Source organism: Monodelphis domestica, chromosome 1 (assembly GCF_027887165.1).
Source record: "Monodelphis domestica isolate mMonDom1 chromosome 1, mMonDom1.pri, whole genome shotgun sequence".
Taxonomy (NCBI): Eukaryota; Metazoa; Chordata; class Mammalia; order Didelphimorphia; family Didelphidae; genus Monodelphis; species Monodelphis domestica.
The window spans coordinates 89,542,268-89,614,356 of record NC_077227.1 but is presented as its reverse complement, the minus strand read 5'-3'; the positions used below and the strand labels follow the sequence as shown (position 1 = coordinate 89,614,356).

General features: G+C 36.6%; 2 protein-coding genes and 1 long non-coding RNA gene across 3 annotated transcripts; 2 read left to right on the top strand and 1 right to left on the bottom strand.

The window, feature by feature from the left end:
* The first annotated feature begins 13,653 nt into the window (after positions 1-13,653).
* Positions 13,654-19,211, top strand: LOC130455091 (uncharacterized). Its single transcript, XR_008912971.1, has 3 exons — positions 13,654-13,681; positions 15,666-15,813; positions 18,741-19,211. It is a non-coding gene; the product is annotated as an uncharacterized LOC130455091 (long non-coding RNA).
* Positions 19,212-21,171: 1,960 nt separating this feature from the next.
* LOC103097651 (deleted in malignant brain tumors 1 protein-like) lies at positions 21,172-30,181 on the top strand. Its single transcript, XM_007478860.3, has 4 exons — positions 21,172-21,343; positions 24,238-24,626; positions 26,767-27,035; positions 29,878-30,181. Exons 1-4 carry the CDS (start codon positions 21,191-21,193, stop codon positions 29,889-29,891), a joined length of 825 nt encoding a protein of 274 aa, XP_007478922.2. The 5' UTR covers positions 21,172-21,190; the 3' UTR covers positions 29,892-30,181.
* Positions 30,182-32,738: 2,557 nt separating this feature from the next.
* On the bottom strand, positions 32,739-34,600 carry C1H10orf120 (chromosome 1 C10orf120 homolog). Its single transcript, XM_007478861.3, has 3 exons — positions 34,337-34,600; positions 34,020-34,095; positions 32,739-33,464 (listed from the first exon to the last, which is right to left on the bottom strand). The coding sequence occupies exons 1-3, from the start codon at positions 34,432-34,434 to the stop codon at positions 32,763-32,765; spliced, it is 876 nt and encodes a 291-aa protein (XP_007478923.1). The 5' UTR covers positions 34,435-34,600; the 3' UTR covers positions 32,739-32,762.
* Between the last annotated feature and the right edge of the window lie 37,489 nt (positions 34,601-72,089).

Here is a 72,089-nt window from a genome sequence, read left to right as displayed (position 1 = left end):
TCTTTATAAGATTTTTTTCTCTTGCCTAGTCTTTTGTTTCTGACCTGGGCTAGTTCTCTCTTCTATAAGTAACTTGTTTGATCCCTTCCCCACCCAACCATGACTGTTTGCCATATTAGTGCTACACAATGCAGACAACTCAGCTTTGGCTCTGCCACTGCTCAGAACTCCTGAGTTCGAGTGATTCACCAGCCTCAGTCTTATTCTTCCTTCATTCTTTCATTGCTTTGTTCCTTCCTTTCTTCCTCCCTCTGGCTTTGAAAGAAACTTGAAGGAAAGCTATGCTTCACTTTTGAGGGCTCAGAGGCAGAGAGACACTTGTTTTCTCAGCTTGGAAACCTGGAGTTTCAAAATACTTCAGTCATGATGATAATGATATAATGGACTCTGGGAAAGGCATTCTTTATTCCTCTGTTTTATATTCCCATCAGTGCTTTCACTGCCAGAATTTTATTTTCGTGTGTTTGGTTTTCTCTACTTTGATGAACCTTATTCCTGTTCATCTCTCTTGTTGTGAGTGTGTGTCTCCTCTCTCTTCCTGGAATGTGTGCCATTTACCATTAGAAAATATTTAAGTTTCTAATCCAACATAGTTGTCAGATATAGTTAATGCCATTTGGATGATTAAGAATTTGCATTTTGTACATCAACTAATAGTTGATTAATGTATTTTTATCCTATATGTTTCATACATATTGTTCCCAGAGAAAGATATGTGAGAGTCTGAGTTGCTTGATATGAAATGCCAAGACACATTATCGCCAAACTTTAAAAATCTAAGTTCACCGCCCTCAGGAAATATAAGAGAACTTTTGCTAACACTACCTCACATGTGACTCATGTGAAAACACTTTAACAAGTTAATAGCTTTGCAAACAGGTATTAACAGCCTGGCTTCTCATTTTTCAGAAGTTTACCTCTCCTTTCCCCTGACCACAAAAAGAGGAAAAGAGAAGGAAATGGTCCATTATTTCATAATCAAGTTGAAAAGATTCACTGATGGTATATTGAGGAGACTAAGAGATATTGCTAGAACTCCCTTCAGGAATACTTTTGCAACTCAATCAACTCAAAGGCATTTTATAAAGGATTATGCTTCCTTTTCCCCAGTGACAGAGAAAAGATCATATTTCAGGACATGTCACTATATAGTGTTTAGCATGCAAACCTCAGTGCTCACTCCTAAGGCTGGGCTGATAGGATCTCCATTTAGAATGGAGAGGTCACTGGCCTTCATCTGGACCCTCCTCTTGATTGCAGGTATGTTTCTGATCCTTTCATCCCATCCCCTCCTTATTTCTTTTCTTTTCTTCTCCCTGTAGAAGTTGAGAAGACTGCAAAGTCTTTTACTTTAATATGGTAGGGACTCAATGAATATTTGTTGATTTGAAAAGCCTTGACTTGGTTCTGTTCTTCTCTAACATGCCCTTGCTTATGTTCTCTCTGTCTCTCTCTACCTCTTTTCCTCTCTCTGTCTTCTGGGCATACTAATTTTCTCTCTCTTTCTGACCAATCTTCCTGGTGATACAAATAGGACATAGATAATATAACTGTGGACCTCTATTGATAAAGAAAACAGTTATTCTCCAGGATTCCTCAACAAGGTAGATTTAGATGACAACTTCTCATCATTTTGAGCTATTCAAAAAGGGAATGGGTTGGCAGTGTAGGCAGTGGGATCCCCTTCAGGGAAGGTCTTTAAGGAAAGGCAACACCGTCACTTGTTGACCATGTAAGAAATTATTCTTGCTTAGGTATAGGTCAGACCATTTGGTCTTGGGTCTCTTCCAGCTCTGAGAATCTGTGCTTCTATGAACCATTCCAACAAATAGCATGCATTTTTGTATATAGTGTCAAAGATAAGTTGCACATATTAGGTCATCTATATAACTTAGAACAAATATTTTGGGGAATCTTCATGTACTCTGACTCTTGTATGCTTTATGGTAGTGGTCAGATCTCTGAAGGCCACATGTTTACTTAGAAAATCTTAAATGAACATAATTTAGGTTGTATCATACATTGTTTAAATTTTGTTAATATTGCTTATTTGCATTTTAATCTGATTGGTCTGCTGGGCCATGAGGCCCGTGGGCCATGAGTTTGACACCTCTGCTCTACAGGCATTTGGAAAGGGGTGAAAGAAGAGTGACAGGCCCTGGTCTTCAATCTGATGAAAGATGGGAAACTTTATCTCGTGCGAAACGAACATTTGGTATCACTGGGTGGGTCAGGGGGTTGTTGGTTGTTCATTCAACCAGTAAAGGCATGTTTATAATAATAAATGACGTGTCTAAAATAGTTTAAGACTCATAAAATATTTATCACATAGCAGATGCCTGAGAGGCAGGTAGTGCAAGTATTATTGTCATCATTTTATATAAGAAGACATCAAGGTTCAGAAAAATTATATAACACTCAAGGTCAACACAGATCCCCTGATGCAAAATCCAGAGCTTTTATACTATACTTTACTGTCTTTCTAGTTTCTGGAATAACTTTGGAAGATCCTGAATGTTCCTACCTGTGTACAAACCTCTGGCTGGATGTCCAGAAATCATTTAGACTTGCCAAAGGATTATTGGTTCTTGGAGAAAATTAATAAGGAACTTATGTCCTGTTTGTATCACCAGGAAGATTGGTCAGAAAGAGAGAGAAAACCAGTGTGCCCAGAAGACAGAGACAGAAAAAAAGGTAGAGAGAGACAGAGAGAACATAAGAAAGGGCATGTAGAGAAGAACAGAACCAAGCCAAAGCTTTTCAAATCAACAAATATTCGTTGAATCCCTACCATATTAAAAGTGAAAGGTAAATGATTTCTGATGCTGATTTCATTGGTTGCTCATCATTTTGAATTGAACTTGAGTATACCATAAGTATTACTGCTTGTGTCTAGAAATCCCATGTATTTCTACAAGCTTCCACTTGAGAACTTACACAGTATCATCTTATTTAAGACCCTCAACTTCCTGTGAAGTTGGCAGAATAGGCAACCTTATTCCTATTTGATATATAAAATGAGAATGAGAAGATATATAGACTAACAACTGTTCCAGTCTGGCTGCTGAGTAATATCATCTGAGCATGCCATACTCTTTGTTCTAGTTATTCTCTAAAACTGTAAAAACTATAAAACTCTAAAACTTGCCTTAAAGGTTACCAATTCATTCCCAGAAGCCCAGCACTGATTAAAACCATGAAATCTCAATCATTGTAATAATTGGGATCTTAAAGTTATAGATTAAGGGAAATCTGAGAGTATTGCTGGAGGCATAAATACATTTGACATTTCTTTGGTTTTGATGTGTAGAACCTTTTTTCCCCATTGCCAAAACGATAACCCATATAGATTGAGTAAAAGGGAAACTAAAGCATGACCTATCTGTTTATCTTGTAGCCACAAGAGTAAAAAGGAAATTGGCTCCTGAGTCCTAAAACAAAGAATTTAATATCAAGTTGCCCTCAGTTATCACTGAGATTAATTCAACAGCTTTGTATTTTATCACTCAATAGAATTGCCTTTGTTTTCCCTTTTGTGAAGATTCAGACCCAAAGTTGTTGACCAAATGAGATAACATATATGAAAGCAGGTTGATCAGCCTAAACTATTATTAACTGCATTGAACCATGTCAAGATAAGTGCTGAAATCAAAAGTCAGTGTATTGTGAGTAAAAGGCCAAAGTAATGTTTCTTAAAGTGAAAACTGATCAATTTCCTTTGGGACTGCCCAGTTACTTTTTATTTTATTTATTTGACTTTATTTTATTTTTATAATTAAAAAAAATTTTACTTTATTTACATTATTTTACTTGATACTCATAACAGATGTTAAATGTTTAATTTGTATTTTGCTCTGTTTTCTCTGCCAAGGTAAATGATAAAGGACAGGAAAGCACAAGACTAGTTTAAAATAAAAGTAAAGAGAGAGTAAGTGAGAATGCTCTGGATGGGCTCAAGTCATTAGGGCCCCTCAATCCTGCTGTGGTTGGACTACAGCAAGAGGAATGAATTTTGCTCTGTGAACCACATTTTCAGAAAGACAATGAGCTGGGTAGGATGGAAGGTGCCTGTAATCCCTGCAACTAGGGGATCTGAGAGTGGCATATCACATCAACTTTGTTCTTTTGTACAGTGGGATAAAACTGATCAGGTGCCATTGTGGCTGGCATCCATACAGTGAACCCTTAGGAGCTGGGGGCTACCAAGGATACCTAAACAAAGGGCAAACTGGCATGAATTATACTGATCAGTAATGGTATTGGTTTGTGAGTGGTCCCTTCATTTCTGAACTAAAAGATATATAGATAATTTAATCTGAGAATAATTTAAAAGAGATGGAAAACAATTTTGGAGGGAGAGGGGTGATAATTGACTTCAAATATTTAAAGGCTATCACACTGAAGAGAGATTTGATTTGTTCTCCTTGGCCATAGGGGGTAAAACTTGAAGTAAAGGAAAGAAATTGCAAAAAAGCCAGTTTCAATTCAATGCAAAGAAAAATGTCCTATTAGAGAGCTGTCCAAAAGGGAAATGATCTGCCTCAGGAGAATTGGTTTGTTCATCATAAATAAAGCCTGGACAACTACTGTTTGAGGACATCATTGAGAGGATTATTTAAGAATTATTTAGACATGGGTTGCATTTGATTGTCTCTAAAGTTTTTTTCTAACTCAGGAAGCTCTGAAATCAATATGATAGAAAAGAAACTTTCTGATCAAATAATCATGCAGAACAATCCAAAGATTGTGAGTTAGGATAAATGCTAAAATTAATGAGTAACTCTGACTCTCCAAAACTTTAGTGAGCAAAATACTAGCCTATTTAAATGTTTTGATGTTTCCCCCTGAAATGGAGACTGAGAAAACAAGTTTCCTTTACATTCTGAACCTGTAATTATGAAGGTTTCCTTCCATATAAATACAAAGTTTTGACTATACCTGGATTTCTAAAACATTTAAACCATAGAGTGGTAACTAATCTCCATTTGTTTTGATCAACAGGCACTATATGGACTGTCTCCTCAGATACACCAGGCCTTGGTGAGTATCTTCTCAGCCCTCTTGGGGACCATGTTTTTATTATGCATTTTTTGTTTTCATATCACAGGCAAAATCCCTAACAAAAAATCCTATTTAATTGAAATTATTTTCCCAGAGGAAATGGATCTTTCTTGATAGGTTGCTAGATGTGGAAAGCTATCATGGGATATTCCACACTGGGTTATTGTGACCTCACTTTGATTTCTGTCTGGTGTTGAATGCATACCTTAATATAGTTTATTAACCTTCTTGGAACTCTATTAGATAAACTAGGAATGAATTCTGCCCATTTCAGGAAACAATTTCTCTCTTATATCATACTCTACTTTCTTGGATGATAACATCTCTGGTCTTAGGTATATACTATCACTAGTATGGTTATTAGCTCAAACTCTAGTGAAAAGGTGCAAGGGAAAACATACCTATTTTTGCTGTTTAGAGGATGGACTGTAACTGTATCTAGAAGATCATGCTGCTTAAAGACCTGTGGAGAAAAACCTCAGAACGAGAGAAGTGACATAATAATCTTTAAGAATATTGAAAAGAACATATAAATGAGAATAACAAGAAATAGGTTGAATATACAGCCTGACAGATAGATATAAGAAAACCCTAACTGAAGACTATTGTTTGATATAGATAAATAAAAGTCATAGAACCTTTTTGGGGGTGGTGAAAATTAGAGAAGGTTATCATTTGCTCAGCAGGTTAGTTCTTCTTGAGGACCTAACATTTGCCATTTATCTTGAAGTAACCATTCATATCTCAGCCCTAGGTAGTTTTGCTGGCTATCATCTAAGCTGGGAAATTTCCATCCAAATCTCTAAGCCTTAAATCCTAACTAAAATCAAATCTGTACAATAAGCCTTTTTCTGTCCTCAAGTCTAATGTCTTCCCTCTCTTAATAATTTCCTCTTAATCTAAACAATTTTTGTACATACTTGTTTGTTGTCTTCTCCATGAGATTGTGAGCTCTTTCAGGACAAGGACTGTTTTGCCTCTTTTTTGTATCCCCAGCACTTAACATAGTCCCTAGTATATAGTAGGTGCTTAATAAATCTTTATTTACTGATCGATTTTGTTATTTTTGCCAATCTGATATATATATATATATACATATATATATATATATGAGAATCCTTAGGTTTGTTTTAATTTTAATTTTTTTATTATTAGTCATCTGAGGATTCTCTTATGTGACTGATACATTTGCTTTCTCCTGATGTGAACCACTTTTTAATCCCTTATTTGGAAAGACACTTGAATCCCTGAAGGCTCAAAAATACTGGGAAGTAGAAAGTAGTTTCAGTGTACCATGGATGGAAAAACAACTTTCCATCACCTCATCATCCTTCTGTTTTGTTTTTAGCATCACCCTATTGTGGTGGTAATATCACAAAGTCTTCAGGAAGTTTTATCAGCCCCCGGGAACCTACACTCTCAATGCCCATCAAGTGTATCTGGTTCATCCAAATGGCACCCTCTTACCACGTCATAGTGACTTTTCCTCACCTCAAGTAAGTATTAGAGATTTCACTTTCCATTGAGTCTGCTCATATGCTCCCAGAGTGTAGATAAGCATAATTGGTGATCCAAAGGTTAAGAGCATCAGTCCTGTACTCAAGAAGACCTAAATTCAAATCCAGCCTCAGATAGTTCCTAACTGTGTGACCTTGGGCAAGTCATTTTACCTTTGTTTGCCTAGGAGAAAGCTAAGCAGTTCAGTGGATAGAGTGCTAGTCCTGGAGTCAGGAAGACCTGAGTTCAAATATACCCTCAGACATTTCCTATCTGTGTGACCAGGGACAAGTCACTTAATCTGATTGCCTGGCAAAAGAATTCATTGGGACCACTGAAAAAAGAAATGCCAAACCACTGCAGTATCTTTGCCAAGAAACCCTATGGATAGCTATAGCTCATGGGATCAAGAAGAATCAGAAACAACTGGAGAACTGAACAACAACAAATATGGTGCCTTAAAGTTGCAATTTCCTCATAAAAGTCATATATGGTAGTTTATGAAAGTATTATTAACTCCATTTTTATAAAAGTAGAAACAAACTCAAACACTTTAAATGACTTGTCTTTGTTCATAGTGTTAATAAGTGGCCGAGTCAAGATCTGAATCAGTCTCCTGACTACAAGAATAGTGTTCTTTTCATTATACCATACTGCTCTCACTTGGTTGAGGTAACAAAGAAGCAATAATAAAGAAGGAAATGAACTTGGGGGTGGGGGGGAAGGAGACAGAACAAGGAAACTTTAAAAAGAGAAGTAGTTGGAGATAATTCAAGGCACAAGGAGGATGTTTGAGTTGGCAAAGGAGAGCCAAGAGAGCACTGATGAGGGAAGTACAAGGTGAAACCAAGGTGGCAGCTTGTTAAAGATGAAAGATCTTCTGCACAATGTTGTCCTGTCTGGGTCCTGAGGTCAAATCACAAGATTTTCTGAATCACCTTTGGTCTCATCTTCCTTTCTAAATATTTATGAGACACTTAGATTTTTATAGCACCAGACTACCTGTCAGAATTCATCTGAAACCTGGCCTTTTTATGTCATACCTTTATTTTTTCTATAGAGATTTTGACTTGATACAGAGAAAATGTTAATATTTAGAGTGGTTTATCTTGGTAAGAAATAAATTCTCAATTTCTAGACATGTTTAAGCTGAAGTTAAATGAATCGATAGGTTGAAGATACAACAGGTTCCTTCTTTAGGCATGGGATTGATCTAAATAGCCCAAAGTTCATTCTCCAAGTATGTGTTATTCTTGCTTACTATGTCCAATAAGGAACTCCTACTACTCTTCCTCATTTTCTACATAACGAAATGATCATGGCATTTTACATTTGTCATAGGAGGAGTTTCAATAAGTCAACAAGCATTTATTTTCTATTGTATACCAAGCAATGTACAAGTACTGAAGGCACAGAGAAAAGCAAAAGATAGTTTCTACTTTCAAGGAATTCACAGTCTAGTGGGAAATACAGCATGCAAAGAGTTAAGTACAAACAAGATATATACAATATAAACTGGAGTTAGCTTCAGAGTTGGCAAAAGCTTCTTATAGAAGGTGGGACCTTTGCAGAAACTTGAAGGAAGCCAGGGAACCCAGAGAGAGGCATGAAAGATAGCTAGTGAAGAAGTTTAGAGCCAGGATAGGGAGTGCCATCATTGAAGAAAAGTAGTGTCCAATGTCACTGAACCATAGAGTATGTGGAGAAGAATAAGATATGAGAAGACTGGAAAGATAGGAAAAGGACAATTTATGAAGGGCTTTGAAATGAGAAGACCCAGCCATGAACACACATGAAGATGTCCCTCTCTTCAAACCTTTAATGGAAAAGCAATCAATAGAACAACAATGATCTCTGTGCAAGAATTTACATATTCATATGTTTATATTTCTTAGTTAGATCAGTCTACATTGTAGCCATTACCTAAGTCTCATTTTTAGTCATTATGTTCATGCCCTGGATATATGATAAGAACATTTCTTCTCTAAAATCTCCTTTGGATGCCTTCACATGGCATAGAAATCTCTCTCAGGAGGTCAGTAAATTAGTCAAGAAGCATTTTCTATGTGTAGTCACTTACTTAGTGCTGGCATTGAGGAAAGAAAAAGGTGTAATCCTTGTCCTCAAAGAAATGAGCAAATCCCTCCTTTGTGTATGTCTTCAAGCCAAGACTGGAAGACCACATGTTTATGTTATAGAGATGATTCTTTTTCTAGTATGTTTAGGTCACTGTGATGAATTAATAAATCATTATTAATAAAGCATCCATTAAGCAGATCTTTTGTGCCAGGTGCTGTTTTATTTCAAATGAAATTTGAGGTTTCTGTTAAGGCTATTCCAGCCAAGCACAAACTTTGTCAGGGTACAGAAACTAGAAGAGATTAGAGGTCAGGTCAGTGATATATTGGGGTGTTGGTGGTCCAAGGGACACCATACTTAAATTTAGAGAGGCTCACTGTCATGGCCATCAGGTGATTAATTTTTCCTATGCATGATGATTCAGTCCATGAAGCACAGGAGGCATGTGTGATCTGCACTGATGGAGGGAATACTTACACTGAGGAAGTCAGGTATCTTTGAAGTACTGGAGCAAATTTTGTTTTGCTTTAGGCCAGATTTATGATATGCAATGATCCATTTGTTCCTGATGAGCTCATGTATATTTGGCATCTCTTTTGCTACTTTATCATCTTGGACGAGCTAAGAGATTACCTTAAGTTTACCTTAGTTTTCTCAGTCACACAGCTAGGATGTATCATGAGCAAAAATTAAATCCAGGTCTCCGTGACTTCAAAGCTGACCAGTATTCCATGCTGTTCAGTGCTTAGTACAGCACCTGGAACATAGGTGCTTAATAAATGTGACAAAGTATAGGAAGAGATTTGGGGTTTATTCATTACACGCTTGCCATAATTTAGCATTAATAGAGTAGTTGAATAATGAGTCTATCTACAAACTGATTCAAGAATCAAAGTCTCTTCAAGCTAGACTTCCTATCCAGAGAGCTAAGATTATGTAGGTATATTTCTTCCAATACCTAGCATAGCACTCTCCATTCATAAAACCATACCTATTTTTGATATGGAACCACTTGCTAATGCCAAGGACTTTGGTGGCACAAACTTTCTGTTCTAGACCAATTAGTAGCTGAGGCTGCTGGCGAGGCAAGGGCTACAGCACCAAGAGAAATAGCCTCCAAATTGCATCTGCTCTGGATTGCTTCCCTGGATGATGACAACAGAATTGGGCTAGAAACTAGGGTAATCTAGGATAATTTTTATTTGCAGGCTATTGGGCTCAGGGATACTGAATTATCTCTCTTATTATCATGTGCTAGATGAGAAAGTATTTTTAAAAGAATGACCTCAGATAGTATATGTTTATTTTTTTGTTTTATTTATATTTTGTTTTGTTTATATGTTTATTTTTATTTTTATTTTGTTTTTACCTTTACATTCAGCCTAAACTGTTCCACCGAATATGTTGAAGTATTTGATGGGAGCCTAACTTCCATATCTTTGGGGAAAAAGTGTAATGGATTTAGCGTCACATACAGGTCAACCTCAAACATCATGACCATTGTGTTCTCCAGAAAATCACGCTCTTCTAATTCTTGGATTGATGCCTATTACTATGCAGAGATGGATGGTAAGTGTGAGTGAGGTTTAGATAACCCCTGTCACCTAGGTCAGAACTATTAAATAAGGCATATTAATTTCTGTGTTGAGCTACTCAAAAATATAAACCAATGTCATAATTAATTTGAGAGGATTTTGGACCTCTCACAGGAGAAGGGGGAGGGGAGAAGTATATTCTTATAGAATGATCAACATTCAAAAGTAAAATTTGTCCCAATAGTAAGGGATTATTTAAATATCCAGATGTTTCGTGTGATTTAACCGTGTTGGATGTCTTCTGCCCCTCCTCCAGTTCCATACTTCATTCAGACATCTGTGTATTCTTATCATTTTATTAAAGGGAAATGTCTATAATAAGCCTTTTGGAATTAATTAATATATTATATGTATGGATGTGGATATATACATATATGTTTGGGTGTGAGTGTTAACAGAAAAATATTTATATATATATGCCATGTAAGTTGCAGATACAATAATTTCTAATCAGAAAATGAAAAGAAAGTCATGAATGAGAGAAAACTTCATTGAGGAGATGACTTTTGTGCTGACATTTAAAGATAGATAGACTTTAGACATCCGTAGAAGGGGATTTCAGAAAGAATCTTCAGAAAGAAGAATGATCAGAAGTGCCAAGTTAGTCATTCAATGTAGTATCTAGGCAGTAGTGAGAGCAAAAAAAGTGACACCTCTTCCATAGTTGTTTAGAGGTTCACCCAAAGATAAATTTTGGTTAGGTCTAAAATTTGGTTAGGGAAAATAATATAGAATATTTTTTTAATTACAGATTTGGAGTGAGAGAACATGGGTTTGGATTCCAGTTTTACTGTTCTACAACACTGGAAAAGTCTCTTAAACCCTCTTCATTTCAGTTTTTTATGTTATATCCAGCTCTAAATCTCTGATTCAATAGCTTACTAACTAGCCACATAACAGAACTGATTTTTTTAATCACTGGGTTGACCAGTTGTTGAATGGCCTAATCTATAGGCCAACCATGAAGTGGATAATAGATCATATGAAAAAGATTCAGAGTTTTGAATTGGTCTATCTTTCAATATGTGTCCTCATGAGGATATGATAGCTAGGAAATCAAATATAACATTAAGTTACAATAATATATGCTGTGTGCAAGAATAAGGAATTGATGGTCCTGCTGACCTCTGTCCTCCTTAGACCCCATCTCTAGAACCAGGTTTGGTTTTATGTGCCACGATTTTGGAAAGACTGATAAACTGAAACATCCAGAGGAGGATAATCAAGATGATAAAAGGCTTTGAGGTTATGCCATGGAAAGATCAACAGATGAAAGAACTGGTAATATTTAGCCTAGATAAGATGAAAGAACTGGTAATATTTAGCCTAGATAAGAGAAGGTTTATAGGAGGCATGATACCTCAATTTTCAAGGAATTGAAGATTTATCACATGGAAGAGGGGTTAGATTTCTTCAGCTTGGCCTCAGAAGACAAAGTAGATGCAAAGCATGGAAGTCACAAAGAAGGAGATTTAGGCTTGATGGAAGAAACAATTTCCTAATGATTAGAGCAATTCAAAATGTTTGGGGCCTTTTTTAAAGAAAACTGGACCAGATATTTCTGAAGTTCCTTCCAGCTCTGAAAATTCTGTGAAGTAGATTAGTTGAATTGATGTCTCATAGAGATATAGCCTTTGTTCTAGTAGAGTATTTCTCTTTGTGCCAGAAGCCTTCTATATGACCAGATCTGGTTGTTCTCTGTGTATCTCTGAGGGAGAAGAGCAAATAGGTAGAAGGCCTTGCAGGCCATCACTTTATCTCCTCTTCCTTAGCAGAGAACTTGTGATTCTCACAAATTACCAAATGTCTCACTTGTAATTGAAGGGCTCCACTTAGCCAGTGAGCAAAAAATTCAAGGTAATATTTATAAGTATTGTACATAGATGAAACCCTTGTATTTTACTTTAAAGGGCACAAAAAAGTTTGATGATATTGCCTCTGCCTAGAAGGGGCTTATAATCTAGTAAATTTCTTCTATGTTTAAAAAATAAACAGAACAAATTCCATGTTTATTACATGTTGGGTCATTGGATTTACATGACCATTCTTAGATGTCATCAGAGTAGATGTGATTCATAAGGTCATAATACTCTCCTATTACCCAATTTTCCTTGGCATCAACTAAAACATCTCATTTCTGTGATATGAGACACCGAGGGTAGCCTGCTCATAGTAAGAACTTAATAAAATTTTGTTGTTGAATTGTTTGACTGTCTTTATCTACTTAATAGTTCTGCTTTCTAGGTAGAAATGGAAATTTATCATATGCATACTGATCCATCGCATTTTTGTTAGTTTATCTCCATTCTACGAGATTTATTACTAAGGAGTCAGAATGATCTTAAATTTACTTTCCCAAACGTTTCCTCAGTTCTTTGCAAATGTACCCTAAATGAAATGAATTTGTTATTCTAGCCTGAGCTGATACAAAATTAGTGAAGTAGCCTAGTTTTCCCCTGGTTTTCTGTTCCCCCCACTCCGATCTCAGGTATTCTCCATTTCATACTCTATTCTTGCAAATATCTGCTAAGACGTTATTAGCTGCAAAGAAATTAAGGTATGACCCTTTCCTCATTAATGTCCATGGGGTCATAAACAGGCTTCTGAAATGACAAATAGGCTTTCAAGACTTAATGAAGTTCTTTTAAGACTGAAATTATAGACAATGGAGTTAACATTTGTAGGCAATAGATCTTGCCTTATATAGATCATTATATAATTTCATTCATCTAACTTGTGTAACTCTTATCTCAATGCAGTAGATAGAGGGCAAAGTTAAACTCCTTAAGGGCAGAGGCTTGTATTTATTTTTGCTTGTATTTATTTTGCATAGTGCCTATCATGTTGGAGGTGGCACATCAATGTTTGTGGAATTGAACTGTGCCTGCAGATTGGGAAAGGAGCCTTCTGAGATATGGCTAGATACCTGGGGTTTCGAGGTTGGGAGGATCCAGTCTATGGATGGTGCATGGAACTAGAGAGGAGATGGCCTCAAGAGAGGAAGGCATCATTTGAGAAAATTAGAATCAATCATGACATTTCCCTGGGAAAGTAGAAAAGAAAAAAATGGAAGAACTATGGAACTAGAGAATAAATAAAATACTGAATAAATAAAAATTAAGAAGACTGCTTCTTGACAAGGAGAGCAAAATGGAGAATAAGAAAAATAGCAAAGAGAAAGGAATGGGGCTCGGTGAGAGATAAAATGTGTCAATGAGAGATCTTTTGGAATTTAGGAAGAGGAAGTATAACCTAGACAGAGGAATCTGGATAGTATGGTATTTGGCTACATGAAAGGAAGGTGATTATTGTCTATGAAAGTGTGAGACCTTAAAGTCTTGTGTAAAGCTCACTGACATTTTTCATGAATATAAATGATGCAAATTCCAATATTGACTTTTCCTGTTGTTTTAATTTTCTAGATTCTCCAACAATTACAGTCCCAACACGTAAGTAATACTTTTTTATTCTAGTCAAAGCTATGATGCAATAGAGGAGTTGTTTGTGGATTTTTGGATCTTTGTGAAGGAAGGAAAGAAGATTGTGGAAGGATACAATAATAGTGCCAATACTATCAGCTGTTTTATTTTCTGGTTGCTATATCTTGTGCTCAGTTTCTGCTTCCCCACACTTCCAAGTTTAGATTTGGTACCCAATACTGTTAAATTAGGATAAGTAGGAGGTAGCAAGGTTTCAGTCTTGAGACTCAAGGAGCCCTGATTCTAAGAAGGCTCAACCATTAGCATTTGTATAGCCTCAGGCACATCATTAAGAATCGCTAATTGGTAGAATGCTTAACTTTGAATCAATAAGCCCTGCATTGAAATCTTGCTTCTGACACACATAAAAGCTGTGGCAAGTTAACCATTCTGAGTCACACTTTCTTCATTTACAAAATGGGGATCATAAAACTTGTAGTATATCCTTCTGTGAGAATCAAATGAGAAAATAGATGGAAGGTGCTTTGAAAAATCTCAAAATACTTTATTAATATTAGTTATTTCTATTAATATCTCTGGGGCTCAGTTTCTTCATCTATGGGTGGTAATTATAATATGATAATAGTGGGAATCATAATGTCCATTTTATAAGTTGATTTGACAAGATCTATGATTTTGTTTGTATAGGGAGATCCCCAAACAGAACTTCTATCAATACTGATGGGTGCTGTTTTCCAACTTATTCTTAGAGAATTGTTTAGGTGTATTGGGAATCTAAGTGACTTACTCAAGATCACATAGCCACCATGCAGACCTTGAATTCAGGTCTTCCAAGGACAGTTCTTCATCCACCACATCATTTTTCTTCTCTACTAGCATTTTTTTTGTGTGTGTGTGTGTGAGGATTAGATAGATGTAGAAATGCTTTGATAAGAATAAATGATATACACATACATATTGTTGTTCAGTCATTCAGTCATGTTTGACTCTTCATGACCCCATCTAAAGTTTTCTTAGCAAAGATACTAGAATGGTTTCCATTTTCTTCTCCAACTCATTTGACAGATGAGGAAACTAAAGTGAACATGGTTAAGTGACTTTCCCAGTACTACACAGTTAATAAGTGTTTAAGGTTAGATTTGAACTCAGGAGAGGAGTATTACTCCAAGCCTGACACTCTATCCATTGTGCTATGTAACTAACTACACACACACACACAAAACACATAAACACACTCACAAACATGGGTGTGCATGTGTGCTTACACACATAATGCAAATATATGTATGTATATTTGTACACATATATAATAAAGTGTTATTATGTTATGTTATATTCATTATGTGATCAAATGCACTATTATAGGGATTGCATAGTGTGATAGAATACCTTGGCACCAAGGGACCAGAATTTAAGTCCTTAGCCTTGCCCCTTACCAGCTATGTGGCCACAGACCTTCATCACTTCACCCCTCATTTTCTTTTTGCATCAAATGAGAAGCATTAACAAGCTGGTCTGATCTTTAGCTTTCAAATTCTCTGATTGTAAGATAATTGTACTAAATCATTAAGATTAACAATGGTTAAACCCTGATTCTCCTCCAAATTAGATGCTGAAGATGTTACTCAAGAGGCCAATGGTTGGGGTAAACTAGTCCTATGCAGACGTTAATAGATATTTCATCAGTTCATCTAAATGGCAAATGCAACTCAGAGGGTTCATCTAGACAAAATTGTATAAGAAAAAAGGCAAGAGTAAGAGGATATGGAGAAATTAAGGGTAGAATTCCAAAGAAATGCATGGATCAAAGACTATTACAACTACATTGATCTTCTCCAATTCTTATTTTATTGGAAGTTTTACTGATAACTTGAATAAGTATATAAGTTATAAGCATCACAGGCAGTAATTGAGTTGAATACAAGTATTTTGTTTTTTTTCAATTTGATCATATTACCTCTGGTCCTTCCTGCCCCTCCCTACTTTGTTCCAGATCAACCTTGTGGAGGCTTACTTCTCAATCTGAAAGGAACGTTTTCTAGCCCACCATCCCTGGAAAACTATACACACCATGTGCAATGTTTCTGGGAGATTGAAGTGCTAAAGACACAACACATAATGATTACCCTGAATGTCTCTGAGTAAGTAAGAAGACAACTGAATTATTGACATTAAGAAAACTCTCAGGCCATCTTTAACTGGAGAGGATCTTAATTGGTTTGTTGCATATTGATTTCTATCAGATTTTGCATTTTATTACCTTAGGTTGTTCATATGGAAGCTCCAGTACCTTTATATTACTGCTGTAGGAAGAATAGGACTAAATCTGGTCAATTGAAAATCCAATTTTAATTGCCTTTTGCCATATGGAATTACAATCCTCAAGAGAATTGAAAAATTAGCAGAACTGCTCTTGTCACTTCTAAATTCCTTTTATGTACTCTTGTCTCCTTCTTGATTTACAGAATATTAGGGCTAGTAAGAAACCTTAGAGATCATCTAGTCCAATTTCATTTGAGGAACAACATGGGAGAATGCTGGATTTGGAGTAAGAATACATTGTTCAAATCCTACTCTATTACTTGAAACCTAAATGACCTTGGGCAAGTAATTTATCCTCTCTTCCTCTTGGATTTCTCAACTTTATAATGAAGGATGGTCCCATGAATTTTAGTAGATAGAAATGATTTGTCCAAGATCATACAGTGAAAAGAATGTTGAAATTTAAAAAACCTGATGACTCTCAGCCTGGTGCTACCTTCTGCACTAGACTATCTCTCAGGATGTTGTGGCAAAAAAAGACAACTTGCATTTGCAAGTCATCAGAAGCTTTATTTGATAACCCAGAAAACACAGATACCTCTCATTGCAGGATTATATGTGAGAGAAAAGAAGGTATTCCTACCCCTACCAGCTGAAAGAAGCCTTTTGAACTCTAAAAAAAATAAAAGTTTCTATTTACATTAGCCTTGATTGTGGGTTTATGTGCATTAAAGCCAGGCCACAGAATTTTAGCATTGTTTAGCCTACAAAACTGTCAATTTATTAGCCTGATAGCACAGACTGAGATAAAGAAGTTTGTGAGAGCAAGGACAAAGACATCACTCTGAGAAAACCAGAAGCCAGTGTCTAAAAATGAGTTACTCATGCCAAAAGAGGGACGATAAAACTGAGCCCCAGAGACCCCCTATGGGGGGCGGAAATCTGTTCATTGAAATTCTAATGTGTTAGTGACAGTGTATTGTTCTTCTGACAGGATGATGTTAGACCTAAGGGTGGGATCTCTAAAGGTGGAATTGGGATACCATTGAACCTATGTAGGGTGCTCCATTAACACATTTTCTCTAGGGTGTCCATCCTAAGTACACAAGTTGGTAATGACATTCCCTCTTGGATATCACACAGTACTTTGGTTTTTAACTCCCTAATACACATATCAAATAAGGATATATAGTTAGCTGTGTTGGTATAATCTCCTAATAGAATAAAATCACAATCGTCTCATTCTCCAGGCAAGCCTTTGAACAAAGAGGATCCCATTGTTTTGCCTGTACCATAGATTGAAGTTATCTGATCATTTGTGTCCAAAGTAAATTTTTATTGATATCTTTTGTTTTTACATCACTTACATTTCCCACTGGATCTCTTTCTCTTCTTCTTCTAGAGAATTATCCCTTATAATAAAAGAAGAAAAAGGAAGAAGGAAAAAAAGTTCAATGAAAGAAACCAACATATCCAAATCTAACATTATATTCAGTGTTCCATATATTTGTTACCCCATCTTTGCAAAGAATCAGGAGAGGAGGGGGCAGCTGGGTAGCTCAGTGGATTGAGAGCCAGTCCTAGAGACAGGAGGTCCTAGGTTCAAATCTGGCCTAAGCCACTTCCCAGCTGTGTGACCCTGGGCAAGTCACTTGACCCCCATTGCCTAGCCCTTACCACTCTTCTGCCTTGGAGCCAATACACAGTATTGACTCCAAGACGGAAGGTAAGGGTTTTTATAAAAAAAAAATTTTAAATAAAAAAAAAAGAATCAGGAGAGGAGATTATCTTCTTTTTTAAAAGTCTAGACAACAATCACCAAGTCATTTGTGTCTATATGATACAAAAGAAATTTATTGAGTTTATACATTTTCAGTTAGTTGTTTTTTGATGACATTTTGATAGAGCCTCCTTAAAGAATATAACATCAGAATAAAAATTTAAATAAGAAAAGCACATCATTAGTTTTAGGACACCAAAGAATGTAAATCTTCTCTAGGGCAGAGGTTCTCAAAGTTTGGATACCTAAGACCTTTCAGGTGAGCCATTAGATCAAAATTACTTTCATGGTAATATTAAGATATTTCCATTTCTAATATAGAAAATAAACAGAGAAATAGTCCACTAAAACACTTTTGGGAGTCTTCAATAATTTTTAATAGTATCAAAGGACTGACCCAAAAGTTTGATAACTTTCCCTAAGGAGTAGAGAAAAATCTCCCATTTCTCCATTCTAATGATCAGGTCTATGGGAAGCTTTGTAGTACAGAAGAAAGTTCACTGACTTTGGCATCTTCAGTTTAAGTTTTTGACTTGAATTCTGGCTGTATCACTTACAAGTTGTGTGACCTTAGGAAAGTTGCTAGACTTCTCTGAGACTTAGGTTTTTCATCTGTAAAATGGGGATGAGAATACCTGCCCCAGTTTATCCTGAAGCATTGCTTGCTGTTGAGGGCTACATGACAAATAGTATGATGGACTTTTTAAAATGTAAGGATTACATTTGTAAAAATCAGACATTATTATGCAAAAAGAGTAAAATCCAAAAGTTTTTAGCACCTATCATATACCCGTCATAGTATTCACCTCCTCCATTTGACTTCTGATAAGGCTTAGCTCTTTTGGCGCTCAGAACTCCTGAGCTCAAGCAACCCCTCAACCTCAGCTTCCACCAATAGCAGAGATTATAGGCATGTACCACCATGTTCAACTATATAATTTCTCTTGAAAAAGTTGGCCACTAATATATGAATATCCAAAATGCCTGAGTGATGATATAACCCACATTTTAATTTCAACTTCACAGCCCTGAACACTCCCTTAGCTGTATTTCGAGTTATGTTGACATCTTTGATGGATACCAGAACTCATCTGTACCGCTGGGGCGTTTCTGTGATGCTTTCAATGCAACATTTTTGTCTTCTTCCAACAAGATGAAAATACAATTTGTTACTGACGCATCTGCCTCCAAAAATGGATTCCAGGCTTCTTATTTTGCTCTTCCACAGGATAATAATGACACAGGCAAGCAAAAAAAGAAAGATGTTTTGTCTCCACACCCCTACTCTTTCTCTTGCTCACCAATCTCAGGTTGCCTAAGTGCCAGAGGAAAACAAAACCAAATCATCTCTTTAATAATTCGTGTTCATATCTACTCTTACTATCTTTGTGCAGCAAAATGTTATTCAATCTAAGCCTCAGTCCAAATTCTTGACATTGTGTATTTTCTTTTTTCTCAGTTTAGGAGATTTGGGTGGTATGTGAGGAAAGAAAGAGAACGGAGAAAAAAAAATTAATTGCCCACTTCAGAGAGGCAACATTCAGCTGAAATAACAGCAAAAGTAATTCATGTTCATGCAATACTTTAAAGTTACTAAATTCTTTACATATATTATCTCATTTGATCCTTAAAACAATATCATGAGATAGGTAGCAAAAGTGTTATTATACTCATTTTATAAAAGAGTTCATTGAGGTTGACAAGGGCAACTGATCTGCCCAGTCACATAGCCAGTAAATAGTAGGGACATCATTGAAACTTGGGTCTTCTGACACCATATTCAGTCTTCTGTCCACTATGCTATATTGCCTCAGATTAAATCATGTAGTTAAGTAGTCATATTCATGTTATATAGGCAACAAAGTTTAGTGGATAAATTGTTAGATTTAGATTCAGGATGACCTGGATTCAAATCCTGATACTGACACTTATTTTCTGTTTAAGTAAATCTTTAAATCTGTGTGTGCTTTATAGATTTTAGTAATTTCCTAGAGTTAATCTATTGGGGCATGTGTAGTATTACAAATGAAGGAGGGTAAGTTCTACATCTGGAATTATGTATGCCATCGAAATTAGAGATGCATAATGAATTCATGTTACAAATGTATTTGGGAACCTTGTATTTCTTTCAGTAATTTAGTTGAGAACTATAGGAAAATCCTAGTGGAGAATGTGATTAGATTGGGCAGGGGACTAACACCTAATAGCTGATGATCCCTACTATTTCCTCAGTGCTATACAGGCAAGGACATTACAGTCATCTGTTCCTGAATCCCCCTTACAATGTATCTCTGAAATAAGCAACAATTGTTATCTCTACAGTTGAGACCCAGATTCATAAAGTAGTTGCAATTTAGCAACTCAGACAGGACTGTAAGACTACAAGCCAAATTTCTGTTCTGTTGCTCAATCCAAAGGAGCCATTCCTTGCCTCTTTAGAATATCCCAAATCCAATTTAGCAACATGGACAAATCTGGAAGTGAAGCTCATATTTCTCTTCAGGGACAGTTTTCAGTCTTGCCTAAATAAGAAAACTTGCCCATCACCTAAATCCAGTGATCCTGATTCTGATGAATGACTTCAGAAAAACTGAGCCACTCTAAATTCATTAAACTTAGTTCCCAAACCACCATTCCCCAGCAGGTACCAGAAAACCTCTGTGTTTGGTTTCATCACACTTGGTAGTGCATTTTTTATTATATTTATATAACAATATATACTTTTCAAAGATTGATTCAAAACAGAATCATAGCTTAATCAGGATTTGAACTTAGACTTCTCATGATTCAAAGTCCAGTGTTCTATCTACTATTCCAGCACTGGTGATGGTTTTCAAGTTTGTGTGCCCAAACTGCAACTTCAAGCTGCCTCTTAGCCCCCCCCACATTACCCCAGAGAGAGGAGGGAGGAAATACTTGCTTTGGGCAGCTGGAAAGATGGGCAAGGCAGGCAAAAAATGTCCTCAGGTGCTGGGAAGAGGGGGAATGGAGCAGTTCCCCTGTGCCATCTGGGCACATGTGCCAAGTCTTCACCAATGCTGCACTATTCCATGATTCCTCTAAAGGAACTTTAAAAATCATCCATTCCAAATCCCTCATTTGATAGACAGATGAGAAAATGGAGACTCAGAAAAGTCACAGAGATTATCTAAGGTCATACAAGTAGTAACTAGAAGAGCCAGGATTCAGATTTTGTTCTCACTTCAAATCCAGAGCTCTATCCATTGTGCTATGTTTCGTTTCATAATAATCTCACCTGACCCCAACTAATCCTCACAAAACTGCTTTATGTCTGATGAATGCTATTATTTGTATCTGACAAATGAAGTAATTGAGGCTCAGAGAGGTTAAATAATTTGGCAAAGACTACACAGATAGCAAGTGGCAGAATTTGTTCTAGGACTCAGAATTCTTATATAATAATATGTTCTTTTTTCTTTTCTTTTCTACTAGCACTGTCATGCACAGATAATCAAATGTATGTAGCAATCAACAGGCAATATCTACAGTCACTGGGTTATAATATTCAGCATATAACTTTGAACAATGGTGCATCCTGTGGGCCTGACATCTCCCTAAGTTACATAATATTCTTGATTCCATTTGAAGGTTGTGGTACTTTCATAGAGGTGAGAAATTATGAACCTGAATTCAAGTCTCAGTACAATCAAGCCATAGAACTCTAGAATTGGAGGGCATGAGGAGTCATAGGGACTCTTGAGAACATTAAGTCCTACTTTGTCATATGAGAGATCATTAAACTTTGACCTAGTGAGATGAATAGTAAATAATAATTCACAGATATGTAATATTGTAAGGATTACAAAGCATTTATTCCATAAAAAATCCAATAAGGTAAATAAGATAGGCATTATCAATTTGACAGAGTGACCACTAAGACTTGGCATGATTAAGCAACTTGCCCAAGGTCACACAACCAGTAAGCATCATGATCAAGATGCTAGATATATATATGTATATATATACATATATATACATATATATACACACAGTGAACATGAACGTTCCACCATACTCCTCCATCTTGCCAAAGATCACAGAGTTAATAAATGATGGAGCTGGGCCAAGAACACAGCTCTTTCCATTCCATATTCAATGGCTTTCCAATGTTTCACTGTTTATCCCCTTTCAGCTTCTCTCAATGAAGATTATTCATCAGATTCACTTATAAGAAATGTTGTATATTCTTACCATCCCTGCTTGCCCCATAAATGAAATGAAATTTTCCAAAATGAAAATATTCACTAATTTAAATGCCAATCTCAGAAAATAATTAGGAAGTCAAATTCAGTTACAATAAATGTGTGTCTGAGTATAATATGTATATGTAAATATGTATATGTAGGTATGCTTCCATTTCATGAATGTTAGGGAACAGTGCCTTCAAGATCTAGCAAACCCATGCAAAAATGTTTGGCCTTCCTTTCATACCAGAAAAGGTCTGATTTTTTTCTTTTTCATTTATGCAGTGTTTATAGTAAAATAAATTGTGTACATTTATGACATTAAAAGGTAAAATGTATTGATAGTATATAATAGTATACATATATTTATGTATTTCTGAGTTTCTAAATTTTTTGTACTATCTTCTGGTTTTTGCATGTCATCTCCAGATTTCACAAAATGCTCCCTGAATTCCTATTTAATTTCTTTTATCAATCTATTAAAATAGCAATGAGGAAAGTCATGATGTTGAAGGAATATATTTATATATCTTAACAGTTTTCTGAAAAGTTTTTGTAATTTTTAAATTGTAAGTGAAGGCAATATAGAAAAACATAAATTATACTTTAATACAAAAATAGAATGATTCTTATTTCAATTGGACTGCGGTTCTGTGAGTCATAGAATATACAATACATAGAATATAGAAAATTGTGCTGGCTAATATTTCCCAACCTTAGCTATTCTCTCTCCTCTCTACAGAGAGTTAAAGGCTGAAGGTAGAAGGTAGAATGTATATGTATAATTTATCTACATATATTTATATGTGTATATATTTCAAATAGACTTACAAATAATTTTCATACAAGCCAACATTTTATCCCAGGCCACTAACTTTCCATTGGCTTGATAAAGAATTAGACCAGGGCCTTTGACTTCTAACAATACATATCTAGTAACCAACTAAGGACTTCATCCTCCCTGTGGTATACAGAACACAAAAACACCACATTATGATTCAGCAGCAGCTTCCTCAAACAGAGGAAAATATATGAAATCATGATGTTGAGGATGAAATATCAGATCCCTGGACAGTATCAAGATACATTTCCTTAGAGTTATTTTTCTTATTTTTCCATAAAAAGGTCTAGAATTATAAACTTCAGAAACAACTTTTCAGGTACTGAAGATGGGTCCAATAAAATAATCCCCAAAGGGTGGGAACTTATATTGGAGGTATATCTTTCCTATTTCTCTCCTTTCCACCCTGAAGTATGGCTGCCATGTAGAATTTGTTAAATTGTTTAGATTTTAGCTGTGGTGAGCTTGGATATTTCAACATGCAATAGAGCACAGTGTGTTGCATATAAAAAGCACTTTAATAATGTTTATTGATTGATTGATATTGATTAGCATCATAATTAGGATCTTGCTTGTTGATTACCGAGTCAGCACCATGAACAGCAGTCAATTCTTTGCTGAAAAAGATTATCTTTCTATTTGGGTCTACCACTTTTCATTCGTCACTGGATCTGAAAAAAGACTTCATGCTATAAAATGGTGCAATGTTATTGCTCTAAATTCCAATTATACTTATGCCTATACATAGCACAAATGACTAAAGCTTAAAAGTATACAAGGTTTTCTGGAAGAACTGGTATCTATGAGCAATGATCATATAGCAATGAGAGTGATTTTTTTAGGAGTGAGTAAAGAAAATACCCACTTGCTATATCCTCTCACCTTGTGCATTCTTAAAACTATATACAAGTAATGTTTTTAATATAATCCTCTCTTCTTTAGCATGAAAGATGGAAACAAACCACCTCTCAACCTAGATGTTTTCCTTCTAGAATAATTTTTCTTAGAAACCACTATATTTAAAATATAACCATGCACAGGAAAATAGAGGGAAGGAAAACTCTTCTTTCTTGGCTCTTCAAAGCAACTTAGAGAGAAGCCCAGATTTTGAAGAGCCAGAGGCTGGTCTATGGGAGTCAGGGAGACTACTCTCAGGCATGAAGGGTAAAAACATTAGGAAAGAAGAGGGGCTAGAAGGTAGAAAAGACAAAAGTAAATAAGGAACAAATTCTTTGTCACAGATAGGCCACTTGAAGGCAACAGGGAGCTATCACTTGTGTGATGGTCTGGAGTGGTTGGAGTGGAATAAAAGAATTTAAAGTTCAAAATTAATATCTCACATTTTCCAGGGTAAAAAATTGAAGTTTCTAAGGAGGATTTGACTATATATTGGATTTTTATTACTTTTTACTTTAAGCTCTTTTGATAGAAAATAGTTCCTAAAACCTTGATTTATTTTTGTCTTTGGTTGCACAAGGAAAAAAATGACACCATCATCTACTACAATGTGATTTTCACAAGTCAAACCGATGCAATCATTACCAGAAAAAGGATTTTCCACTTGCATCTCTTCTGCAAAATGAGAAATAATAACATGGTAGAAGTCAAATACTTGACAGATGGATCCATTGATATTTCCAGAAGTCAGGATGGTCATTATCACTTGAATGCCTCCTTTTATAAATCTTCATTGTTTGAACATCCAGTGATTGAATCTCCGTACTATGTAGAACTCAACCAAGATGTTTTCTTGCAAATCGTGCTAAGCTACCTTCAATCAAATCTGATACTTTCTGTAGATACTTGTGTGGCTTCTCCCTATGCTGATGGTTTTAGATATTTGACTTATGATTTAATTCGAAATAGGTAAGAACTCTAAATAATTTTTAAAAATTGTTAATTTCCTATAGATTATGATCAACAGAAGTAGAGGATTAATCAAAGGGAATTCTCTTTGTCTACTGTCTCCATACACTAAAACCAATTTGAAAAGAAAATGAACAAATTTAGTCAACTTGATGCTTATAAAAATTCTCTAGTTAGTAAGAGCAATAATGGCAACAGTTTGCATTTGATGCTTTGAGAAGTGAAGTAATGTGCTTAAGGTCATGTGAGTAATAAGTGAATAAGAATAGATTATAAGCTTTCTTACTCCAAGTCAGGGCTCAGTCCATTATGCAGCACTGTCTTTTTTTTTTTTTTTGTGAACTGAGTACTTAATGAAATACAATTCAATTGAAATTAAAATAATCACTTGTCTGAATTCAATCCTTATTAGCAAGGAAGAGTGAGCACTAATACAACTATTTGATAAATATAAAATGGGAAATATTTAAAGGGTTTTGGACATAGTAATGATCCAATGAAAGAAATATAAATGTGGTACTAATGTAAATATGAAGAAAAAAATTGGACTTAGGATGATCAACCAGAAAACTGTCATGCTAATCCAGGAAAAAAATGATAAGGACCTGGAAAAACTAAGTGGTGGTTATGGAAATTAATAGAAAGGACTAGGTGAAAAGGCATTTTTAAAAAAGAATTAAGGACATAGATATGTTGGACCCAGAGAGAGTGAAGGAAAACACATCATCTTCCTCTTCATTTATATTTTATTATGGTCCTCCCACACATATTTCTATCCTATGGAGGACACAAACCAGTATGAGGCATTATTTCTGATATTTAGGGAAGTTTAATTGTCATATAAGGGAGATGAGGTACATAAAATAAAAAAAATAATTCAGAGAAATAAACACTGACCAATAAATCCAGTAAGGTCTTAGTATATGTCATAGGAACTCATATGATGGATAAATCATAATAGCTTGATAAGACAGGGAAGGCTTCATGTTGTAGGTAAAACTTCATATAGCCATATTAATGTCTAAATAGGGCTTGCTAAGTTGATAGATGGCACTTCAGGAAGTAGGAAAAGAATGGGAGTAGAAACAGAGATGACAATGTACAGAATCCTTCTAGGTAAAGCTGAATAGATCTCTTTAAAAGGATTGGAGAATTTATGTAAAAGAATAATGAAATATAGAGATAAGAGGAAGGGTGTAGCCAGATTGTGGAAGACTGAATATGAAGCTAAAAAGGTTTTTGACATTATTCAGTTCTCAAGGGGAGTGTATTTTAGGTCTTTTGAGACATTGATATGAAATGTTTCAGGAAGATGATTGCAGTAGTTCCAGAATAGATTAGGAGGGGCAGAGATCATTTATGAATTTGTTGTCACAGTCCAAGAGTAAAATGCTGAAGGTTAAGTGAATTGGTTGTAGTAATGGGAATGGAATGGAAGAGAAAACAAACTAACATAACTTACTGACAAATTGGATGTGGGTCATGGAGAGAGGGCAGCAGATGACTCCAGGGTGTTCCATTTGACTGTCTGAAAAAATGGTGGCAACATGGATGAAAACAAAGTTCTCAAGAGGGAGATGAATTTCAGTGAAAGATGAATTTAGCTTATTATATGTTGAATTTAAGATAATGTTGGGATTTCCACATTGAAATATACAGAAGTCAGTTAGAAATGTGAGATGAGGGCTCAGAAAGGAGATCACTTAGAGATAGTCATGGCAGTCATCCAGAAAGATAGAATATTTGAAAATACAATATCTTGTAACTTCATAAAATGTATGTGTAAAATTGTTATTACATATAATTGGGAAAACTTCTTTTAATAAGAAAACATTATTTTCGATGAACTATCAGGTGGGGGCAAAAAATAACTCCAAAGTTTCAGGTATGAATGGCTAGAAGCTTGGTGGCCCCATTTGTAAGCTGGGATGGTGAGTCGAAGTGGAATATTTCTCCACTATTATTTGCATTTCTCTTCCGTCATCTTCTTTAGTCAAGAGTTATACTTCTTGTTAGCAACATAGCCTTCTTCCTTCTAAATATGAAGTAACATTGTGCTTCAGAAATTTTGTCTCAGATATCCCCTTATGTCAAACCAACAGATGAAATGTCTCATCTCACTTTGATTTTTGTTTTCCAGATGTGTGAAAGACTCTAGCTACAGTACTTACTCTTCTCCAAGCCCAAATATTGTCAGGTTTTCATTTAAGGTCTTCAGGTTTCTTAAGCATCATAATGAAGTTTATCTGCAGTGTCGAATGCTCATTTGCAAAGCATCTGCCTCCTCTCAGTGCCTACGAGGCTGCACATCTAAACCCAAGCGAGAAACACAACCTGATTGGGACCACTTGGATATTGTGGTGGGACCAATTCGTCTAAAAAAGGAAACATCTCTGGATAAAAAGCCTGGTAATTGGAACTTATCTGTCTCTGTGTAAATTCTTCATAACCCAAACTCTTTCTACCTTTCCAGTTTCTTGCACATTCATTCCCTCTATACACTATGATTTAGATAACCTGGCTTCCTTTCTGTCTCATCCACCTGAAATTCCACCTTATGAATCACTGCCTTTTCTTAAAAAAAAAAAAACCCTTTTCCATCTTATAACCCAAACTTAGTATTGGTTACAAGTCAGAAGAATGGTAAGGGCTAGGTAACTGGGGTTTAATGACTTGCCCAGGGTCACACAGTGTCTGAGGCTAGAGTTGAATCCAAGAATTAATTTCTTCAGGACTCTCTATTCACTGAGACATCTAGTTGCCCTGATTCCTGCCTTTTCATTGGCTACCTCCATGCCTGTAGTGCTCTACATTTGTCTCACATTCAATTTATATTTGTCTAGCATGCCTGAAGTTCTAGCATTTGTCTTTTGGCTTCTCTAACTTCCAACAAGCTTCAGCTCAAAGCTTATCTTCTGCAAGAGTGCTTTCCTGGTCTCTTCAACTGCTAGCATCTTCTCTTCTCGTGTTACCTTCTTTCTACTCTGATTCTATCTTTCTACCATCCCTCTCTCCCTCTTCTTCCATATATATGTATATGTATAAATATGTGTGTATAAAATGTATACATCAATCTATTTATGTATTATCTCCTCCATTAGAAAGAACTATGAGGGGAAGAAATGTTTTTGCTTTTCTTTGTATCTCCATCAGCACACTACCTGGCACAGCATAAATGCGTAAATAGTTAATAAGTGCTTGTTGCCTAACTGCATGTAAACAATGTGCTTGCTTTTGCAATCATGAACCTTCAAAGGAAGTTTCAAAGTATTTAACTAAGTATTTATTACTAACACAAAGAGATCCACCTCATTTTAAGGTATTCTCTGCAAGCTTTAAAATCACTAGATGAAAACTATGAGTACTAAATAATATCAAACATTGGAAACAACTAGATGGTTTACTTGTATGAAGTAGACATGAAATTCATATAGGGCTGCCTTTGTAACTCCATTTTAAGTATATCTAAATTTACCTGTATAAGCCAGAAAACAGTATATCATAGTAGAGTTTTGGACTGGGGGATCAAATCTTGCCTTAGATCTTTTCTAGCTGTGTGACCCTGGACAAATTATTTATCTCCTCTGAGCTTCAGTTTCATCATCTGTGAAATGGGAATGACAATAGTACTCCCCCCACCCACCCCTTGGGTTTATGTAATGATTATATAAGATTATGTATGTAAAGTGTTTTTTAAATCTTAAAGATATCTATAAATATTATTTCCAAGGCAACTAGGTAACCCAGAGGATGAAATGCCAGGTCTAGAATCAGGCAGATTCTTCTTCCTGAGTTCAAATTCAATCTGAGGTACTTACTAACTGTGTGACTCTAGGTGAGTCACTTAATCCCTGTTTGACTCAGTCTCCTCATTTATAAAATGAGTTGGAGAAGGAAATAGCAAATTACATCAATAATCTTTACCAAGAAACCCCAAATGGGGTCATGAAGAGTTAGAAATTACTGAACCCATTCAGCAACAACAAAAATTATTTGTTCAAAGTCTGGAAAATTGTACTCATTCTTATTATATTTTGTAGCAATCACATAATTATTATAGCAAATTCATACAATTAGAAAATAAAATCAATTTATCTGATAAAATAACTACCTCTATATTTCACTAAAAGGTCCTAATAAATCATCATCTGCAATTTAGTTCAATACATTAAGCACCATCCTTCCAGATATTCCATGAGTTTTTATTAGAATCCTACATAATCTGGAAAATGAATTTATTACATTCCCCAATGTTGATTTAATGTCAGTGTTGCTACCAATGATGATAATGTATATAGCTAAAGTGAATTATTTGACCTCCAAATTTTTTTACCTGAGGCACTTGGATCCTGATATTCTAATTGGTGACTTCCTCTCCTGACCTGCTATTTCAGGAAAATTCCCAACTTCTCTTCACTTCCTACCTTTTGTCTATCTCCTTGATAGCCTTATCAACCAATTTACTGCAGAAGACATACCCATCCCACTCCTATTTTTCCAGTTTTAGACCCATGATCAAATCAACTCTGCTACCATTCCTGAGTTAAGTATATAAACCTAGTCTCCTATGGACCCTTTTATCATCCCTGTAGCTTTTAGATCCAAAGCATTCCTCTTTGGCCAATAAGTGTTGTCATCCTCTATTAGAATGTAAGTTCCTTGATGGTAGGGACTATATGTGATACTATATTTATATCCCTGGGGCTTAGCACATTGCTTGGCATATGCTTTTGTTATTTATTTATTCTCATAACACTTTATTAAGTGGTTTCTTCACAACCACCTTGGCAGATAGGCATGACAAACATTATTCCAATTTTACCAATGAAAAAAGTGTTAGAGATCTTCAGTGATTTGCCTTCAAACAGGTGAGTTCCTAACTTTAATCTTAATTATAGGGCTTAAAATGTTTGGATATATAATGGAAACCTAGGTCTTCCAATTCCAAATCCAAAATTTTTTCCATTTTCATACTTGGCCTTAATGATTTCTTGAAAAGAAAAAAAATCAATGGATAGAGTGGTTTAAAGGGAATAAAAAAAATAATCAGTGGAAAGGATGGCTTAAAGAGAACTTACTTAGAACCAGATTTCATTTCAAATCCCAGCTCTCCTACTTACTACCCCGAGCACATATCTAAGCCTTGATTTAAGAGCAAAGTCCAATGCCACTTAATTTTCTAATTTTCCATCATGGTATGAATTGATGCTGATTCCCTAAAGTGTATGACACTTCTTCTCTTGCTTTGCAGCCATGGATGGGTAGTTTCCTGGACCACCTTATGATAATGGAAGAAGACACACTTTCTGACTGGTGGATTTAAAATGTGTTGCTACTGAAATAAATCTATTAAAAAGGAACTAGGGTAAAAAAATTAAATGGATCTGAGAGCAAGAATATCTTCAAGTTGGAATATGTTTCTGAAAAGTTAGTTTATGGTAGTTTCCAGAATTTGCAGTCATGTAGAAGAGAGAACAATTATTCTGAAAAAGGTAAAGGCATAATAACAAAGGGTTTTCTGTGTGTTATGAAAGGTAACAATAAATGAATATATTCCATATAACTGCTGAGTATTTTAGTATTGACTTTGAGTTGGATTTCTCACCTTTGGAAAAAGTGCTATCTTCCTCTTGTCTATCGGCCTTTTCCTCCCAGGGTTCTTTCACTATGCTGTCTTCCCTTTTCACTACCCTGCTTCCATTTTTTACCTACTCCTCTAAAGGACCATCCCAGACTCACTTCTCTGAGGCAGTTCCATTGCCTTGTTGGATGCCTCTGATGCTAATCTCTTATTGGCCTTTCTAATCAAGAACTGGTACAGTGGAAAGAATGTTACACCTGGACCTGAGTTTGAATGCCCTTTGAATGCCTTTACTACCTTGTATGGTATTAGACAGATAACTAGATGATGCACTGGCAAGGGTGCTGGGGCATGAGTCAGGAAGCCATAAACTGAAGTTAAGCCTCAGACTCTTACTAGCTATCTGGCCCTGGGCAAGTCACTTAACCCAGTTTACATCAGTTTTCTCATCTATAAAATGAGCTGGAGAAGGAAATGGCAAATCACTCTATTATCTTTGCCAATAAAACCCCAAAGGGGATCATGAAGAGTAAGACATGGCTGAAAATGACAACATGATATTGAACAATTCATTTAACCTCTTTTGGTCTTACTTTGAAATGAAATTCTTACATAATACCTTTCAGCTCTACACCAATGATCCTATGATCCCATGGAGTATAAAACCAGAAGAACTGACCACTTTCTGGATGGGATAAATCTCAGGGATGATCAATGAGACAAATAGGTGGATGCCCAATTTGCCTGCATGGATAGATGCTTAAATGTGCTTCTGGGATCTTTGAATATTATTGTTGTAAGGGAGTATAAAAATTATTCTGATACCTTTTTTTAACAGATGATAAATCTGAGGTTCAAGAATATAATGACCCAGAATCAGACTTTCATTTTAACTTTCAGGTCTCAAGTCTGTACATGACTGTCTCATGATGGCCTGTTAACTCAAACAAACAAGACAAGAGCAGATTAGGAGATTTCCATGCATGAGAGAGCACTTTTTTTTTTTTTACAAATAAAGTGGATTGTGACCAAGCTCATACTTTTCTTTATAAATTGGTGATTAAATATTTAGAAATGAGCACAAGCCAGATTTGAAGATTAGATGTGCATGCTGCCATGGAAAGAAGACTGGAATCAGAATTCATATCATGGAATCAAATCCTGGTACTGACTCTTGCTGACCTATGTAACCTTAGGCAAGTAATTTCCCTCCCGAAGGCCTTACTTTCCTCATATATAAAACAAGAAGATGTTGGATCAACTGATTTTTAAGGTTCTTCTTTACATTCTAACTTGCTTTAAAATTACCAGGAAAGCTAGGCTTTTGGATACTAAAATATCAAAAATTTAATGTATGTAAAAAACAAAGAATTTGTGGTTTGGGCAGAAACTCGGAGTGGAAATTCCCCCTGTTGATACAGATTATGACCTGTCAATGTTTTATGCCATGGGAAGTAGTCTGGGGTGCAGAGAGAATAAGAGACTTCACCAGGGTCAAAGAGCTCTTATCGGAGGTAGATATGAATTTATGTTTTCATAAGAACAGGGATGAGTGAGCTATAGTTTGGGTATTACTAGCTCTGTGATTTGGGGCAACTCATTTCAACTATCTGGACCTGCTTATACATCTTTAAAATGAAAGCACTGGATTAGATGATTTTAAAGTCCCTTCCAGTCCTATCATGTAATGAGTTGTTATTTAAAATGCAACATCTCTGTAGGAGATTGATGTCAGTAAGTGATAAATGGCCAAGGCAGCCAGCATCCTAGCACCCCATCTATGATCTAACACTATTTAATGTCCTACCCCTTCCCCCACACCAAGTTTCTTTAGTTCTTAGCATCCTAGAGCCATAGAATGCGAGAGTTGGAAGGCAGAGATCATTTAATCCATTCCCCAACTTTGTAGGGAGCATTCTAACTCCTTCTCCTTCTAGAGTAGGGATGTGCCTTCCTTAAAACCATTGAGCTTATTGACAGTAGAACCAGGAGTAGAATTCAGATCCTGTTAGTCTTGGGCCAATGAACTTTGAATCATGTAATTTGAAACTGTTGTATAGAGAAAAGAGAAGGAATACTGAATTTGATTCAGAAGGCCTGAGGTTCAAATCTCAGCATTTCTTGGTACTAGCTATATGGCCTTGGATAAGTCACTTCCTCATTTTTTAAAAGAGGGGGTTAAACCAATTTATGTCCAGGGACCCTCCTAGATCTACTTCCTATGATTTTTGACTACAAGATTTTTATTGAACAGGGTGGCTTTAGCCATGTTGGGAAATGGTATACAAATGCCTAGTTTCTTGGTGAAGAGAATGGCTCACCAGATGATTAATGACAGAATTTCTCATTTCAAATGGAATTGTGAACCAAAAGATGTTTGAAAACAAGATCTTCAGGTTAGAACTCCTGGTGCATGTTTTATAATGATTCCGAAGTCCTGAATAGGAAAGCCAGGGTCCTCACCAGAAGCATGTGGAAGTGAGGAAAGAAACCAAAGACCAGAAGAAAAACAAACACATCCAAACATAATGTTAAACTGGGAAATAAGTAGAACTTTAAGAGTAAGGAGAATCTTCAGTAGCAATTTGAAGACAATTTTTCCAATGACCCTCTTTATTCGAGAGTAATAACTTCATGTTATCATTGAGATGAATTCGTGTAGATTTGTAATTTTGACTTAACAAAAGCAGGTCACCAGGGAATTCAAAGGGCAGGAAACGTATGCGATTTGTGTGTCCTGTTATTTTGCGCTCTAGTTTCTTCTTTAGGTCAAATGTTTTTGTTTCATTTGGTTTGGTTGTGAAGGGTTTTATGCGTTCATCTTCCTTGAAGATTACATTCATTTTTATTTTTGTTTTATTATCTTTTGAGGATGCCTCATCATCAGCATCTCTTTCTTGACATGCTGCTTTGGAATCTGGACCTACAGCTGGTAGAAATGAGCCACGATGGAATTGATCAGTATATTCCCAGTCTTTCAGTCCTCGGGCCAATTTCATCCTTTCTATGTGCTTATTGATAGTTGTCTTCTCTCTACTTGGCACTTGAAGTTCTTCTCGTGGAACAATTATTCTAGCAGTCCATGTTTTTTCCATATTTTTCTTCCCAGTATTTAGAAGAGAGTATACCTCTTTATATTCCATTGCTTTTTTGTAATCTGGTGATTTCTGCCTGAGCTCCTTCAGCATCTTCTCTTCCTCTTTCTGTTTCTGAGCCAAAAGCCTTCTAGTGGCTACTGTATGCACACCACCTAAACGCTGTTAAAGTGAAGCAAATAACTTAAAACCACCCCTTGTTTTCCCACAGAAAAGCCACAGGAACAATAGGCAGAGAGTTACATGCTTGTAACAAGGAAAAGACATTGGGCAATAATGAAATAGATAGTTGTCTGCCCTCCTAACTTCATCACTAACTGTTTCCTACATCCCTCACTGGACCACAAACCTATTTCATTGCATTCCAAGAATGTATGAGTTGATTGTATTCAGACCTTTAAAAGAATAACAATTTGGAACATGAAAAAGTAGTTGGCAAATTTTGACAGTGAAAACTATATTCAAACCTTGACTTTGTTCCTTACTTCCTACTTGGACTAAGGTTAAATAGCATAACCTCTTCAGACTTCATTTTTCTCACCTACAAAATAAAGGGGTAGGACTAAATTGTTAGCTAATAGTCCTTTTATGGTAGACTCTATGACCCTACTTGGAAAAATTATTCTAGCTGTTGAATTCTTTACTATTGTTCCCTCTACTACAGCTCACATTTGTCTGAAGTGGCCCTTCCCCTGGAGGAAATCCTACTGGACTTACCAAGATTTCTTTTTCCAAAGGAGAATATTTACCAAGGGCAATACGTGGGTCACCTCCATAATATTTCATCCATATGCTAAAAAAAACAGAAAGAAAAGGAATTTTAAAGCCAGGAGAATAATTTCAAAAGTTTTCGCTCAAATTTTTTTTTCAAAGTTCTATCAAAGAATACTCTTTGGACATTAACCAGACAAATGGGAAAGTGACTTTATCCAGGGAAATCTGTAAATGTCTGTATGATGGGAAAGAGATGAAGCATTCAAATCTTTATAGTTTTTCTCTGGAATGAATGGAAGAAAGGCGTACATTATAGTTACCTTAATAATGACTCTAGATTCAAATCATCTGCACTTAACAGCGGGTCTTTTTTATGACATGAAACCTCAGTAGCCCCTGACTTTAGATGCTTCTTCATGATAATCTTCCTCTTGGCAGTCTGCCTTTCTCAAACCCTCTGTTCCACAATGCTTTGTTCTGGTTTCCATTCTCCAATTATCTGTTATCCATTCCCCAGGATGGAAATATTGCTACTTAAAATTGTGGCTTTGGGTTTATGGAGAAGAGAGGTTAATGGGAAGTTAGATGAAGGTCACAAAAGGAAAGGCACATTCCTTACATCATAAATGGTCTAGATTGAAACTATTGTGAGGTCTGATGCCAGGACAACACATGATCTTCTAGGGGTGAAATTAGTACCACCAGCAGCTTCCCTCTTCCTTCAGCGTCCTCCTTAGTCATACCTGCCATTCTCCTTGAGACAGTATTTTGAGCTAAATTGAGAGACATCATCACAGATTACAAGTGAAAGAGTTAACTTCTCTCAGAGATGAGCAATTAATTGAAAGGCAATGTGATGTAAAAGAGACAATCCTAAACTTGGGAGTCAGAAGATTAGGGCTTGATCCCTGGCTCTAATATTCCCTAGTTCTGTGACCCAATGATAAAAACATTATTTACCTCAGTTTTACAATATGCAAATTAGGAATAATGATACTTCACTATTTACTTCACAAGGTTGTTATGAAGTAAGAGTGCTACAAACCTGAAAGTATACAAATAAGATCCTAATAACTATAATTAACTAAAAGAGTCATAGGAATGTTTTATACAGACAAGTTACCTTTCATACCCCAAAATATAATTTTTCAGCATTAGTCAAAGAGTTCTGGTATTCAAAAGCCTTGCTGTCTTACAGAAGAGGACACAAACTGCCGAGAAACCAAGAAAAGTTTCTATTTAGTCTTCTGGAATTACAAACATTAGCAGTTCATTTTATGATGAGATTAAAGCTCAGAGAACCCTAAGTGAATTTTTCTTGGTCTTGAAGTCAGTAAATATTGGAGCAGGACCTGGAACCCAAGTTTCCTGACTCTGAATTAAGAGCTGTTTCTACTATCTCTCATGGTCTCTAAAGTCTACATAGACGAGACAAGAAGAGGATTATAGAATTAGAGCTTGAAAGGAGATTTTAGGGATAATCTAGTACAACTTCTTTATTTTAGAGATAATGGACTCCAATCCAGTGTCACAGAAGTAGGAAGTGGCAAAGCTAGATTTCAAAATCGAGGTTCTTTTACACCAGTGATTCCAAGCTAATCATTCTTTCCATTATACTATATTTCCTCCTAAATAGAAGTTAACTTAAAATACTAGTGTCTGGAAAGGGATCTCAGAAATTAGTTTAGGGAGCAGCTAGGTGGCTCAGTGGATTGAGAGCCAGGCCTAGAGGTGGAAGGTCCTAGGTTAAAATCTGGCCTCATACACTTCCTAGCTGTGTGACCCTGGGCAAGTCACTTGACCCCCATTGCCTAGCCCTTACCACTCTTCTGCCTTGGAGTCAATACATAGTATTGGCTCCAAGACAGAAGGTAAAAAAAAAGAAATTAGTTTATTCACTTTATTTGTGACAATAACACCTAGCAATTTCTTGAACAGCAAACTCAATATTTCTATTTTCATTTTCCATTAAGAATAGCCTATAATTAAAAAGCAAACAAATAAACAAGTAGTACTTGATAGAAAATTATCATTTATCTGATCACTGCTTTTCTTCTTTAGTAAAAAATTCAGGGCTTCTTAAAAGCATTTGTAAATGGAAAATAGGAGTTTAGTTTTTCTGATTTTTAAGACTGTACTAGAATATATTTTGTTGCAGTCAAGGATAGTAATACAATGTTACATCTTCATCAAATTAGGGAGGCATTGAGACAAGGACAGCAGAACTAGAGGAAGTTAAAGAGAAAGCAAGATTCCAGCTTGATAAAGAAAAAATCTCTAACAATTAGAACTGTACAAAAATAGAATTATTTCCCTGGATAGTGAGTTCCCTATAAACTGGAGGTTTTCAAATGCAAGAAAATGTAGTGGCAGAGATTCCTCTTTAGGTTCTAGTTGGATTAGGTAGCCTCTGAGGTCTTTGTAAACTCCTAGATTCTTTGATTTTATGAATAGAAGTATGGGGATATTTGTACTATAATGGCTCACTTACCTAGCAAATTACTAGCAATCACATCTGAAACATGATTGTACACCTGGGAAAAAGTTGAAAAAACTGCTGATTTATGAAGAAAAATAGCTATTATAAAGTCTTTTCCCATCTAATTTGCAGGCTCGCTATATCATACATTCTTTTCTCATAACCATTTTTAAAATTTATAATTAATAATACTTTAATAAACACATAATACATGATACTTTAATAAAAATGTTTAATAACTACTTGCTTGATGCCTGTGTATAAACTTCCCCAAATCTACACTTATCCTTAAAAAATAGCACACAACATATCTCTTTCACACCTACTCTCCTAGAAAGCCATTTGCTTTCACTTCCTCAACTCCCATTCATTTTTCCCTTCTTTAATCTATCTTCCAAACATACCACTTAACTGAAACTACAGTCCTCACTGTTTGAGAGGTCTTCCAAAGGATTTAAAATGTTAAAGCTCAAACTGCAGTATGACTTTTGGATCACTGTATACATGAATAAGTATATTCAACAATCCTTTCCCTATCCTACCTGATTTCTCTATCCCTTTTGATACGTTTAGGCACCTGTTCTTTTGGATATTTTCTCTTCCCCATTTTTTCTTTTTTACCTGATGTTTTCCCTACCTGGTTATCCTCTTATTTGTCTAACTACTCCTCAGTCACTTTGTAGAATCCAGGTAGGTGTGCCCCAGGGTTTGGTCTTGGACCCTCTTGTGTTCTTTTTCTATACTAACTCTCTAATGATCTTACTCTCTTGTGTTTCTGACCTGGTCTGTTGCCACTTGCTTGGGAAGAGGGAATGCCATTCCATTACACCCCCCAGCCCTTGTTGGTCTCCTCTCCTGTATGCCTAAAAAGAAGAAATAGAAAAGCCATTTTATCATGCTCTCTTCATAGGTCATCTGCTTGGGCCTCCTGCAAGGGAATGATAGAAACATTATTCCATGGTCCTTCTTCCACAGGTAATCTGCCATTCTGTCATACACTCTTCCTCACTGGTCCCCTCACCTGAACCCACACCCACATAGATACCTCCCTACTCTTCCATGTATACATTATTGCCTAATGTTCTGAGACGACTCTACCCTGAAGCAAAACTAAGGATGTCTTAATAACATAAACTCATTCCTCGAAGATGAACAAACATCCCTTCCATAATGCCCTGCCCATGTCAAGGATTCTAAATCACTAACCATTATTATTCAAACTCCATTTTATGGTCCCTATCAGAATAAAATGGATTATTATTTGAATTCTATCAAATATTCAAAGAACAGTTAATTCAAATATTACAAAAATTGCTTGCAAAAATAATAAATGAAGGCACCTTTCTAACATTTTCTTATAGTATAGGTATGGTCTATTTTATTTTATAGCTCCAAATTGGCCTAGGTAATCTCAAAAGAAAATGATACAAACTTTCTGAAGTGTTTTGGAACTATGACCAAAACTTTGCATAATTTTTGATGCAACTCTGCTAGTGCTATACCTAAAAGATCAAAGAAAAGGGTAAAACACCATTTATACAAAATTATTTTAGTAGGTTTTTTTTGTAAGAGTCCCAAACTGGAAACTACAAAGCTGCCTACCTATTAGGAAATAGCTTTAAAAAATTATGGTGTGTATACATAATAGATTATACAATAAGAAATGACAAAATGGTGAGTTTCAGAGAAAATTAGAGAAGACTTTTGAACTGATGTATAATGAAGTGAAAATTAAGACAATTTATGAAATGATGATAATATTATAAAGCAAAACATCTTTGAAAGATTACAGGGACAATTACATGGTTTGTGGGTAGAAAGCCAGGCTTAGAGATAGGAGGTCATGGTTTAAATATGCCCTCTGATACTACCTAGCTGTATGACTCTGGGTAAGTCACTTAATGCCAGTTGCCTAGCTGTTATCAGTTTTCTGCCTTGGAAACAATAAATAATTGGTATCTGTTCTAAGGCAGAAGGTAAGAGATTTAAAAGAAAAGAAGAAATTAAAACTATAGAACTCTGGTAGATACATTAATAAACCAGAGATACAGACAATTAAAGATTAAATATACTATTTACCTCATGAAGAGAGGTCATTAACTTAAAATCCTGAATGAGACATATTTTTGAACAATGTCAATATAGGAAATTGGTATAAAGATATTTTTATTTAAAATGTTTAATGTGACTGATGTAAACCTTAAAATTTCTTAGACTTATAAATGTTGGAAATTTCACTATTGGGAAATTTCATACTTGAAAAATTTCCTATTGATAGTGGAACTCTATTGGAATGTGAATCCCATTGGCATGGGAGGTTCCTCCTCCTCCTCCCTTCTTAAGATTACTTTAGGACAGAAACCTTTTGCTGAACAATGGAAAGGGCTTTGACCTATGCTTATGCATAGAACAGGAATTTCTTTGAGTCATGATTGATTTTAGAATTGATACAATAGAGATACTTGGAATGACAGAACCAGGTCTTGGAAAATACAATCTCCACCCTACTCAGTCCTAACAGGATTTAGGAAGGGCTGCAGCATAGATCAAAATTTAATTATTTGAGAATATGACCTTCAACAGACATGTGCAAAGCCACAGACCTCTGGGCGGTCCTGGGTTAAGCTAGAGCCACCATTGGCACAGGGAAGACATGGACAGTGATTGGTAGATGTGAGAACTGAGGGGAGGGAACTTGGATGGTTTCCTTAAAGAGAGAGGGGTCTGAGGACTGAAGGGGGTGGTTGGTTGGAGAGTTTTTTGGCTCTGAGAGGTTGTGCTGCTCTGAAGGAAGCTGGAGGTGGAGGCCCCTGAGACTGTTTCTCCATTTTGGTCACGTGAGTAATAGGGACTGATCTCCTTTCTTTGCCCCAGCTATCTAAGGGCTTGGGCCTTTTGGCCCAGCCTAAACAGAAGGGGTATTTAAGCCCTATTCCCTTCTCTCCCCTTTCTCTCTCCCTCTCTCTCTCTCTCTCTAATTCCTTTCTTCCTCCTGTTTGTAATTAAACTCTATAAAAGGTTGAAGGCTGACTTGAGTTTTCATTTAGGAATTACATAGCTGAATTCCTTGGCGACCTTAAATTAATATATATCAGTCTTTTAAAGTGATTTCCTTGTCACACTGAGCAATAAGGGAATTACTGCTTATAACATAAACACAGATTGTATTAAATGCCCCCAGATCATAAAGTCTCTTTTAGGATATTCCTAATAGCTCTGCAGTTTAGCCTAATAATCTACATAAGAAGAGAAAAACAAACTGATGAATAAAATTATCATCCATACTATGATGTACAGTTAGATGGATAGTAGGTAAAGAAAAGAAGACCAGAAAGGTAAGATAATTTATACAGTGCCATATAATGAGTGACTCAATAACTTAATAACTCATAACCAGAATTCTGGTCCTCTGCTTGTAGTTTCTAATCCCTTGTCCTTCATCACAGAATCATAGAGGAAAAGCCTGATATTGGATAATAAAATTGGAAAGGATTTTAGAGTCCTAAATTTCAAGGAATAAAAATTCTCATTCTGCATTGTGCTAATGGGGTTTATTTATAACATATAAATCACTTGTGGGACTTGTTCATGTAAGAAAGATAAATATCCCTGCTCCCCAATTCTAACCTCAGTTTTTAAAAATATTTAATTTATTAATTAAGAGACTTTGTCCATGGTTACATGATTCATGTTCTTTCCCTCCCCTTCTGCCATCCCCTGCCATAGCCAACGTGCAATTACACTGGGTTTTACATGTGTCATTGATCAAGACCTATTTCCATATTATTGATATTTGCACTAGGGTGATCATTTAGAGTCTATATCCCCATCAACCCATGTGATCAAGCAGTTGTTTTTCTTCTGTTTCCACTGCCACAGTTCTTTCTCTGGATATGAATAATGTTCTTTCTTATAGGTCCCTTAGAAATATCTTGGATCATTGCATTGCTGCTAGTAGAGAAGTCCATTACATTTGACTGTGCCACAGTGTATTCCTCTCTGTATATTAGATTCTTCTGGTTCTACTCATTTCACTGTGTCAAGGAAGTTCACTCCTCCCCCTCCTGAGTAGCTTGACCTATCCATCAAACATTCTTGACATAACACAGTTGCACCAGGTTTGCATCCCTCTGTATGCTGTACATAAATAAAAGTCAAGGCTTTGGGGCTTGAGAGGAGAGAGAAGCAAGAAGAGAAGGAGAGAACAGAGAAGAGAGGTGGGAATGGAGCAGGAGGGGAAGGGGGAAGGAGGAAGAGACTTGCAGGCTAGGAACCACGTGGTCAGGTTACTCACAGAAATGATGAGATTTAAACTGATTGCCTACCTTTTCTAATAAACTTTGTAAAATATATAAAAATATTATTTCAATTCTTACATCACTCTGCATTAATTCCTAGAGGTCATTCCAGTTCACATGGAATTCCTCCAGTTCATTATTCCTTTTGGCACAATAGTATTCCATCACCAACATATACCACAATTTGTTCAGTCATTCCCCAATCAAACGACATCCCCTCATTTTCCAATTTTTGCCACCACTAAGAGCAAGGCTATGACTATTTTTGTACAAGTCTTTTTCCTTATTATATCTGGGGTATAAACCCAGCAGTGGTGTGGCTGAATCAAATGGTAGGCAGTCTTTTAAAGCCCTTTGCGCATAGTTCTAAATTGCCTTCCAGAATGGTTGGATCAATTTACAACTCCACCAGCAATGCATTAGTCCCTATTTTGCCACGTCCCCTCCAACATTTACTACTTTCCTTTGCTGTCATGTTAGCTAATCTGCTAGGTGTGATGTGGTACCTCAGAGCTGTTTTTATTTGCATTTCTCTAATTGTAAGAGATTTAGAACACTTTTTATGTGTTATTGATAGTTTTAATTTCTTTATCTGAAAATTGTCTATTTGCATCCCTTATCCATTTATCAATTAGGGAATGACTAGAATTTTTTATACAATTGATTTTGCTCATATATTTGCACAATATCAAATATTTGAGTAATTAGACCTTTGTCAGAGGTTTTTGTTAATAAGATTTTCCCCCAATTTGTTATTTCCCTTCTAATTTTAGTTGCATGGATTTTGTTTGTACAAAAACTTTTTAATTTGGTATAGTCAAAATTATTTATTTTACATTTTGTAATTTTTTCTAACTCTTGCTTGGTCTTGAAATCTTTCCTTTCCCAAAGATTTGACAGGTATACTATTCTGTGTTCACCTAATTTACTTATTGTTTCCTTCTTTATGTTCAAGTCATTCACCCATTCTGCATTTATCTTGGTGTAGGGTGTGAGATGTTTATCTAAACCTAATCTCTCCCATACTGTTTTCTAATTTTCCCAGCAATTTTTGGGAAATAGTGGATTTTTGTCCCCAAATCTGGGCTCTTTTTTGTTTTTTGTACACTATCTTCCTGAGGTCATTTACTGTAAAAATGGAGATTTGAAGTCCAGACTTCAATCCCCAGAAGTCCTTGGTACTTCCCAGAATTCTCTATAATCTGACCTGAGCACCTGGGCAAGATCACAATTTAGTATTTAATAGGCTTTCTGCCTCCCAAGAGTCTCTTCCTCTACTCAGACATTGCAACATGTAGTAAGTAGGCTATGAATGGGCTAATCAGCCCTAGGCACGTGGTTTATTATTTTGTATCCTTGATTTCTAATACTCTTTAATAAACCTCATAAAATATAATTTTTTTATTACTAGAAACTAATTTAATTTTTATAGTAATGGCAACCACTAGATTGGATGAGAAAGTCTCAATTTTTTTTAAGATAGCATAGATAATTTTTTTAAAGCCATGTTCCTCCTGCCAAGGCTTTTCAGCAAAGCTGATTCTTGAGCTCCTCCTGACCTTCTTGACCAAGATTGCTCAACTGGTCCCAGCCCTGCCCCCTCGGCTCAGGCTCCTACTGCTGTTGCCTGCTTCTGTGCTCCAGCAATGCAGACCTGCTTGACCCAGATTGCTCTCCCAGCAGGGCCCCAGCCCCAGCCCCAGCGCCAGCCCCAGCAACTCTGGCCTTGGACTCAGATTGCTCATTGCCCCAGGTCCAGCCCCAGGACCCAGGCTGCTGGTAGCTGCCCTGGACACCAGTGTTTTTGTACATTCTCTTCCTGAGATCATTTACCCCAAGTCTATTACACTGATCCTCCCTTCTGTCTCTTAACCAGTACCATATTGTTTTAATGACAACTGCATTATAGCACAGTTTAAGATCTGGTACTGCTAGGCACACCTCCTTCACATTTTGTTTTCATTTTTGCTCTTGGTATTCTTTCAAATGAACTTTGTTATATATTTTTTTCTAATTCAGTAAAAAAAAATTTCTTGATAATTTGATAGGTATGGCACTGAAATAAGTAAATTAATTTGGGTAGGATTGTCATTTTTATTATGTTATCTTGTCCTGCCCAAGAGCAAGTAATTTTTTTCCAATTGTTTAGATTTAGTTTTAATTGTGTGGAAAGTGTTTTGTAGTTGTGTTCATATACTTCCTGTATTTGTCTTGGCAGATAGATTCCTAAGTATTTTATAATGTCTAGGGCCATTTTAAATGGAATTTCTCTTTCTAATTCTTGCTACTGAGATGTGTTGGAGATATATATAAATGCTGATGATTTATGTGGGGTTTTTTTTTGTATACTATAACTTTGCTAAAATTGTTGACTTTTCCACTAGCTTTTTGGTTGATTCTCTAGGATTCTTTAAGTAGACCATCATATCATCTGTAAAGAATGATAGCTTGGTCTCCTTATTTCCTCTTTTAATAAATTCAATTTCATTTTCTTCTCTAATTGCTACTGCTAGTGTTTCTAGTGGTAGTCTCTCGGTGATCGAGAATGACTATTGTCTTTGTGCAGTTTCATCTACGGTGTACCCTCATGTGGCTTTGGAGTCCAAAGGCTGAGGCGCAGAGTTTGTGGCACATGGGGCATGGGACGCCAGTTGTTACGGGAGGTGCGGTTGTGGTCTGGTGTCGGCGTTCATGTGCAGTGGCAAGACTTTGGTGTTGTTCATCTTCAAAGGTGGTGGTGGCATGGTTAATGTGGGTTCGCCAGCTGCTTCTGTCAGAGGCAGCGAGTTCTAGTTGCTTTGGTGTAATGCCAGCCCACTTCAAGTTGGACTTTAGCTGATCCTTGAATCTTTTCTTTGGTCGGCCTTGTTTCCTGAGTCCAGCTGACAGTTCACCGTAGAATACCTGTCTTGGTCTTCGCTGTGGGTCCATGTGAATGACGTGTCCAGACCATCGTGGCTGGGTTTTGAGGACCATGACTTCGATGCTGGTGGAGTTGGCTCTGTCGAGGACTTCCTGGTTGGTGATTCGGTCCTGCCATTGGATCCTCATGATTGACCGGAGGGAGCGTTGGTGGAATTGCTCCAGCTGTTTCATGTGCTTCCGGTACAGTGTCCATGTCTCATACAGGAGCGAGGTGAGGATCACTGCGTTGTACACTTTGAGCTTCGTCGCAATGCTTACACCTCTGTGTTGGAGGACTTTGGAGTGCAGCCACCCGAGTGCCTGGCTGGCCTTTTGGATCCTGGCATTGATATCGTGGTCTAGGGACCCGTCGTTGGCGATGGTGCTGCCCAGGTACTTGAAAGTGTTGACATTAGAAAGCTGTGTGCCGTCGATTGTAATGCACGGCTGGTTAGTTACTTGATAGAGAGAATACCCCAAGACCTGAGAGAAGAACAGCTCTAATCGGTAAAGAATTGGCATGATATAACATCGACATCACAGCCTTAAGCGAAACACGCTTACCAGAAGAGGGATCACTCAGCGAACCCACCACTGGATACACCTTCTTCTGGAAAGGTAGAGCCACAAATGAAGACAGAATCCACGGTGTTGGCCTGGCTATAAAGACCAGTTTGCTCAAACAGCTGCCAGACTTGCCTGTGGGCATCAGCGAGAGGCTCATGAAGATCCATTTACCTCTCAGCAAAGACTGGTATGCCACAATCATCAGCGCATATGCCCCAACACTGACCAGCACAGAGGAGAACATCGAGCAGTTCTACTCTGACCTGAGTGCCGTCCTGCACTCAGTGCCCACAAATGACAAGCTGATACTACTGGAAGACTTCAACGCCCGCGTTGGCCAGGACCATGAAAGATGGAAAGGAGTGCTTGGCAAACACGGCATGGGCAAAATGAACAACAACAGCCTACCGCTACTTAGCAAATGCTCAGAGTTCAAACTCACCATCACAAACACTGTGTTCAGAATGGCGAACAAATATAAAACAACGTGGATGCACCCAAGATCAAAACAGTGGCATCTCATTGAATACATCATTGTACGCCAGCGAGACATCCAGGATGTAAAGATCACCAGAGCCATGAGAGGAGCTGAATGCTGGACAGACCACCGATTGGTTAGAACTACTCTTCAAATGCACATTGCGCCTAGCCATCCAAAATGCACCCAGACAGTTCGTGCATTTTACAACGTGAGTCGTCTTAGAGATCCATCTTATTTGCAAACATTCCAGTCCTGCCTGGACGACAAGCTTTCTGCCAAGGGACCACTCACTGGAAGCTCAACCGAGAAATGGAACCAGTTCAGAGATGCAGTGAAGGAAACATCAAAGGCAGTCCTAGGCCCCAAACAACGCAACCACCAGGACTGGTTCAACATGAACAACACTGCTATTGAAGACCTATTAAACAAAAAGAACAAAGCCTTTATGGAGTGGCAAAATAACCCAAACTCTGCTCCTAAAAAGGACAGATTCAAATCTCTCCAAGCCACAGCTCAGCGAGATAACAGGAAGATGCAAGACTGATGGTGGGGGAAAAAGGCAGAAGAAATACAGCGTTTTGCTGATATGAAAAACTGCAAACAATTTTTCAGTGCCCTCAAGATTGTCTATGGGCCATTAAAACCCACCACTACTCCCTTGCTATCCTCTGATGGTAACACTCTCATAAAAGATAAAAAAGGCATCAGCAAGAGGTGGAAAGAACACTTCAGTCAGCTTCTCAACCGACCCTCTTCAGTCGACCAAAGCGCCCTTGACCAGATTCCCCCAAAACTGCACCATTGAACAACTTGATGTCCCTCATTCAATAGAGGAAGTCCAAAAAGCCATTAAACAAATGAGTGCAGGCAAGGCACCCAGTAAAGTCTGGATCCCAACTGAGGTGTACAAGGCCTTAAATGGAAAGGCACTCCAGGAGTTCCACATAGTGCTGACCAGCATATGGGAAAAGGAAGACATGCCCCCAGAACTCAGAGATGCCTCCATCGTAGCCCTATACAAGAACAAAGGCTCTCGAGCAGCCTGTGACAACTACAGAGGCATCTCACTACTCTCCACTGCTGGAAAGATCCTTGCCCGTGTTATACTCAACAGACTCCTGTCATCTGTTTCAGAGCAGAAACTGCCTGAATCACAATGTGGTTTGCAACCAGATCGCAGCACCATCGACATGGTCTTCATGGTGAGGCAAATGCAGGAAAAATGCCTTGAGCAGAACCTAAGTCTCTACATTGTCTTCCTAGACCTGACAAAGGTGTTCGACACAGTGAAAAGGGACGCATTGGGGGTGATCCTCAGCAAGCTCGGTTGCCCAGCAAAATTCGTCAAACTGATCCAGCTCTTTCATGTCGACATGACAGGGGAAGTCCTATCTGGTGGAGAGACTTCTGATTGCTTCAACATCTCCAATGGTGTGAAACAAGGCTGTGTCCTCGCTCTGGGTGTATTCAACCTATTTTTCACCCAAGTATTACAACGACATGCTGTGATGGATCTAGACCTGGGTGTCTATACCAGATACTGGCTGGATGGCTCACTATTCGACCTTCGCCGCCTGACTGCAAAAACAAAGACAACATAGAGACTCATCCTGGAAGCTCTCTTCGCAGATGACTGTGCTCTCATGGCCCACCAAGAAAATCATCTTCAAACCATTGTGGACAGGTTCTCCACTGCAACAAAACTGTTTGGCCTGACTATCAGCCTCAGCAAAACAGAGGTGCTATTCCAACCTGCACCAGGGGGGCCAACTAACCAGCTAGTGTTTCTAGCATCACATTAAATAACAGATGTGATATTGGACATCCTTGTTTCACTCGATCTTATTGGGAAGACTTCTCATTTATCCCCATTGCAGATGTTTGCTGATAGTTTTAAATATATACAATTTATTATTTTTAGGAAATGTCCTTCTATTCCTATACTTTCTAGTGTTTTCATCCAACTTCAGTTCTTGATTTGTCCTGGTGTGATTAAATAAAGCCACCTAAGAAGGTGTGTGCTGATAAATGTTTAACCATTGATTCTCTGAAAACATTCTACATACTTCAAGTTTAATTTGTATCATGAACATTTATCCATCCCTTTCTTAATCTATACAGTTAGCAAAACAACAAATAAACCATGATTTGTATTTGTAATATTTGTTGATTTCCAACATGGTGTAGTGTATAAAATGCTGGGCCTGGACTTAGGAAGAACTGAGCTCAAATCTAGCCTCAGACACTTACTACTTGGGAGGCCCTGGACATGATAATTTACCTCTTTCTGATTTAGCTTCCTTATCTGTAGAATGGCCATAGAGTAGCATCTACCTTTCTCTTAGGGTTGTTGTGAGGAACAAATAAGATAATATTTTTATTGTGGTCTTCAAACCTTAAAACGCATCTTCCACCTTATACTTAATGGAGATATTATGATGAACCACTTACACAACTGTCTCAGTGATGGTAACAAAAGGAAATAATGGACATGAAAAGCCCTTGGTTGTGAAACCACTATTGAAGATGCAGGATGTTAGAGATAGAGTCAATTTCAAAAAAACATTCTAAGATTCTTCACAATAGGACAAAAACACAAGGGAGGAAAAATAGTGTCCAAATATTATGGTCTTCAAATATGTGAATAAATTCCAATACCCAAATAGAGTGCATTAACATAACTTTTATGACATAAAGATAATTTCATAGTTTTTATATTGTGATTTAACACACTCCATTTTATTTTCTGAGAATCCTGAGTGAAAGATACAAGATTGGCACTAATTGATCCATTTCTGGCCTTTTCCTTCCTTCTCTCCTCTGATGGTATATTACTGGGGTTCTGCAATTATTTTAAGGGCTCTTCATTTTTTACTCAAAGTAAGTAGTCAGTAGCAAAATATTTAATTTAGGATTTAGGGATTGTTTTCCCACTTTCCTTCATAATTTCCAAATGACTGAATGGATTTTGAAACCATATTACCACTTTAGCCCAACAGAATGGTTTGTTTCGTTTTTTCTTTTATCTTTATTATCATGCAAAACACTTCCATATTGTTGATTGTTATAAGAGCACACTCATACAAAATAAATCCCAAACAAAACAGTAAATACACTAATTTGAAAAAATGCATGCTTTGATCTGCATCCATACCACTCCAACAGTTCTTTCTCTGGTGGTGGATAGGATTCCCTGTCATATCTTTCAGGATTTTCCCAGATCATTGCTTTTCTGAGAGTAGCCAAGTGTTCACAGTTGATCATCATATAATATTGCTGTTACTGTGTACAATGTTCTCTCAGTTCTGCTTGTTTCATTCTCTATCATTTCTTGTAGATATTTCTAGAATTTTCCAAAATCATCTTGTTTTGTTATTCCTTATAGCACAATAATATTCCATCACCAGCATGTACCAAAATTTGTTCAGTCATTTCCCAATTGATGGCCATCCCCACAATTTCCAATTCTTTACCAACACAAAAAGAGCTGCTATAAATATTTTTGTACAAGTTTTTTCTTCTTTTTTTTTATCTGGGTACAGACCCAATAGTGGTATTACAGGATCAAAATGTTTGCAAATTTTTATAGCTCTTTGGCCATAGTTCCAAATTGCCCTTCAGAATGGTTGGATCAGTTGACAACTCCACCAACAATGCATTAATGCCCCAATTTTGTCAAATATTCTTCAGCATTTATCACTTTCCTTTACTGTCATACAGACCAATCTGATGGAAATGAAGAGGAATCTCTTTAATATACATTTCTCTAATCAGGAATGATTTTGAAATTTTTTCATCTGGTTATTGATAGCTTTGATTTCTTCATCTGAAAATTCTTGTTCATATACCTGAACTGTAGCCCCTGTAGAGAAGCAGTTTCAAGTTGACCCTGAACCATTTATCAATTGGGAAATGGCTTGTATTAATATAAATTAGACTTGGTTCTCTATAAATTTGAGAAATTAGATCTTTATCAGAGGAATTTGTTATAATTTTCCCCAGTTTGGTTTTTTTTCCTAATCTTGACTATATTGGAGTTTTTATTAAAGCCTTTTAATTTAATATAATGAACATTCTTCATTTTACATCTTAGATTGCTTTCTTTCTCTTGTTTTGTCAAAATTTCTTCTATTCTCCATAGATAGGTAGATAGATAGATAGATAGATAGATAGATAGATAGATAGATAGATAGATAAGTAGCTAGCTAGGTATATAGTGGGCCTACTTATAGGCACTTTGACTTCTCCATTAGAATGGAAGATTCTTGCAAGGCAGCAGTCACTTCTCTTTTTCCCCAGCACTTAACTCAGTGTTTGGCACATAGTATATGCTTAACAAATGCTTATTGGTTGATAGATTGGTGGGTTGAAAGGTCACAGTTAACAGAATAAAACTTTGAATAATTTCTATGACTTTTTTATTTGGAAATATTCACAATACTATCCAAATACTACATATCCAGTTTTTACAATATTCAACCAAGATGATTGCTTATATTTTTATCACCTTGAGGTATTGTAATGGAAAAAGTGGGGCTACCAAGAGAAGTAAAGTTATTTGTTTGACCCCACATTGGTAAAATAATCCATTTCAAATCTCTCTTCTAGAATGGAATAAAAATATTCAATTACATTTTCAAGTCAGTGGACTGGTGAAGTAAAACAATGGATTAATAAGCTTAAGACTTTGATGATTACCTCCTCTTGTTTCCCATTTTGACCTTGTGTCACCACTCAGACCTCAGTCATTGAATTGCTTTATTATAAATGCTTATTTATATTATTTATATAAACATAAATTCTCTAGCGAGCACTCATGTGGCCAGTACCCAGAAATCCATTATGTTTATCGATAAGGCCTAATCCAGTGGGTTAGCATTTGTAAGAAGGAAGGGAAAAAAGTGTGACAAGTACCTGCTATGTACAAGACACTATTACTGATAATATTGTCATTCACTTTTGACCACCAGATAGACATAGTAATATAACTGAAAGGGCTGTGTTTGTGCTCATAAATTTGTCAAACAGATGAGGGGGAAAATTAATTGAACCAGTAGGATCAACCAAGACTAAAATGAACCTTTGGGGTGTTTTAAGCACTGCCAAATAACTGTCTGATTTAGATTTTTCCAATTTTTTGCAGAATATTCTGGAAATCACCCTATAGGTATAGTCATAGAACACTTGAGACAGGAAGCAGATCACATTTAAGAATTGGTTATAATACTCCTTGAAAGCATGAACAAGGAAAAAAAAATGATTGTAACAGCTAGAAGTGACAATAGAAATTATCTAGTCCAACTCCACTCCACCATTTTAAAGATCACAAAACAGACAAGTGAAGTGGTCTGCTCAATTACATGGTCAGTGAGTTGCAAAACTCTTGGTTTTCCTAACCTCAACTCTGGTGCTTTTAATACTTTCTTTTGTTCTTATAATAACCCTATGACACTGAATAGCAGATTAACAAAGATATAGAATCAGTCCCAGATGTCTTATCGTTTACTTGGAAAACCTCAAAAATAGGGATAAAGAGGCAAGGGCACAGTAAAAAAGAAATTGAAGTTATTGCTTCCTGACACTAATCATCTCTAGGCTATCTGTAGGACTTTAAAACATCTGGATGCAAAGTAAAAATGTCAACAATCAGCAGATGCTTTTCCTACGTGGTTTTAGACATCTGGCTATGAGTCAGTAGAAGAGTGTCTAGTCCTTCATGTCTAATCAGTCTCTCATACCTCACTGCATCCACAACTTCTCCAGATTCTGCCACCCAGAGCCATAGTATCTAGACTTGAGTCCTGTCTTTAAACATGTATGTTTTAAGAATTATTGGCAAACAGGCATTTCTAATCTAATCTTAAATTAAAGTTCACTGCAACTACTTGGGATCTCAGGATCATCTCCAGGCTGGGATTCTTGCATCTACCTCCTATCCACAATAATGACAAGCTCTCTTTTTTGGTCTTCCTGTGCCAATTTCCCTACAATTCTTTCATGTTGATTTTGGATTCTTCTACCTGGGTATACTGGATTAGGCTCTTTTGTCTTCTCCATAGTTCCACACTCACTGCCAACCAATCAAGAAACTTCCTAGTCCTTGTTGACTTTGGGAAGTTCCTTGAAATCTATTTATCACCAGTTGCCATCCTGTCCTCTACCTTGTACCATAAATTAAGGGAGTGAGGCGGAAAGGAAATGCAAACAGGGAAAGAAACTGCACTCATCACAGCTAAAATTTGAATGATTCAATTTGATACATAGTTCACCCCTAAGGAACACAAACGTCAATTCTTTTCATTACAGAACTGTGACTGGAAGAGACTTTCTTCTCAGGCCCTTGCCGCCAAAGTAGTCTTGGCTAGGAGAAAAACCAATGCTTTGATAAGAATAACTAGAGTTTTTCCTCCAAACCCTCTGCTGATAGACCCTCCATATAGACAAGTCTACTTCTAGATCTCTCCTAGTCAGACAGAATTCCTTGTAGTGTTTAGTCTTGATCTTATTTTCCTTTTTCCTAAAATGAAGTCACCAGGCATTTTGTTCTGCACCACTTCTGTCTCAGCCCCATCTGTCATAAGTCATGATGTGCTACTTTGCAAAAACATCCTTTCCCAGTCATTTTCATTCATTTTAAGGAAAATGACCAAGATTTGAATTCTTAGAAAAGTCCTTAAAATCATGTCTACTTTGCTCATCTTTGACCATTCAGAACAATGCCTAAAAGATTGGAGAGAATAAAGTGACTTCTTTATCTTGAATTTTTCTGTCCTTTCCTTGGATCCTATTAAGGAAGTTTGAAATTAAATATAGGGGAAAAAAGGAGGCTCTAGGGAAGATGGACAATGTAATTAAAGAATTTAAAGGAACTTTACTATTACTACTTACCCCTATATATGATGGTTAGGGAAAAAATCAGTGGGATAGGACTAGAATGATTAGTGCCTTGTACCCAATTAATACCTTGCCTTCTGTCTAATTAACTCCTTTACTTATCTGCCTTTCTAAGACCTGTTATGAGACCTTTTCTCTTTTTTAGAAGTAAATTTCTTTGACTTCTCTCTTTCCAGTATCAATTGATTATTCATGATATGTGATATAAATAACTTTCCTTTTCTTATATGCACACTTTAGTTGCTGAAAGGAGCAGCAAAAGAACATTTTGCATGAAACAGATGGAAAATCAGCTAGAGGAAAAAGATAAACAGTTCTTAGAGAACCTGAAAGAAGAGCAGCTTCTCAGATAAAAATCCTTGAGAAAAGACACAAAATTCTGATAGTACCAAAAGAAAAGCATTGCCTTTTGGAGTAAAATGTACTGTTTAATTGTAAAGATGGCTTCAATTTCCCAGTCGTTAATTTACATATAACTGCTTTTAGAAATCTGGAGGTAATTGTTGAGGCATTCTGAATCATAGGATTATTTTTGGACTCTGGGCAGTATAGAACACGGTGTGTTTGCTTTTGTTGTTACAGCTGATAGAAATGTGAAATTTGAAGTTTTTAATCATTTAAAAAATAGATATGGGTTACTCTACCTAAGAGGGTCCTGAATTGTGCCACTAAGGTTCAGTTGAGAAACCTATGAGAGAAGCTGCTTACGAAACAAAATAGAACACACAAACCAATGGGGCTTAGAAGATAAACTGAGAAAGGATGAAAGAATTTAACAGAGCTGAGAACTGGACAACATCTGAGCCTAGTTGAGAGCCATTAAATGGAGAGAGGGAAACTTTGTAGTTGATAAGAGGAGATAACCAGATTGAAAGAAAGTTTTGATGACTTTGCCACTGCAAATTGATTGCAACTGCATGAAGAATTGGCTGGGAAGGAAGGAAGGAAGGAAGGAAGGAAGGAAGGAAGGAAGGAAGGAAGGAAGGAAGGAAGGAAGGAAGGAAGGAAGGAAGGAAGGAAGGAAGGAAGGAAGGAAAGAAGGAAGGAAGGAAGGAAGGAAGGAAGGAAGGAAAGAGGGAAGGAAGGAAGGAAGGAAAGAGGGAAGGAAGGAAGGAAGGAAAGAGGGAAGGAAGGGAGAAAGGGAGGAAGGAAGGAAGGAAGGAAGGAAGGAAGGAAGGAAGGAAGGAAGGAAGGAAGGAAGGAAGGAAGGAAGGAAGGAAGGAAGGAAGGAAGGAAGGAAGGAAGGAAGGAAGGATATGACCTATGCTCTTCTTGTAGTCTATGGCTCTGACCTGCATTAATAGAAACAGTTCCCTATGCCAGTGAAATCAAGAGTCCAAACCCAATTTCCATCCTATATTTTTTCTTGAAGAATTTAAAGGGGTCGACTACTTACTTTCCTTCAACAACAGAAATAATCCTAAGATTTTAAATGTAATTTTTATAAAGTAAGTTCTTTTTTAAACACAAGTTTTCTAATCCTTCCATGGAGAGAACAAATTACAGAAACTTTTGCTATAAGATCGATTCTGAAATATTAGAATTTGCTAAAAGAAAAAGGGAGCTTGGATTTGGCATGTTACAAGAGTGTTTACTAGCTCTCTCTGGGTGGGAAAGAACATAATGGTGGGAATGACCAGATTCAATAAATGTTTGGTGAATTGTTGAAATGAATCGAGGCCAGAATTTGTAACAGTTCTCTAAAACTTCCTTTTTTAGTGAAGTAAGTTTGAGGAGGGGAGAGACTAGTCCTTTACTCTCTTATTTGGGGCAGGGAGAGAATTTGTTTTATCTTTAGCTCCTAGAATAGTGAATCTTTAATATTTATTGAATTGAAAAGCTTTCATAAATTTCGATGCTCTAAATACATTCCCTCTAAGGCATATTTTACACTGAATTGATTTTTTAATACATAAAGCATTTTTCATGTTCATAAAATTTACCATAATTGATCCACACCCTAAGAAAATCATCTTCATCTTGTTAACAAGAATACTCACAATCAGTTGGAATATACCCTTTGTACAAGAAGAGACAATAGTGATGTCCCACCAACTTGCTTTACTTCCTTGCCTCCTAAACCAACTCCAATCCATAAATCTTCAGATCTATTTCCATGTGATTCCATGAGAAGCAAGTAACCTCACTGCCTGGCCAATTTTGGGGGATACTCCTACAGAATTTAGAGATACCATTGCATAAGGTATCAACTACTGTTAACTCCTTCAGCTGTCTGAATTAAAGGAATAATTCAGAAGCCTTGTTTTCCCACTGCACCCTCACCACCCCACATCCTCTTTCATTGGCCATAAAAATGTCCATGGTTTGAGTTAAGCTCAGTGTGTCCTGTTCTAATATGAACCAAAACATAATCCAAAGTAATACAGCTTTGGTACATCAGAAGAAGATTATGTTTTTATGTCATGAGAATATGGTTTTATGTTAGTTGCAAGGGCTTTGAGATATATCAGAACCTGGCATGAGATGTGGAAAAGAACACTTACAAAGGGCAGGGGTTTAGGGAAATAGATTTCCCCTGAAAAAAAAAAGCCACTGGTAAGATTCCTAAAAAATGGGGAGAAATTAAAATCTGACATGTATAGAACTGACAGATAATGTGAGAGATTCTCAAACATACAATTCATAGAATTAGTCCAATAAATTAGTTTGTAGAATTAGTCCAATAAATTATAGAATACATTAAAAAACACATACACAGATGGTCTACACCAGGGGTCTCCAAACTTTTTACACAGGGGACCAGTTCACTGTCCCTCAGACTGTTGGAGAGCCAGACTATTAAAAAAACAAACAAACTATGGACAAATCTGTATCCCGCTGTCTGGGATAGTGGAGGCTGCAATACTGGCTGTGTTGGGCCTGTCACACCTTTCACAGCCCATCACCGCCACCACTATACCAGGCAGCAGTATACGCAGTGCAGAATCCCCTCCCCCAGATCGCTGCTCACCTTGCTGATATCTTCCATTGGGCAGCCACATAATCCTTTGCATGGTGCCTCATTCTTGTTCAGTTACTCTCAGAACAAGGTGCCATGCAAAGTACTGTAGTACTGGAAGTAGTGCTGTATGTGAGCAATGCTGCGCTTTCGGTGCTGCCATATACAGTGCTCCTCTCATTTACTATCAATGAAAGAGGTGCCCCTTCCAGAAGTGCAGTGGGGGGGGCAGATAAATGGCCTCAGGGGGCCTCATGTGGCCCGCCGGCTGTAGTTTGGGGACCCCTGGTCTACGCATGTAATATAATAGAGCAGAGGATAGCCTCAAGCCTCAGAGGGCAAGTCTCAGAGTAAGGAAAATGTTGGTTCAAGTTTTGCCTCTGATACATACAATTAGTATGATTATAGGTAAGACACAACTATTCCAGAGTTCCAGGAGATCATGAGGTGATGGTTAGCATTGACATGGGAAAAGTGAGGGTCCAAAAAAAAGAATTCTCTACAATGAGGAAATAACAGATAAAGATTCCCACTTTTCTATCTCTCCTCCACCCCTTCAAAAATAGAACGAGAGGGAGAAAGAAGAAAATCATCTGTTGTTTTTCTAATAGGAGAAAGGTCTAGAAAACTTCAGTCTAAGAGTCAGAGAAAAGAAAGGTGAGTAACCTCTAGCTTCCCATTTTCTCATCTCCAGAAAAATAAATCTCTACTGAATAGGGCATTAAAAACTACTTCTGGAAAAAAAAAAGGATCAGATAAATGCTTACTTGATAAATATTGTAACAAAGTCATCTTCATCTTTGTAACATGAATACCCACAATCAGTGGAACACTCCCTTCATACATGAGGAGGTGATAGAGATGCCCCATCAAGTTCCTCCATCTCATTTCCTCCAAAACCAACTCAAAATCTCAAGTTATCTTTTTGTGTATAAGCCCTTGGATTCTCCCATTTCTTTCTGCTGTTCCATAGTATTAATAATGTCTGATATGAAGAGATCTGATTACTTCTTAGGGACAAACACTCCTTGGAGAAGAAATTATGGTCCAGTGGAATGAGCACTAAACTTGGATATAGGAGATATCTGATTTCAAATCTCTTACATTTACTAGTAGTGGAACCAATGGGCTAGTCACTTAATTTCTTTAGACCTCCTTTTCCTCATATACAAAATATGGTGAATAATAGCAATTATATCACAGGATGATTGAAAAAATCAAATGAGATAGTATTTGTAAAATAATGTATAAACTCTAAAATTGCTATATAAGTAGGAGGTATTATTATTGTAATTAAGTAAGGATCTTTATGAGTTAATTATCCTTCTACCTCTCACTTCCCACATATTGAATTACTTTTAAAAATACAAATAAATTCATTCTCTTCATTAAGATTTTCCTGATTTTCACAGCATTGACCACTAACTACCCAAACCATCCATTCTGAATCTGTAGTATTTTTTTTGCATCTCTCTTGTGCATTTTCTTCCCATTCTCCTTCCCCCATATACTCCACAGATTGCCATAACCATTAAAAATCTACTCTTTTTTTTCTTTGATAGGCTTCCTAGAGTTAAATTTCTCCAAGTAATATCACACATGATTTATTATTTGAGTTGAGACCAGATAACACAACAGTAAGTCACTGACAATGATATATTTCACAATCCAGTGGAGCACTGCCACCCCAGTTCTAGCCCAGACTTCAAAGAAACTTACTCTTCTTTTTCCACCCTTGCCAATACTAAGATGCCTCTCTTAGATGATAGGAATACTTTTGCTCATTTTGGAGTCAGAGGGCTTAATTTCAAATAACATTTTTGATATTTATTGATATTTATATTGATTGGTTTTTTGATATTGATTATTGATTTCACATTGAGAACAGTATTTAGCTTTTCCTTAACTTCAATTTCTTTATCTGTAAAATAAAAGGATTAGGATTAGGTGGCCATTGAAATAATGAATTAAATAATCAAAAACTTCATAATCATTTCATATATTCCAATAACTGCTAGTGATACAAACATAAAACCAAGGAGATTACATTCTGATGAAAGAAAATAAAGGGGAGTGCTGACCAGAAAGGAGCATTTTGCCCTAAAAATTGAGGTTCCCTCATTGAAATAGATTTTTCTACTATACATATTATTCAATACATATATGATCATCTGCTCATCTAAAATTACCCATTTGCCTTTAATAAATACTAAAACAATCTGTTTCAAAACAAAATATAAATCCTTTCTCACTTCTCATGAATATGAAAGATTTGTGATAGCTAGCAACGATTTAAATCATATTTGAACAGACAATAAGAGCACAAAAACCAACCCTAATTTACATTAAGTATTTCAATCAGAAAACTATCTGTGATTAACATTATAGCATTATCTCAATGCAATGATCATTTGGGAATTAAAAACAAGAGAAGTATTGCTTTGATGAGCTATTAAAAATCACAAGTGGATTTAAATGGGGAAGGAGAAAGAAAGGATAGAGAAATAAGTTGATTCGAGAAGTAACAGTAAAATAATGGAGGGAAGAAAAAAGATAAGGATAATGAGTGTTGAGAGAGGAACTTGGAAAGATAAGGAAATCACAGAGTGCTTTTCCCAGCAAGAGGGAGAGAGGAAACCAAGAGGCAAGGTAAGGAGGAAGAGCAATCCAAGGATACAGGATAGTCAGTGAAATTTCATGGAATCAGGAGATGGAATAGCATTTTATAGCTGGCAGATTGATATTGTTAGATAACAGAGGACATGAAGGTGAGTAAAGTATAAGAATGGAAAGGTAGGAAAGGACCATTGAAACTTATTAAATTAAATTGAGGAAAAATGTGTGGAATGTTCAATCATACATGGTAGGAAGATCACTTTGGCAGCTGAGCAGAGAAAGAACTGAAATGGAGAAGCATCAAGGCAAGGAAACCATGCAGCAACAAGATATTGCAGTAGGTCATGCTTGAGATTATTTTGATTTGCACCATAGTGGTGGTTATATGAATGAAGAGAAGAGGATGTTTATGAGAGATGTTATGAAGGAAGAAACAATGAGATTTTGGAAGAGTTTGGATTAGTGGAGTAAATTAGAGTGAGTTGTCAGATACCAAATTTTCAGACAGAGTGACTGGGTGGATGATGATACCTTCTTTAATAATAGGGAAGTTACAAAGGTAGGAAATATTTGGGGTATAAGATAATCAGATAATATTTTTTGGATATGTTGAGTTTAAGATGTCTATGGGATATTTGTTTCAACATGACCCATAGGCAGTTGGTTATAGAAGAGAGTAGTGCTGGACAAAAAGATCTGAGAATCATCTTCATAGAAATTATAATTCAATCATGAAAACTGATAAGATTATAAAGTTAGATAGTGTAGATGGAGAAGAGAAGAGAGGTCATAACATATCCTTGATTAGCTGGTGTGACCTGGCAGAAGATCCAGCCACTGAAGGGGAACCATCAGATAATTAGTAGGAGAACCAGGAGAAAGCAGGGTCATGAAGATCTGGAGAGGAGAAAGTTTCCAGGAAAGAAGTGTGATCAACCATAATATGTTTCAGAGGGGTTAAGGAATATGAGGATTGAAAAGAAGTCTTTAGATTTTCATTTAAGAAACTATTTTTAACTTGATGAGGCCACATTCAATTGAATGATAAGATTAGAAACCAGACTATTAAAAGATTTAAAAAAGAAAAAAGAATGAGGAGAGGAAATAGAGCCACCAGTTGTAGATGATTTTCTGAAGGAAGTTAGTCATAAAAAAAGAGACCTATAAGATGATAGCTAGTGAAGATTGGATGGTTGAATAAAGAGGGTTTTTAAGTATTGTGTAACTAGAATCTGTTATCCTAAAAACTACAATTCCCAGCACCCAACTCTACTTACATTATGTGCTGACATAGGGAGGATATAAATTTGGTGACTCTCTTACCTTCCTGTCAGGGCTTTGGTGGAGCAGTTTTTTTTTTTAAACAGGCAAGGAGAACTTAGTCACATGGTCTGAATTTTATTAAATAATTTGGTTTATATTTCTATTTCCTTTTTATGCCTTCTACTTCAAGTGATTATTAATAAACTTTATAAAATTAATACTTGGAATTGCTGCATATCAATTTAATTCCTACATTTATGGTGACAAGAAGTGGGGTTTAGAATCCTTAATTCTTTCTGATTGATTAGTTTGAAGAGCAACTTCCTTTCTCCTGCCATGGCTTTTTGGCCTTTCCCCTCCAGGAAGTAGCAGTGTCTTCACCTGTCAGCCTTGCTTCCTGTTGCTGTTGCTGCTGCTGCCTGCTGCTGCCACTCATACCTCCCTCACTTACTTGGGAGATGCTCCTATACTCCTAACTCCCTGTCCATGTTGACAGGAGAAGCAAGTGGCTCCCTGGTACTTTTACCCCTGGGGGGAAGGGAAGGAAAGTTACTTTTTCAAACAAGAATTAGATTTGCAACCAATTTAATGAGTAGAATTGCAAGCATGGCCCATTTTCCTGCCTATCTCAAACAGCTTCCATTCTGGGAGAGCATTACAGAGTTCTCACAGCTCAAAGTTTGGGGTATCTTCTATTACTACTGTTCTTTGGTACACTAGTCCTTGTGATTAGTTTGAGTAATCCTGAAATTCAAGGGGAGGATTCACCTCACTATACCCCTTGCCATTTTGGCCTGCCCGGTCTCTGCAACACATCCAATATGGGATTTGTACACACTGTGCTCAGTGCAGGTATGGGGAACCCCAGAGGTGTGACCAAAGGAATCTAGATGGATGATGATACTGGAGAGATGAAGGAAACTTAAAGAGTCTGGAGGTGAATTTTTAAGCCTTTTCAGGCTCCATTGTTAACTCTTTCAGTTTTGCTCCCCTCCAAATAAATATAACTCACCCATTGGAATTGGAGAAAAAAAAAGAGGACTAGAATTCAGTGTCTGTATGCTGTCACATATATTGTATTTGCTGATTGTTTGTTTTAAGATTTAATTTTGTTTGTTAAGTTCACATATTGATCTAATAAAGTATATTCTGTTACACAATGTAACTTTAAGTTACTGTGTTTTGGCTATTAGCCATATGCTCTGTTAAATGGTTTTTATTTGCACCATCCTACTATGTTTATTTGTAAAGGCTCCAATTGGTAGCTGAAGTGAAGTGCTGCAGCACTATTATATTCCCCACCTCCACATTTATAAAAATATAATGGATGAGACATCTGGAGTGATTTTCACTATTGTAGCCCTCGCTTCCACATTGCAATGGATGGGACATATAAAGACATGCCTTTTAAGGCTCTTACAGTCTCATGCCAGAGAAGGAGGTTCATCCAGAGGTGGTAAAATTTTTTCTAGAGGATGTGGTACCCCTGGATGTCCTATGAGAGGGAACATTTCACATGAAGCCTAATAGATTCTGAATGTGTTTTTTTAATATATTTTTATATTTGTAATTCTTTGGCTTGCTCTAGAATGATCTAGATTCCTGGTAACATTTTGGACCCAAAAGGTTTTTATCAGCAGTACAGAGGTTTGTGTTTTTTCTGTGCTCTTATGCCAAATTTTGGAATGATGGTAGTAATAAACTCATATTAGTAATAGATTCAATCTGATCCAAGGCTGAAAGATTTTCTAGATCTGGAGAACTTGTGACAAGTATGCATGAGCTTCAATGGTTATAAAGACTCATATGAATCCTAATGATAATGGGCTTATTTGCTATTGTCATTAAATGGGCTATTATGATTTGGGGCTATTATGAAATGGGCTATTATGATTTTGAGGATTTTGGTACTTCTTGAATGTGTATTAGCTGCTATACTACTGTTTTTTATAAAGTTATTTTCTAAGTGAAAATTATGTACACTCACACTGTGGATCATAACTAAGTTAAAAGGAAATGGATCTCATTTTTGAGTGAGAAACCTTTGTATTCTGCCTTTCCTTGAGCAAACACAGTGTGTCACTGATTGTGAACTATATATTTTTGATTTTTAAAAAATTTTATTATTTTTTTCCTTGTATGCACAATAGAGTATTTGAGTTTTTTCTCTCACTTTTTGTACTTGAAGCCCATGTTACCAATATTAATGTTTTTTTAATTTTATGTTAATATAAATTTATAACATCCACTAGCCCTAATATCAACGCATATCCAATAAAGCTTTAGACTATGGAAACTTGCCATTGATTGATAAATATTATGGGACTTTTATTAATTATTGTGTCTGATTCCAGGAGAAGGGATCAAAAAAGAGCTATTATACAGTGCCAAGGAAGCACAAAGTTAATCTTCACAGTGCCAATGAGCACGAGATCAACGAGACCAACCAATACTAGTGGGATTGATGAGAATCTGCTCCAACTCAGAGGACTTGTTTTATGGATCAAGGAAGTGACTATTTGACAATGTCAGACCCAGGATTTCCTTCTGCCCTATTCCCAAAAATACCTCAGTTTGACTAGTTTATTGACTTCCCTATGCCTGGGGGCAAAGGTAAAATCAAACCAGGGAGTGCTATTTCCCATATGCTACAAAAATCTAGTCCATTTTCTGTCTTTCATAAGTGTGGCAATTTTCTCTAGTCCTGGTTGTTGATTGGGTAAGTACATATTGCTGCAATGGTCCTATAGGCTTGTGGGACATAAATCACTTTAATCAGAACCTGATACAAGGACCTGTTATAGGTTTATTTTTCCTTACTTGGAATTTTTACACATAAGACTTTGATATTTTTAATTTCATCCAGAGGTTACTTTTTTCTTGCTTATTTGGGATTTTTATGTTTTTGATTTTCTTTTGAAAATTGATTAATATACCTCATAACTCAGTCATGTATCCCTAGGTAATCCATGCATTTGTCAACAACCTCCTCAGGGGGGATTGTATAATTGTCAAAAATTCTAATTTTATAAAAATGTTTCTTGTTTGAGAGTAATTGTTGGATGCTACCTCTCTGAATCAAGAAAGTGAACTGCTTTGAGAAGGCACCATGGAGATGCCTGCAGAAACCACATGCTGCAACAAAAGATCCAGAATGAATTTTGGGATCTAGTGAAATTGAACTTTGGGGGGGGGGTGAACACATTTATTTTGACTGTAAACTCATGTCAAAGGGTACTGCCCCCAACTGACTTTTTGTCAGTGCACCTAGCATACATTGGTTTTATTCTCTCTCTCTTCTGTTTCTCTCTTATCTCTAACTATTGTAGTTTCCTTTTAGAAAGTACAATAATGTATAGCCCTTTAGTTAGAAAATCTTTAGACGTATAAGATAGTTATTTTTAAATGATCCTTTGGGGAGACTAGTCTCCCCAAAGGATCATGAAGGGATTGTATAATTAGAATCTGTTATCCTAAAAACTACAATTCCCAGCACCCCACTCTCCTCATGTTATGTGCTAATGTATAGAGGATATAAATTTGATGTTGTACCACCTCTTACTCTCTTATCTTCCTGTCAGGGCTTTGGTGGCGTGCACATTTTAAACAGGCAAAGAGAATATAGTCATGTGGTATTAATTTTGTTAAATAATTAGGTTTATTTTTACTTCTATTTCCTTTTTATTCCTTCTACTTCAAGAAATTATGAATAAACTTCATAAAATTAATACTTGGAATTGCTGGATATTAATTTAAATTTTAAAGGATAGAGAAAACATAAATGTGTTTATAGGCAGCAGCAAGAACCAATTGATAAGGAGGCATTGGAGATTAGAGAGAGGGGGGCATGACAGAGGATACAATCATATGATCCATGTTTCCAATCCTTATCTGATAGGACATGTTCTGAATATTTTATATTTTAAAAGTAACTTTAAAGGAAATGGGTTGAAATATCATTACTTTTAGGCATTTCCTTGCAAATGTTAGTTTCTGTGCTAAAAAATTGATCGAATTACCTACTCTTTAATTTCTATCTTGGAAAAGCCCACCTTCTAAATTTCTCAGAAATAACTCCTGCTTCTTTGATCTAAGTCATCACTTTCCACTCTCCTCTCTCCAGCCCTACAAGCATGCCTCCAAATTAGCAAACAGCAGATGTCTCTGGCTAGAGGAGTAAACAGAATAAACATTGCGGCCTCAGGCACCAAGGTGTCAGGAATTTCTGCTTACTCATTCTAAAAGAAGGCATGCTCATACTGAGAAAACCCAGAGTCCAAAGTGAAGAAATGGAAAATTTCTAAAAGTGATGATAATAAAGTCTTAATGGGGGTTTGAGATTCACTCACATTAAACCCTACAAAATATATTTGGCTTTGCACACATTAAAAATGTAAATCACTCTTGAGGTGAGAGTATACATGAAAAAATTTACCCTCAAGGGTAACATTATTTAGTTATAAGCAAGTGCTTATGGGAAGTAAGCCAGTGGCAACCACAGACTCCCTAGGAGGATTATTACAGCAAGACTGGAGTCTCCTGTTTGTTTTTGAAGAGTCAGACAAGACTTGTCTAGGAAAGAGGAAAAAAAAATAAATGTTATTGCTTTACCTGGTGAAAAATCTCCAGAAGAAGCATTTCCTTTCTCAGCTTCATTCCCGAGTTTAACGTTGATCCCTAGCAGCAGGGATACTCCCAATGTCCCTCCAAGTGCAGATAATTTACAGCTTTCAACATCAGCATTTCTATTTCTAGTCTTCATCTCTGGGTGGATATTACAGTGGTGGTAGTGATGGGAATACAGAAGAGGAAGACATCAACAGTTAGGAAACTACACGAGGGCAAATAAGAACTTAGTAAATAGCACAAAGAAAAGGGAGAAGAGCACAAGAAAGCCCAAGAGAAACTTCACAATCCTACTCATAATGGCATCATATATACCTTAAGACAAGGTAAAATAATTAAATTCTCTGAGATCTTCAGTAAATCTTAGAACATTTTTACATCTTAAAAATGTCTAATACGTAAAATGTCCTTTTTTTTCCCACAGAGATTTGTTTTCTATGATCTGACCCTGATTTCACAAGATTTTGATATATATTTTTTAATTTATCATGAAATCATACTTTTAATCACAGAAAATACTAAATGGTCCATCTTTCCAGGTCTATCTCTTATTAAAGACCAAAAGTTTTTCAATATGATTTAAATCAAATGAGCTCCAAAACCATTGGATATCGTTCTTAGCCTCTTGTGATTTGTGACATGGTACAAGGTCATACTACAGAATTCCATCTCCTTTTTGGAATTTCTGTAATTCCAACTACTTCACTTCTTAGTGTATCAACTTTTTTGTCAGAGCTCATCAATAGGACAGCACTTCTAGGCCCACTAAGAAGAGGATAAATAAGCAAACAAACATTTGGGGAGTAGTTATCTTTTAAAAACTAATGAAAATGCTCAGTAATTACATATTCACTTGGATTTCTTATAACTATTCTGGGATTGACTTCAACATAAACATGAGTTTCATCAGAAAAGCATTTCTAATCTACCTTGCATATATGTATGTACATATCTGTGCATATAAATATATATTTTGAAAGAGCTTTTGATTAAGCCTCTCACTCTATTCTTATGAACAAGATAGTATCAGTCTTTTAAAGTGATTTCCTTGTCCCTTCCTGGTAGCCACAATGTGACATGGAAATCACTTTAAAAGACTGATATATATTAATTTAAGGTTGCCAGGGAATTCAGCTATGTAATTCCTAAATGAAAACTCAAGTCAGCCTTCAACCTTTTATAGAGTTTAATTACAAACAGGAGGAAGAAAGGTATTAGAGAGAGAGAGAGAGAGAGAGAGAGAGAGAGAGAGAGAGAGAGAGGGAGAGAGAAAGGGGAGAGAAGGGAATAGGGCTTAAATACCCCTTCTGTTTAGGCTGGGCCAAAAGGCCCAAGCCCTTAAATAGCTGAGGCAAAGAAAAGAGATCAGTCCCTATCACTCACATGACCAAAATGGAGAAACAGTCTCAGGGGCCTCCACCTCCAGCTTCCTTCAGAGCAAGCCTTCTCAGAGCACAACCTCTCAGAGCAAAGCCTCTCCCACCTCCCCAGTCCTCAGACCCCGCTATCTTTAAGGAAACCATCTAAGTTCCCTCCCCTCAGTTCTCACATCTACCAATCACTGTCCATGTCTTCCTTGTGCCAATGGTGGCTCTAGCTTAACCCAGGACCGCCCAGAGGTCTGTGGCTTTGAACATGTCTGTTGAAGGTCATATTCTCAAATAATTAAATCTTGATCCTTTGCTGCAGCCCTTCCTAAATCCTGTTACTCTAAGTAGGGTAGAAATTGTATTTTCCAAGACCTGGTTCTGTCATTCCAAGTATCTCTCTTGTATCAATTCTAAAATCAATCATGACTCAAAGAACTTCCTGTTCTATGCTTAAGCATAGGTCAAAGCCCTTTCCATTGTTCAGCAAAAGGTTTCTGTCCTAAAGTTATCTTAAGTAGGGAGGAGAAAGACCCTCCCATGCCAAGGGGGTTAACATTCCAATAGACTAACAGTAGGAAAATTTTCAAGTATGAAATTTCCCAATGGTGAAATTTCCAACATTTATAAGTCTAAGAAATTTTAAGGTTTACAATGATCAGCACCTGTTGATATTGGAGTTAGCTGGATCTAGAATAACTTGTCCCCACAAATAATTACTGATTTGATGTAAACTTGAAGGGAGTGCTCCAGTGAAGTGTTCAGGATCTGATCTTGCTCCTGTGCTGATAAACACTTTTTATCAGTGGTGAGGATAAAGGCATAAGCTTATCAAATTTTCATGTGCCTTAAGGCTAATAAGAAAAGCTTACACAATTGATGAAATTATGTAAAAACATCACAACTAGATGAAGAGATGGGCTGGCTATCTTAAGATGAAATTTAAATATAAATTTGGGGTTAAAATCAACTTTGGAAGTATAAAATAGATAAGGCAGAGATAGCCAACAGATCAAAGGGGGGGGGGGGTAACTTAGAGGCTTTAGAGGCCTGCAAGCCCAATATACATCAACAGTATGATATGGCAGCCAAAAAGGCTAATATAATATTAGATTCTTTTGAGAGGCATCATATCCAGAACATGGAAAGGTGATCATTCTGCTTTAGCTTGTTTTGGTCATTTACCATTTGGAAATATTTGTTCAGTTCTGCGTACCATATTTTAAGAAGGATATTCTCAAACTGGACAGTCAGTATCAGAGAAGACTGACCAGCATAGTAGGGAGCTTTATAACCATGCCATATGGAAGTGGTTGAAAGATGTCTGGATGATCAGTTTGTAGAAGAGGAAATTTAGTTGAGTACTGTCAATATCTTCAATTATTAGAGAGACTTTTATATGGGTTTGTACTGGTTGGCCTCACAGGGCTGAGCCAGGAGCAGTGGTTGAAGTTATTTCCTAATTATTTGAGATGTTTAATGTAGAACAGACTGCCTGCCTCAGGAGGTGATAAATTCCCTCAACCAGAAAACTTCAAGCAAAAGCCAGAGATCCACGTGTAAAATGTATTGCAGAGAACACTGTTGTTCAGAGAAATGCTCATAACAAAAGATAACATGTATATAATGTCACAAGGTAAGCAAAGCACTTTACATATATTTTCTCATTTGGTCCACTCAATAACCCTGTGAGTTAGATGTTAGTGTAATACAGATGAGGAAAGTGAAGTTGAGAGAGGTTAGTCATCGTTACACTTTACTGAAGTTAGATCCCAATTCAGGTCTTAACTCTATGTCCAACACTATAAACTGTGCCATTTAGCTGTTTCCCCCTTCACCTCTGATATTCTATGATTCTAGAGAGTGAATAGACCAGTCTGACTTGAGCCAAGGAAGATAACATCATAAAAGTAGTTGGAAACATTATGAAAGACTCTTGATTGTCCATTCAAAGTTCTGACTTTCCCATTAAGCCTTCTTCAACCTTACTAGTCCATACTCCATGTTCTCTCCTTTGAACTTCTATTGTATTTATTGTCAATACTTCATAATTTTTTATTTGATTATACACTATTTGTTTATTTGTTCATTCTCCTTCCAAAGAAACTGTGTATTTATAAGGGAAGGATCTATGGTATGTATGTTTTTCTTTTTTCTCCCATGATGCTTATTGAAGGATTTTATTGATTAAATTTTAAAAATGAAGGCATCACTGAATCAAGACCACCTTCCTAGAATTCTAGGAAGTTCTATTTCTCCCTTTACCAAATCCATCTAATTTCCAACATCTTTTGCATACTCTTTTTTTCTCTTTTCCACTCTCCTTTCGATATATAGTGAACTGGCAGCATTATCAAACAAAGCATTCCATTTATCACACTGGTGATCCCATACTTTTCAAGATGACTACATCATATTATAATGACTTCCCTGGCCTGGTCAGGTCTACACTTATGTCCAAATATCACTTCATAAAAATAAGAGCAGTAAACAATAAGGATGAAAATTGGAAGAAAATCAAGTTTCCTCTTGTTATTTTGTTCTGTTTTAAGTTTTTCGAGATCTTGAAAAGTTGCCCCCACAGGCAGTCAACTTTGGAGGTCAATCTCCCTCATCAAGAGGATGCTCAGGTCTTTGATGATAAAGACCATTTCTCTTTATTCTCCCCAGAAGCTTATATGACATCATTCATCTCATAAGGTCCTGATGAAGTAGCAATGGATAGTGCTTGACAGTGATGGAAGAGATAATAACAACAATGATAAGTCATTGGCCTTGAAAATATTTGCTTGAAGATCAGATTTGTCATATTTCCTTTTATCTGGTTTGGGAGAGGTTGAAGCTTCTTTAGGAGAATGAATGACTGGATAATTCTCTGCACCCTTCCATAGCACCAAAACAATTCCTCCAGTGCAGTAGGACCTAATAAATGATTGTTGATGAATAGATTGAACTTTTCCACTCCAACAATGGTTTGACTTCTTTCCAGTTCTACTGAGTACATTTTTTCCTGTAAACAGAGTTTAGCAAACTGTAGCAAATGATGTGGATCACTAAACATATAACACTCCATTGTCCTTGTTAATCCATTTATTGATTCTTTTTCCAGTTAGACACAGTCCCCAGGATGGTGTTGAGCTCAAGATAGATGCCTCCCATTTGTTCCCTGGCTATCTTAGGCCCTGGGGACTAAATCTATCGTGGTGAGTCAATAGCTGATATTGTACACATGAACAAAACATTGACTTTAGGAGAACCTACAATGTTAATATTTCCGTTCTTCCTTTCTTTTTTTAAACCCTTAACTTATGTCTTAGTTAATTAATTCTAAGACAGAATTGCAGCAAAGGTTAGGCAATAGGGGTTAAGTGACTTGTCCAGAGTCATAGAGCTAAGAAGTATCTGAAGTCAGATTTGAACCTGAAATGTTCTCACTCCAAGCCTGGTGCTCCATTCACTGTGCTGCCTTGTTGCTCACTAACATTTTCTTGAAAAGAAACATCTCCAGAACATTTGAAACTTTAACATTTTAATTTTAAACATTTGAATTACTTAGCATGAAGAACATATTTAAACACATAAAATTAAGATGCTTAGTTGCTACATAAGTGCTTACAATGGTCCCATCAGTGTACATAATTAAGTAGCTATTTTGAATACCAGAGTTAGAAGTTTTCTCAAGGAAATTGTATCGATGCTGAAGATTTAATGGGCATAAAATGTGTGTGCTTGGAGCCACCTTGTGGACCTAAATGATAGTGCAAGCAATTCAGTTCAACCTCTTCCCAAAAGAAATGTCTGAAGCAAATGTAAAGGGTTAGTTATTGTACACAAATTATAGAACTTATCAATTAGGAAGTGCTTATTAAGTAATTATGAGCCCTGCTTCCATCACGGACATGCAATCCACAAATATATGTGGCAATACCCTGGATTCAGCCTCCCAGAGTAAAAGATGCTTCACCTCCCCTGTAGGATTCTAGAGTACACATAAGGGATTCCCGCTGTTTCTTTTCTAAAGTCATCATCTCAAGCCTCCAGTCAGACACATTATCCTCATTGTAAACCACTAATGATTAGCAATCAATTTTGTTTAATAAATTAATATCAATCAATTTTTAAATGTATTCTAAAGTCAAGATATGTTAACACTTCATCCTCTTTGGTCAAATGTTAATCATCCAGGACTGACATAAACCAAGAGATTCAATTTGGCCATTCAATGTCTTTTAAATGCTCCTCAATTTAGGCTCCATAGCCATTTTTAAAGCTAATGTGACCAGCAGACCAGAACCACTTAAAGAATGTTTGTGCATGAGAACTGCATCAGCTGAGCACACTAGGCATGCTCATAAGGACTGGTTCATTGCACCTATCCTTCTGTTCTCCATCACATGCTAGATACAGTGAATTTCAGGTACTTAATAAAATAATGCTCACTTCTAAGGAATCTACATTGTAATAAGGAAGATAACAAGTCTTCCTTGGCATAAATAACTTTAATTGTATATATATATATATATATAATTGTTAAATTTATATATAAATTTAACAAACACCTATAATTAGAATCAGATGTTTTATATATCAGATGATACTGGTAGCCCAGGCAATATTTTTCAGCTCAGTAAGGCCAGCTTGACTTTCCAGTATCTCAAGGGAACTAAAGGCAGTTCCTTTTGCAACCAAGGAAAGTTGCCTCTTATTGGAGGGCTACCACACGTGGGATTTGAGCCCAGGTCATTCTGACCCCCAAGGCTAGCAATCTGTCCATGATACCCAAGTGCCTCATGAAAAATTACTCAAAATATGAATCAATCCCAATTGCCTAGTATTTATGGCTCTTCTGTCTTGAAAATAATTCCACCATAATTTTAATAGAGCCCATTCTATTTCTCTAAAGCGAATTGAAAATATTCAAAAACTGAGTCCTTCTACCACTAAGAAAAGTTAAGAGCAATTTTAGGAGCAACAGGGTTTTTTAGACAATGGATCCCTTGTTATGAGGAAGTTAATAAGCCCCTTATAGCACTGACAAGTGATTCAGTCCCTGAACCACTTAACTTTGAGCCAGAACACCTGTTAGCTCTGTCAGATCTAAAACAGGCTATCCTGTCTGCCTCTGCTCTAGGCATCCCAGATTACAACAAGCTATTTACTTTGTATGTACATGAGTGGAGAAGGGTAGCCTCAGGTGATTTAACTCAAACTTGGGACCTTCTCAGCACCCAGTTGCTTATTATTCAGCCCAGCTGGACCCAGTAGCTTCAGGAGCACCACCATGTGTTAGAGGCATAGGTGCCACAGCTTTACTAGTGACAAAAACTGTTGATCTGGTATTGGGATGCCCATTAACAATTATGTGCCCACGTGAGGTAGAAGCATTGTTGCTAAGGCATAGAACATAGGCATTTTCTGATCAACAAATTACAAGGAATGATATAACCCTGTTAAACAATGAAAACATCACTTTAAAATGCTCTTTAACTCTGAACCCTGCCATCTTGCTTCCAGATTTACCAACTTCAGGAGAACTGTTACACAGTTGTGAAACACTAGTGTCCATGGCAGAGAAGCCTTGAGATAATCTCTTGGACACTCAGACAACCCAGATCTAGTCTTAATTACTGATGGATCTTATTTTATGAGGGATGGTATATACTACACTGGAGCTGCTGTAGTCACAGAATTTGCCATTGAGTGGTCAGCTTCACTGCCCTCAAATAGTAGTGCTCAAGGGACAGAACTCATAGCCCTGAAACACACCTGTATAATTGCCAAGGATAAAAAGGCAATAATTTACACAGATTCTAGATATGCTTTTGGGATTTGTCATTCAGTGGGTATGCTATGGCTCCAGAGAGGATTTTTAAACTCAGCTGGAAAATCTATAGCTAATGCAGAAATTATTAATGAAGTTCTTTCTGCTCTCCAGCTGCCTAAAGCCCTAGCTGTAGTTCATTGCTCTGCCCATACAGGTAGCACTAATCCTGTCTCTAGGGGAAATGACTGGGCAGATACCACTGCAAAGCTAGTGGCCATAGAAGGGCTTGAATTAATTTTAAAATTAACAACCACTGATGACTTAAATTTATAACTTTCCTATAATGAAAAGGAAGTGGAAAAATGGAAACAAAAATTTAAAGCAAAACAGATTAATGGAGTATGGATGTCATCTGAAGGAAAAGCCCTGCTCCCTAGAAGTTTCTATGACCAAATTTGCCAATCTGTTCAGAAGAATGGTCACTTTGGTACCCAGGGCATCATGGACTCTGTTAAAAGAGTATGGATATCCCCTGGTATAACTACTATAGCCTCTAAAGTGTGTACAGCCTTCTCTACCTGCCAAGCATATAATCAAAACACCTTTTGAGCACCTACAGATTGATTTCATAACAATGCCAAAGGCTAGACATTATAAATTTTGTCTAGTCATAGTAGATCAACTGACCAGATGGCTAGAAGCATTTCCTATAGCCTGAGCCACAGCAGCTTTTGTTGCTAAGGTGCTTTTAAAAGAGATTATTCCTTGCTTTGGCCTGCCAGCATGCATTGATTCAGACAGGGGAAGTCATTTTACCAATTCTGTTCTAACTCAGAAATATTCTTATTTGGAGATAACTCCCAAATTTCATGTACCATATCATCCCCAGAGCTCAAGGCAAGTTGAAAGAATGAACAGAGAACTTAAAACTATGATAGGCAAATTATGCACTAAGACACATTTAAAATGGCCTGAAATTCTCCCTCTGGCCCTATTTTATCTTAGAAGCAGGTCCAGGGGAGATCTACACATCTCACCATTTGAGATGCTTTTCAGACATCCGTCTATGCAGGCTAAGCGCTTCTCCCCTGCACGCGCACACGCGCACACACACACACACACACACACACACACACACACATACACACATATATTACTATTAGGGGAAGATACTTCTATTGCTTCCTATATACAGGAATTACAGCACAAACTACATGAATTCCATTAATCCAGAGCTGTAGTACAATCAATACCCTAGAGTTTTCACTTCATGACCTGAACCCAGGAGACAAGGTGTGTATAAAGAACTTCCAGTGCACTGAAGCAACTCAGTCTTCCTGGGAAGGGCCATTCCAAATATTGTTAACTACTCCAACATCTATAAAAATTGGAGAGAAAGACTCTTGGATTCATTTCTCACATGTAAAGAGAATGTCAAACTGATTGACTATCCTATCACATGCATTGGAGATAATAGTTAGACAAGTGAATACTGGTTTTGGGAACACATTGAATTCTTGAATTTTATTTTATTATTGCTTTTTCTTTTATTTTGAGTAGAATATTTGATTTTCCCTTTTTCTCATTTCTTATACTTAAGGTATATACAATAAATATTTTTTCTGTAGTAATATAAGTTAAAATAAATTTTAAAATTGCTTAGCATATTAAAAGCATACCCAAAAGCTTTAGACTATGGAGACCTTCCATTTATTGATAAATGTTATGGGACTGTGATTAATAATTGTGTCTGATTCTAGGAAATGAGATAAAAAAAAAAGGAGCACAGACTTTATCTACATAGTGCCATAGAAGCACAAATTTAACCTGATGAGTGCCCAAAAGAGCACACAGG

Coding starts and splice junctions, on each gene's coding strand:
- LOC103097651 (XM_007478860.3), top strand. CDS start 21,191: ATGTATGTAGCAATCAACAGGCAATATCTACAGTCACTGGGTTATAAT. Junction 21,344..24,237: donor GTTGTGGTACTTTCATAGAG/GTGAGAAATTAT, acceptor TGGTTGCACAAG/GAAAAAAATGACACCATCAT. Junction 24,627..26,766: donor TATGATTTAATTCGAAATAG/GTAAGAACTCTA, acceptor TTTGTTTTCCAG/ATGTGTGAAAGACTCTAGCT.
- C1H10orf120 (XM_007478861.3), bottom strand. CDS start 34,434: ATGAAGAAGCATCTAAAGTCAGGGGCTACTGAGGTTTCATGTCATAAA. Junction 34,096..34,336: donor AATCTAGAGTCATTATTAAG/GTAACTATAATG, acceptor TGTTTTTTTTAG/CATATGGATGAAATATTATG. Junction 33,465..34,019: donor CTTTGGAAAAAGAAATCTTG/GTAAGTCCAGTA, acceptor TCACTTTAACAG/CGTTTAGGTGGTGTGCATAC.